At 41.6% G+C, this 72,089-nt stretch overlaps 1 protein-coding gene across 1 annotated transcript; it reads right to left on the bottom strand.

Annotated features, from left to right (window-relative positions):
* Positions 1-15,941: 15,941 nt before the first annotated feature.
* On the bottom strand, positions 15,942-50,952 carry LOC113168139 (NLR family CARD domain-containing protein 3-like). The gene is made up of 11 exons (XM_033326756.1): positions 50,844-50,952; positions 35,297-35,375; positions 34,879-35,107; positions 32,555-34,352; positions 32,091-32,255; positions 31,023-31,205; positions 22,240-22,286; positions 21,590-22,079; positions 18,022-18,189; positions 16,315-16,418; positions 15,942-15,967 (listed from the first exon to the last, which is right to left on the bottom strand). Exons 1-11 carry the CDS (start codon positions 50,909-50,911, stop codon positions 15,942-15,944), a joined length of 3,357 nt encoding a protein of 1,118 aa, XP_033182647.1. The 5' UTR covers positions 50,912-50,952.
* Between the last annotated feature and the right edge of the window lie 21,137 nt (positions 50,953-72,089).

The raw sequence follows: 72,089 nt of genomic DNA, 5'->3' as shown, positions 1-72,089 counted from the left end.
TGCTTTCCACCACAAACATGTGTCTGTGACTGACAGCGCTGTGAGACAGACACAGACACACACAGAGCTCATTTTTACAGCACAAACTGTCTGAATGAAAGAAACACACAGTGAAAAGTGACTTATTTAGACGTCTACGGGGAACTTTGTGTTGGTTTCAGTTTGAGTTGGACTTGATTTAGAAACGAGGCAGCACCATCTCTCAGCAGCCCACAAACCAAAGTCCCATTGAAAAGTGTCTGCTGTCATTAACATGATGAAAACAGCAGCAGAAGTCAAATCTGTATCAGCAGATACTCAGTATTTTAGGAATGGGGCCTAAATATTTAATGGGAGCTTCATAAGTTTACGCTGAATTGTCTTCTATCTCATTCTGATCCAAACAAACATGTGATGTAGTTTGACTTTAAAGAAGCAGTTCTACGTTTGGGAAACATCCAGAAGAATAAATCCACTGAGCAGCCTCTAAAGATTTACTAGTAAATGTGTTGGATCATCAGATTCACACATTTCATTTGTCTTTCCACGTTCTCCTCTCATTCTTAAATGACATGAAGTTTGTTTCCCACAATGTTCAACAACTGGTTTCTACCAAACGTACCTGACTTCACTTCACTCACTTTATTCTCTCTCTTGATGTAGTTAAATCTCTTGTTGAGTGAAGCTCCAGGAAGCTTTGGACTGACATGTTTCTGTAGGTCTACAGTGGATATAAAGCTTAGAGCCTGGCATCAAACTGTAGAGGATCACTGTGGCATTTAGAAGGTAACAGACTGAAATAAAAGTCCAATCAACACAGCAACACAAGAACACACAAAACCAAACAGTGGAGACAATAAAGGCTGGGAGTCGATGTGTCAGGGAGCTTTTCTTCAAACATTACAACACAGATACAACCAAAGTAGACGTGGCTTTAATCTATTTAACAACATCATATTAAATCCCTTTAAGTCCAAACACTGGTTTTCTCCTCTTTCTGTAGCCTGAAGCTTCACTTTCTGAGACGATGGTGAAGCTCAGTGTTTGACACACTCAGAACCTGCTGGATCGTTTGGGATTTAGAGAAACAACAACTCTGATCTGAGCCGCTTTTTAGAAGAACCTTATTATTTAATGTGACTTTAAACCTCAACATGAGTCTGTGTTTGCAGCAAGATGCCAGTGATTCCAGAAACACCACTGATCATCACTGTGTGTTCATGTTACTAGAAATCGGACAGATACACTATGACGATGACAAACACACATATCACTGCCTGCGTCATCACTGTTTTTGGTGAACTGGGTTTTTTTATTTCTAACTTTGTGATGTTTAATTTTTGCCTTTTGTGTTTTTGTCGCCAACTGAGCAAAAAGAAGAATCTTGGATTAGTTTCATTTTCCTTTAGATAAAGTTTGTGTTGTTTGCTGCTGCTGAGCCGGTTCAGGTTCTTCTTCCAGCACAGTCTAGTTTCACAGTGAATAACTGGTGTAGAAAACTTTTAGCCGGCTGTTTTAAAATGACACAACACTTTTAATTTTTAATATGACTGTTTTAAATTGATTCCAAGTTTCAGTCCTTTTATATTTTTGCTCCTAAGAAGTTTCTGTGAAGGGAATTTTACTGAATGATGTGTTCATATGTTTGTGTAGGTACAACTCTATCTCCTGAAATAAACTTCCTATACAGTTTATCATGTTTGTAGTAAATGTAATCATATAATCATTACGTTGTGGAGCTAATATGTTTTGAATGAATGAAGCCTCTATTTATTAATGGAAAGCGAGACACAGGGAGTTGGTTTTAATCAGTTCACTGTTTAAAACAGATTTTTCTTCTCACAATGTTTCTATAAACAGTTAAAAGGAAATTTTGTGTTTAAAATTGAGTTGCAGTCAAAAACTTTGACATAACTAAAGGGACGGAGCTTAATGAAGAGTCAGTTCAGCCTGAGACAGTCAGAGCAGAGAGCTGCTGGATAGTGATGGTAGATGATGCCTCATGGAGTGTGGGGCTCATTCCTCTAACTGTGTTGACTCTGTGTTGGTGAATGGATTCATAGCAACATCTGCTGGATTTGAAGAATCAGTGCAGGAGACCTGGATAAAGAGTGAGGAGAGAAACTGAACTAGGTTCATTCATTCAGACATGTGGACACCAGCTGAGTGATGAATGGTCCTGTTTAGAATAAAGTGCTGACTGAATGAAAGAGAAGTGGATCAATTCTAATTCATCTGAATAGAACCACAATAATATGACTCTATGTCCTGTCTCATGGTTTGACTGTTGTTTCCAGACCTCCCAAGCGGGGCCTGTTCCAGCTGCAGGTGTCATCACACTTACTGATTCCAGACCACACAGAGTATCTGGGACTCTTCTTCGGAGCTTCTCTCTGAGTTCTGCTGCAGTCTGTGTGCTTAGATTTGAGGCTTTACGTTGAAGTGCACGCTGCAGCGTTTGGATCATGGGGATGACCTTGGATCCAGAGACTCTTTTCTCTTCAGACAGCTCCACTGTAGCTGGATTGAAAGGAGCGAGCACGCTGAGAGTTTCTCCTCTGATTTCATGGTGTTCAGCAGTAAGTGGAGTGATATCTGTTTTTAAAGAGGCCACAGATTCCCACACTGGCTCCTTTTGGTCCTTCATTCTTCCAGCATGTGGTCTGAGCTGTTCCATCGTGTTGGAACCACTTCATCATATGAACTTATTAATAATAACGTAAAGTAGCGGCTGTAATGTCTCAGCATTGATCCTGTTTATGTACAGACAGCTCTGTGGAGCAAAGTCCACATTAGACCTGCAAATAAAGTTAATTCATGTGAAAATAATTTAAACAAAGAGTCACTCAGAAAAGAATTGGAACATGATGAACTGAGTAAAAGTGGAAACAGGAAAAATAACATTTACTATTTACTATTTGGTGTTATAAGATGAAAATGTCTTTTTTCTCCATGTTTCCATAATATCACACACAAACAGAACCAAACTAAAAAAGTCTCCTCTTTTTCTGTCAGCATGAATCCAAATGAGTCCAATGTTTCTTCCAAGTTGACACAGTTTGGTGTCTTACTGCCAAATGACTCAGTATTTTGATGACATGGTTTACTACTATTACTACTGCTGGATTTCATCTACCAGGAACATGAAGTGCAAAATGAAGGATCAGAACCAGGACCTGCATCCCCAGAGCAACAAGCACACAATTAAGAACCACCACTGGCATCCGTTCAAAGATAAAGAGTATATGATTATCGTTCAGGGTTTTTATTACTCAAATGGCATCACACTGCACACAATCATGTGTCATGTGGTTCTTCAACAGACTAAATCACTCATTATTACATCATTACAGAACCACATGTACAGATTCAGGGTCACATTCTCCTCAACAATAATTAGACACCTCACACACTCCCACAGAGTTCACGTCAGCATATAACATTCATTGTAAAACAAGAAAAAACACTGCAATATACACATGTGGCATTGATATGTGAACTGTTCCATAAACGAGGGACACATTGTAATCACCAAATTATTACAACTGCAAGTTCAGGCTGTTTGTACACAGGGAGAACTCTACACCAATCACAGAAACATCTTGAGAAAATATAAGTAAAATGATGAATGAAACCATAATAAACATAAAGGACAGCATGCAGCCATTTACAATCAGTTAAGAAGGAAATCAACACTTAACTAATATCATGCTATAAATAAGATCAATGCTTCATTGAACTGCTCAAGCATTCATCAAAACTATAACTATAAAATCAATACTTTTCTATGCAGCTGTCATCCTCATTCTCCACTCTGACCTCGACTGTGCTGCATAATAAAAATGAAATGACTAATGTTGAATATACTAGTTCAGCCTAGTTAGACCTAATTGTCTATTTAGTTAACATAGTTTGATTCACAGTGCTGATGTCACTATGAACAGCAGCACTGATGTCTAATAATGTCAATGGATCGAAAAGAGAAAGAGACAAAAGACAGAACAAGACTTCAGAACAAGTCTTCAACATCTGGATCCTGGAATAATCGGAGCTTCATCTTTAAAGGACTGGAAGAGGAACAAGTTTACAAGGAATCATTTAGAACTGGTTCAAGAAGAAACTGATTGAATCCATGAATCTGAAAACGTGTGTGTGAGTGAAAGAGACAGACATGTACAGACTGAACTATCTGTTCAACAGAGACGACGTTTCTCTGACAGGACGACACTCTCAGTACTACACTGAACACAGAGACACTGAGGAACCAGAAAACCAGAACCCAAACCCAGGATAAAGAGGTTCAGTGAATGTGGTGTTGAAGGTGTGGAGGTGGATCAGTTTGTCAGAGGAGACTCTGTAGAAGGACAGAGTCCCAGCAGGACAGTCCACATACACTGATACTCTGTTAGAGACAGAGGAGGAGATGGATGTTAATCTGTTATTGTGAAGAACAGAGTAACCACCATCAGAGCAGATCAGACTCCAGGACTGATCATTCAATCCAAACCAACCATTTTCACTGGCTCCTGTCCTTCTGATTCCTCTGTAACTCACTGATATATAAACGTATCTGCTCCACTCGACCTCCCAGTACCAGTGATCAGTCAGACCATTACTACACAGCAGCTGACACCAGTCAAATCTGTCTGGATGATCAGGATATGACTGATCCTCCTCCTCCACACGTGTCACCTTCCTGTTGTTGTCAGACAGTCGTAGATTTCTGTTCACTGTGTTTGTGTCGATGGTGAGTTGACAGAAATCTGATGGAGAGAACAAGACACAATCCAGCTGCAGTTATTAATCTATCATCAGTTTGATGAAGACTCATGACATCAGGGATTTGAAGGCGTGATGTGACAGTTTGAAGATGGTTGAATGTTGCTGCTTTGTTTTCATCAGTCTCATTAAAAACACACTTACACTTCCTCAGACCTGGTCTCAACCATCGGACTCCACCAGGCTCCACCCTGAAAGGAGGAGGGGGGTCAGAGCAGCACATTCTCTTTCAGCATGCACACATGGACATTACATGGCTCTCATACACACAGTGTGTTCTGGTTCTGTTCTAATGGAGGCTTGTATGTAGGGATGGACATTCAGCAAACAACTAAGGAATTGGAGTCCTTATCTTGGAATTCTACGGAGCAGGGAGGTGAAGATTTGTCATCAGCTGAGAGCAGCAAAGACCAGCAAAAAACTAATTGCTGCTGCAGTGTTCATCAACACGAATCCACAGCGACACAAAAAGCAACCAGATACAACAGGAGAATATAGGACATTTACTGGCAGTTACATCTCACGTCCTCAACTTCTGCAGCAACAGCTAATACAGTTTTTAACTGACTAAATTATTATCATTGATTAATTCTTGACATCCCTTCTTCTTCCTCCATAAGAAATTATCTGTAGCTGCAGCAGGCCTCTGCATACCCAAGAGTGTCCAGTCTCCAATGTGGATCCTCAAGTCCAGCAGACAGCAGCTTCACTCCTGCGTTTCCTGGATGATTGTAGCTCAGGTCCAGCTCTCTCAGATGGGAGGGGTTGGAGCTCAGAGCTGAGGCCAGAGAAGCACAACCTTCCTCTGTGATCAGACAGCCTGACAGTCTGCAGACACACAAAACAACACACAGGAGACTTGGTGCTGGGTTTTTTTGTACAGACCCACATAACATACTCCTACCTAACATACAGAGTGATGGTGGGAAAAGTCAATGAAACACTGATGTTACACAACATCAACTAGATGTCAATGAAATAAAGAATGGAAGTGTGGTTTAGAGCTCCGTGTTCATGAATGTTTTCTTTTATATAATTAGAATAAAAATAATGAGTAGTATATTTTTGTGACTTTGAGGAAGATCAGGTCACATATAATGACTAATTCATGCACAAAATCAGCAATTTATCATTTTTTGCCAGTCTGCCTTTTACAACAACATTAACGAGAAAGAAAAAGACTAAAACTAAAAGAAAATAAAAAATGAAAAGAGGTTCCAACCACTCAGTCTGAAAAACAGTGATTGATAACTTGACAAAATTTGTGTTAAACTGTAATCCCCTTTAATCTTGACTCTGAACTAAAAAGATAAAATCAGGAAAGACACTACAGGAAACTACAGTTATTTTATATACTACAAAAATACTGACGAGAAACTAAAACTTGTGACATTGCAAAGTTTAATCTACTTGGGTCTCTCTCATGTCAGCAGTTATGAACATTTTAAATATCTCCAGTTATTTAAAACAGGAACTTGACCTGACCTGAGAGTTTCCAGTTTACAGTGTGGATTCACCAGTCCAGCAGACAGAAGCTTCACTCCTGAATCCTGCAGGTCGTTGTTACTCAGGTCCAGTTCTCTCAGACTAGAGGACTGGGAGCTGAGAACTGAGGACAGAGCTTGACAGCTTCTCTCTGAGAGGTTACAGCCACTCAGTCTGAAAAACAGTGACATATTAAATGATAGAAAACTTGTGTTAAACTGTAATCACCTTCAATGTTGACTCTGAGCAAATATATACAACACAATGAAATAAAATCAGACAGGAATATACAGTTATTTTATATCTTGTAAAAATACTGATGAGAAACTTTTGCAACTTAAAACTTGTGACATCGGAAAGTTTATTCTACTTGGGTCTATCTCATGTCAGCAGTTTTGAATTTTTTAAACATCTCTAGTTATTTAAAACAGAAACTTAACCTGAGAGTTTCCAGTTTACAGTGTGGATTCTCCAGTCCAACAGACAGAAGCTTCACTCCTGAATCCTGCAGGTCATTGTTATTCAGGTCCAGTTCTCTCAGACTAGAGGACTGGGAGCTGAGAACTGAGGACAGAGCTTCACAGCTCCTCTCCGAGAGGTGACAGCTACTCATTCTGAAAAACAGTAATGTATAACATGACAATTGTTATGAACTGCAATCACATTTGATGATGACCCTAAACTGAGAATATACAACACACTGAAAGAAATTTAGTTCAGTACATTTATTTTCATTTATTGCAAAAACACTGATGACAGACTTAGAACTTGTGACATTTGAGAGTTTAATCTCCTTGGGTCTCTCTCATTTCAGTAGTTTTGGACTTTTTAAATATCTTTATTTCTTTAAAACAAAAACTTGACCTGACCTGAGAGTTTCCAGTTGACACCGTGGATTCTCCAGTCCAGCAGACAGAAGCTTCACTCCTGAATCCTGCAGGTTGTTGTTACTCAGGACCAGTTCTCTCAGACTAGAGGACTGGGAGCTGAGAACTGAGCGCAGAGCTTCACAGCTTCTATGGTAGAGGTTACAGCCACTAAGTCTGAAAAACAGTGATGTAAAAAGTTTGTGTTAGATACAGTGGCAAGAAAAACTTTGTGAACCTTTTGGAATTTCATGGTTTTCTGCATTAATTTGTCATAAAATGTGCTCTGATCTTCATCTAACTCACAAAAATAGAAAAACACATCCAATATCATCACACTGATTGGACTCAAGGACTTGGATAAGTCATTAGGCACTGTGAATGTTTACATGTTATGTTCAATAAAAACATGAAAACATATAATGTTTGTGTAGTATTATTTTCAGCAGACTGTGTTTTTGTATTGTTGTGAGTTAGATGAAGATCAGAGCACATTTTGTGACAAATTATTGCAGAAAACCATGAAATTCCATAAGGTTTACAAAGTTTTTCTTACCACTGTATAATGAAATATGTTGTAATACAAGAAAACAAGTAACAAGTTCTGTTCTGTTGTTGAAATACAGTAGCTGTAAATTCAATGATGAATAAATTCCACTATCTTTACACTTACACAACTTTCTTGGAGACTTTGATGACTCCCAGTACAAACAGAAAATCCTCCTCTGAAAAGTTTGAAGAGTGTTGAAAGGGATCAAACACGTCCAGATCTTTTCCTGATGACACCAACATGAAGAGCAGAGCTGACCACTGAGCAGGAGACAGTTTATATGTGGAGAGACTTCCTGAGTCCAGGTACTGTTGGATCTCCTCCACTAGAGAACGATCATTCAGTTCATTCAGACAGTGGAACAGGTTGATGCTTTTCTCTGCTGAGGGAGTCTTTTTGATCTTCATCTTGATGTACTGGACTGTTTCCTGATTGTTCTGTGATCTACTTCCTGTCTTTGTCTGCAGACCTCGTAGGAGAGTCTGATTGGTCTGCAGTGAAAGACCGAGGAGAAAACGGAGAAACAAGTCCAGGTGTCCATTTGGACTCTGTACGGCCTTGTCCACAGCACTCTGGTGGAGAAGTTTTAGTTCAGGTCTAAACAATTTGGACCTCAGAGAAGTTGACTGTTCATCAGACAGCAAATTGACTCCAGAGTTGATGAAGGTCAGATGGACATGAAGAGCAGCCAGAAACTCCTGAAAACTCAGATGGACGAAGCAGAACACCTTGTCCTGGTACAGTCCTCTCTCCTCTTTAAAGATCTCTGTGAACACTCCTGAGTACACTGAGGCTGCTCTGATATCGATGCCACACTCTGTCAGGTCTGATTCATAGAAGATCAGGTTTTCTTTCTGCAGCTGCTCAAAAGCCAGTTTTCCCAGAGACTCAATCATCTTGCTGCTCTCTGGACTCCAGTGTGGATCTGTCTCAGCTCCTCCATCATAATTGATATTCTTCACTTTGGACTGAACCACCAGGAAGTGGATGTACATCTCAGTCAGGGTCTTGGGCAGCTCTCCTCCCTCTCTGGTTTTCAACACATCCTCCAGAACTGTAGCAGTGATCCAGCAGAAGACTGGGATGTGACACATGATGTGGAGGCTTCGTGATGTCTTGATGTGGGAGATGATTCTTCTGGCCTGCTCCTCATCTGTGAACCTCTTCCTGAAGTACTCCTCCTTCTGTGGGTTGGTGAACCCTCTGACCTCTGTCACCATGTCAACACACTGAGGAGGGATCTGATTGGCTGCTGCAGGTCGTGTGGTTATCCAGAGGCGAGCAGAGGGAAGCAGTTTCCCCCTGATCAGGTTTGTCAGCAGCACATCCACTGAGGTGGACTCTGTCACATCAGTCAGGATCTGATTGTTGTGGAAGTCCAGAGGAAGTCGACACTCATCCAGACCGTCCAGGATGAACACAACCTGGAACTCTTCAAACCTGCAGATTCCTGCTTCTTTGGTTTCAGTAAAGAAGTGATGAACAAGTTCCACCAAGCTGAACTTTTTCTCTTTCAGCACATTCAGCTCTCTGAAAGTCAATGGAAATGTGAACTGTATGTCCTGGTTGGCTTTGTCTTCAGCCCAGTCCAGAGTGAACTTCTGTGTTAACACTGTTTTCCCAATTCCAGCCACTCCCTTTGTCATCACTGTTCTGATTGGTTCCTCTCTTCCAGGTGAGACTTTAAAGATGTCTTCTTGTCTGATGGTTGTTTCTGGTCTGTCTGGTTTCCTGGATGCTGTTTCAATCTGTCTGACCTCATGTTCATCATTGACCTCTCCAGTCCCTCCCTCTGTGATGTAGAGCTCTGTGTAGATCTGGTTCAGAAGGGTTGGGTTTCCTGCTTTAGCAATCCCCTCAAACACACACTGGAACTTCTTCTTCAGATTAGATTTAAGTTCACGCTGACAAACTGCAGCAGGAGTTCCTGAATGAAACCACAAAAACATGATCAATATCATTTCTAATAAAAACACAGTTTGACAGTTTCATGACCCTAAATGATTCACATTTCAACATATTAACACTCCACATCTTCAGCTCTCAGTAAACGTCTCATTTGTCCATGATGTTAAATGTTTAGAGAAATCCTCTTACTGCTCTGTAGACAGTCAGCCAGCTCCTCCTGCTTCATTCTCCTCAAGAAGTTCAGTGTGATCTTCAGAAATGCCTCTCTGCTGCTGCTCCTCTGATCTTCATCCTCACCACCCAACACCTCCTCATTCTTCCTCTGACTCTCTAAGCATTGTGGGTAATCTGAACTCAGAACCTTGTGGATCTTCTTCAGCTCGTTCTTCACAAAAGTGACAATGTTCTCCTCCAGCAGCTGGAACAAAATGAGAAGTGAACATTTCATTTAAACTGGTAGAAGACAACATGTGATTCATGTGTCAGTCTAAAGACCTGCTGGTCTGAACAGAGCAGCAAGGACTCTGTTAGGACCTGAATGGTTGGTTAGTATTCAATCTGGGTTTTATGTAGTTCATAGTCAAAGTGTGATTGTACATGTACAGACCATAAATACAGAATCCAGGTCTGGTCGATGCTGCTGGACAGACTGATCCCTGTGAACCTCTGAGCTCTGCTGCTGAACTCTGTGGAGAAAATAACAATTTTAAGTTTTAACCATATTTGCAGCCAAACTAGTGACAGTGAGGTTTGTTCTGTGGTGTCAGGTATTGTGATATAATCAGGTGTGTCCCCAGATCTGTCTTCCTGATTTTCAGGGGTCATTTGACACCTGTTGATGATCAGGTGATTGACAATCATTAATGGTGCTAAAATAAATATAATTTCTTTTGTATTTATGTTTGCAAACTTTTTATCTATTGCTATCTGAACTCTGGTTGAACACTGATCTGGTCATTGGTACACTGTGATGTTCTTTACTTGTTCTACAGTTTTAGTTTTCCACTGTAAACCTGTTTTTTTATTACACTTGACTGTTCATGTGTATTTTAATGTAAATATATTATTTATTATTTATTTTATCTTATTTTATTAGTATTCTTTAATATCTTTAATTAATATCTTTAATATTATAATATTGTCTTCAGGTAAATCCATAGATACAGTCCAGGTTCAGGAGGCAGACACTCTCTCTACATTTAAGACCAGACTTCAATCTTTCCTCTGACAGTTTAGTGAGTTCCCAGCTTGATCCTCTTATTTAATCTTCTTAATGTGTATCTAGAAATATTTTTATGATGATATGTTACTTTAAATGTTGCCTTGTATTTATGATGATACTGATGAATTTAGGATAAGAATAAAAAATATAAACTACACTAATTCATTACCTGCACATCTTTTATAAAGTGACTTTACTCCAGTAATCTGAATAAATATAGAAACTTTCTCAACACTCACTAGGTGACATCAGAGGAGAGTTTGAGTGGACGACAGGCAGAAGACTGTTTGGTTGGTGTGTTAATGAGGAAAAATGTAGCTGTGAACAATGGAACTATAAAGTTCCTCGTTTTAGTGGCATATTAGCAGCTTCAGACACATTCCCTTTCAGTCTTACTGGGTAGATGCTGAACTTCTACTGAGGATAATGTTACGTTGGTGATGTTGCAGCTGGACACTCACCAATTAGCTCAGGTTACATTGAGTAAGATGGTTGTTTTATCAGCTTCTCTTAAAATGTGTTAGTTTAACTGAACTACAGTAACATCATCTGCTGCTGAGGTACAAACAGTTACTGTAGTTAAGTTATACGCAGTTCAGTTCATTTGAACTTTACACTTGAAGAGATTGTTTTTGTGATCGCTGATTTACCAACTTAGGAACATTTACATTCATCTGTGTTTTACCTCTAGATGTTAAAATTTTCTGACTTGTCATGTTTTATAATAGTGAATTTAATCTTTATACATTTCACTCAGAGGACAAATGCTACCACAAAGCTATTTTCTAGATGTTGAGTCAGGTGTCAAGTACAAAATAAAAATCAAACAAAATAGACAAAGAAACAACAGAACAGCTGCAGTCGGTATTATTATTATTATTTTGAGAGGGTGAAAACTGTTTCAGAGTCTCATGTTAACTCTTGAGGTCAGTGTCCAGTATATTAATCCATCGCGTCGACTAAAATCTATTGATATCAGCTCTAAAAAAAGAACAAAAATAAGACCCATACTGGATCAGAGAACTGAACTAATGTTTCCAGATGTTTGAAACTCCTGAACATGGACACCTCAGTCCTGTTTAGAGAACATTTTAGATCCTCTCTGATTATTTGATATGTTTTCCAGGCGAATCCATTGACAGTGACATAAAGTCTTTGGCTCTTTGCCATGCATAAGTAGGATATGTTATGTAAAGTAATGTTCTCTGCAAAATCGATTTAAGACAGTCCGACTGTTGAAGCCTCATATGAACCTTAGCTACACATTAGAATCCATTTGGAACAGACTGTGGATTTTGGCTCCATCACTTCCACTGAAAGGTCTTTAAGAAGAGATCTCTCTGTGTCCTGTATGAACAGTACGAATGATCCCACATATTAAAACCTGGTTCAGTGATCCCATGGAGACCTGACTGCTGTTTGAAGACACACTTGAAGAAATGTGAACTGGTCCTTTAAGGTTAGATTGTATTTTATACTGGAGAGATTTTTATTCTGGTTTCAACATCACTTAGAAAATCAGTTAGTTTATTAGTTTGAAACTCTTACCTTCTATCAACAGATTGTTCGTCTTTAAAGACCATAGGAGGCTCCATTGACAAGTCACTCTTCATGGAGACCCAGCTGGGTTCAGGAGAGTCTGGTCTCTGCTGCTGCATCCTGATACAAACCAACAAGTGACAAATGAAAAGTATGAAAAGGGAGGGTTACTTTACACATGGAGATATGACAAACAGTTTATTAAATATGATGAAGTTTAAAATAGATTTAAAATCAGAAATGTTAACTTGATGAATCCTTTGATCCCTCAGTTGAAGTGGGTTCAGTCCGTATTCATAGAAACGTCAAACATTTAATGGTTCCTCCTTCTTCGAGTTGAGGATCTGCAGCTTTTCCTTCTTTGAAATGACACTAAACTGAATCATTTTGGGTTCAGACTATTGACTGGACAAAACCAACTCAGTGAAGGTTCCACTTTCTCACTTGATTCTGGTTCTGAACAGAACAAACAGTTGATGGATGAAGCAGGAAAAGAATCATCAGATTGATCAATAATGAAAAGAATCATCACAGCTCCATAGAAATCATTCACTGTCTGTGTCTCAGAGTTCTCTCTAATAAACCGAGGGACTTTGGACTAAACCACCTTTGTCCAGATTAACCAGCAGTTCCACCTGGACAAAGGTTTCCTGAATCACCTGGTTCAACAACGACACCGACTTTATCGACAGTGTTCAGACTAAACGACGACACCGTTGTTGTTTCTAGATTCAGACTGAACACTTTGATAACTGAGCATCTGTCTGACAGTCAGACTACAGGTTTCCACACAGGAGAGAGAACCAACAACTTTAAGGTTAGATTGTATTTTATACTGAAGAGATTTTTATTCTGGTTTAATGTAACTTAGAAAATCAGTTAGTTTATTAGTTTGAAACTCTTACCTTCTATCAACAGATTGTTCGTCTTTAAAGACCATAGGAGGCTCCATTGACAAGTCACTCTTCATGGAGACCCAGCTGGGTTCAGGAGAGTCTGGTCTCTGCTGCTTCATCCTGATACAAACCAACAAGTGACAAATGAAAAGTAGTTTGAAGCTGAAAACAGATGAACTGTGAGCAGACTGTCAGCAGCTGAAATGTTGGAAGCAGATAGAGAATCAGTAAGAAGACAGTGGATGAGGAACGTTCTCCTGTTCATCAACATGGAATCTGATGAAAGATGCTGTTTGATCTTAGTGGATGAGTTGACTAATCAGTGGTTGGACTCTTTGTTCACTAAGACAGTTCATAGTTCATCATTAGTTCTTCTAAGATCTTACTGAGGAGCTGAGTGACAGATGTGACAGTGAGTGTGAATAATGATGGAGCAGTGATTGTTGGTGCTGAGCTCTGACATGGAGAAGAGTCATGGACAGTTAGAGATCCTCATCTCACCTCTGAGCTTTGGTCTGGCTCTCATGGTCCTCATATCGACGTTTTTTAGTGGGAGGGACTCCCTCCTCTCTGTCCTCACACTGATCCATGCTGCTGAATCCACATCCACATCAGCTCACACACACTTTCTACCTTCATGTGGAGAGGAAACACAAATCATTGATGTGCAGTGAAAACTGAAATCCTCCTTTCCATCATTTCTCCTGGACAAAGATCAGCTGCTCCTCCACTGATTGGCTCTTCTTTCCTCTTTCATATCAGTGTCACTTGAATGCAGTCAGACAGCAGTGGGAGGCAGAGGAAGCTGCCATCAGCTGCTCTACTTCTCTGTCTCTCCACAACTCACCATCAACACAGCAAAAATACACAATGAAGTAAAAGTACTGCACAGATTTGACTGTGCATTACTGTGTATTCTGTAACAACAGAAAGAGACAGAAAACATACTCACCCTGAAACGCAGACACTCTGAGCGTCCTCCACTCCCAGCATGCACTGGAGATTGAGAGAGAAGCAGTAAAAAGTCATAAACTGAAGCAATAAACCTGGACTTTGACTCCAACCACACAAACACACTGTTAAAAATTAACAGTCAGGACCTCAGAGCCAGTGAATCAGGTTCCCTCAGGAAACAGATCCTGAAGGGTCCAAGTACAAGTACCGTGCATTGTTTCCTCAGGTTAAAGTGAAAAATAAAATACACCACTATAAAAAATTACACTATGGCAGCTTTTTGTGTGTATTAACCCTTTAAATCAGCATTTCCTGAGAAGACACAACTGAAATTTAACCATTTAACTCAAACACAGGAACAGTTTGACCCTGGAACTCAGCAACACATCACACTACAACAGGAAATCCTTCTAGTCTCAGCTTCAGTTCAATGAGGAGAGATCAGCAGAGTGTCAATAAAAAGTTATTGGAAAGCAGAAATGATGGAATAGATTTAGTTGGAGTTCCAGCAGAGAGTGAGTGTAAAAGATCTTCCTCATTGAACTTTAGACCAAACTTAATTTTACCTGAACCAGTGAGAGGAAAACCCACAGTACAGAAGTCGTACTTCAGAGCGTCAGTGTTTCTAGCTGTGGTGTGGCTGCAGTACTCTGTGGTTGGTGCTGCGTCAGTCATGTTCTGTTCTGAACCCTGAACCAGGATCAAAAGTCCAACCTGCAGTTTCCTGTTCTGCCTCGTCCCCACTCTACAGTGTGAATGTAGATATGGTATCAGTGTAGTAGGTTTATGACTTGTTACCGTATTTCTTATCACACAGTGACTGTACATGATAAATAATTATTATCTGTTACACTGGATCTCACATATTTAGTCAAACATCTAATAAACATAATTAACAGAGCTCCATAAGTCCCTGAAATAACTGTCTCTGTGTCTGTGGGTCTGGATTAAAACACTATTTTATACTTGTTCATTATACTATGATCATGAAACTAACATGTTTGTTGGATTTTATTAAGATTTAACTTATTTTGTGAATGAATGAAGCTTCAGTTACACTGAGAAATGAAACCTAGTTAAAGTTTGTTGTGGACGATGGTGAAGGAGCAGTTTACAGGACTTTTACACCAGCTGCTCCCACGACTTTTAATAATAATAAAACACTGTTTTGTTGATACAGTATGTGTGACGACAGTGAAAGTCAAACAACAGGCATCATGATGAAAAAAAGTATTGATTTATCATTTTATGGGAAGATCCCAACAAGAGGAGGTGATAATAAGATACGGTTACACTGGGTGGAGGCAGCAGACTCTGTAGCTAAAGCGAACAGACATTACAACCTTTAAAGATGGTGGTATAGATAGTAGTACTTTCACCTTGTCAGTAGTTGAGGTGGAGCTAGTTTGAAATGTTTCAGTGTAAAACTGGATCATATTATCAATGTAGTGCAGTAAAAATACACACAACCACCAAGTATGAAGTACATTACTGGAGTAAAAGTACTTAGTTACGATCCAGAAGAAAAGTACAAGTGTAGTTCAGATGTGTTGAACATGTGACTCTGACACCAGAGAAACTCGACCTTTAAATAGGATCAAATATTTATTGTCAGCTTGTTTCACATTTGTAGTAGTGGATAAAAACTGGTTCTGTGTTACTGCAGAGATCTGGTGTGGAACTAAACCAGAATCCTGGATCAGGTTCAGACCAGCAGAGTCCAGCAGGTGGCAGCACTGACTGTCCAGGTCCAGGATCAGGTCTCAGTTAGTGGGAACCAGAATATGTCCTGGTCCACAACAAGGACAGGGGTCAACAGTCATCACTAAAACTGGACTGAACTGGTCCCAAATGCATCAACACACAGTCTTTGTTGTTTTAGTGAAGCAGCAAACTGGTTGTAGAAGGACTAGTGAGAGAACTACTGTTAAGACGTTTCCACATATGCAGTCCGGACTGACTCTGGAGGATCAGGTCCAGACATGGTGTGGACTTGTGGGTTCATACATACAGAACACAGCAGGAGAAAGTCCAGGTTCCCACGCAGCATTAGATTGATAAACCTGGAGTCAAGTTTAAACCCGGATCAAAAGTAGCATATTTACAAACTGAGTCCAGACTGTGTCCTGCTCTGACCTTTGACCTCCTTCCTGTAGTCGATGAATCCAGCCAGAGATAAGATCAGACCCAGGATCAGCCCTGAGGCTCTGATGGTGATCTGGTTTCTGTCTGACTCAGGCCTGCAGGGATCTGAGGACACACAGGTGTATATCCATCCATTATCCGGGGCGGGGTCGCGGGGGCAGCAGTCTGAGCAGAGAGACCCAGACTTCCCTCAAACGGAGGTCTTTACCTTCAAATACACTCGTCACAATATAGAAAGAAGATTGAACCAAATGTGTCCTTGATGACAGTGAGCAGTGAAAATCAAAGACTTCGTCTGATGTTCAGACTCGGTTTAAGTCTTAATGCAGCTGGATGTAAAAAATTCTCTTCACAGAATATATTCGAAGCTGATACTGATCACTGACCAGTCTGTTTCAGTAGCACATTGATTCACATGGAAACTGGGTGGTCTTCAAATCAAAGAGGTTCTGTTGGTTCTGACCAACATATCTTCATCTTCTGATGCTGTGATGATGCCGTTTGTGTCTCATCAGTTCTCTCAGTAACGTTGGTGAAGTCTGCTCTGTGTGGTCTGAACATCCAGTGAAATAAATGAGGAACATGTTGGTCACAGTATGAAGCTGTGGAAGTTCTGCAGTAGTTTGTCTGATCACTGCTGATAGAAGGTTCTAACAGAGACAAGTCAGCACTGCTGCTCTGGTTCATGTTGTTCTCATAGTTTAGTAGAAATAAAAATAATTTTCTTAGAATTTCATCACCAGGAGAAACGATCACTAGAGGATTACGGAGCTTTGTGAATACGACCCCAGGTGTTTGAACGTTGTGGCAGACAGGGATCAGCTCTCAGCAGAACCACTAGGACCTGTCTGTGGCTACACAGCCTCATTCTACCACCAGAGAAATGGATCCAGCTAGTTAACCAAGCTAACCAGCTCTCAGCACTGTGTTCCCACAGTCCCAGCTGTCCCTGGATGAAAGGCGGTGTACTGTCCAGGTTACTGTACACCACCTTTCTGTCTATATCTCTGCTGAGTGATTCATAGAGTTTGAACCAGAATGAGATCATGTGGACAATCAGAACCACAACAACTGCAGCACAGATACGGCTACAGTCCCAATCAGCAGCTCCATCCCAGCCGTAATCGCAGATCTAGTTGGTCTCCATCAGCCTCAGCAGTGCTGGTTCTATCCTCTGTTAACTAACTGTCTCCATCTCTCTGAGTTCAGTGATACTTGCTGCTGAGGGTGAACCCACTCTCTGTGGACACAGCCAGCGGGGATCTACTGCAGGACACGGGCTAAACTCTCAGAATAATATGGACCAGAGATCAAATAAATCACTGCTGTGACACTGGCTCCTTCAAGAAAAACACCAACAGAGTCCAGACCTCTACAGTCCTGTGTTTGTCTGATACTACGACTCACTATGATCAGATGATTTATATGTTTTTACAAACAAAACCAAACCTGGAATTCAAAGAGGAGAAACTAACTTTGGATCAACTATAGATTACACAGACTTCATCTGGACATCAACATCGACCTTTCTCCACATTTCAGCATCATGTTGGTTCAACAACAACGTTGATGTGACTCAGGTTTTTTACAACTGGACACATTTCCCGATGCAACACTCTGAAATTTGTCAGGTGAGGGACTGAAGCTCAGAGTCCAACAGCTTATTCAACCTCAAACTTTCTCCACATTTCCACCTACAGTGAAACCTCAGTGTCCAACCAGTGTCTCCACTGAGCCACCCATTCTCCCTCCATTATCCTGTCCTCGGTTGTCCTCTGAAGGGTCTCAGCAGTGCTGGATTCTATCTCAGCTGTCATTAGGTCAGAGGCAGGGTCCACCTGGACAGGTGTCCAGTCTATCACAGGGCTGACATACAGAGACAGACAAACATTCAGGGACAGTTTAGAGTCCATTAACCTACAGACATGTGTTTGGACTGTGGGAGGAAGCCGGAGAACCTGGAGAAAAGTCGCTCAAACACAGGAAGAACATCCAAACTCCACACAGAAAGGCACCCGGCCGACCTGTGGATTCAAACCCAGCTCCTTCTTACACTGAACCATTCCCCTCAAAATGACTCAAGTCTTCAACAGAGACTGTTGACTCTGGTTTCTAGTGTCAAACGTCTTAAAGCTAATGACTGACCTGTCGAAGGTCACGGGATGTTTGTGTGTCTCCAGATTAGCTGCACATTTGAATGAAGCCAATGAAAACGTCCCACTGTCCTGCAGAGTGATGATGTGCACCTACACAGTGGATCCTCACATTTGATCTTAATGTTCCAGATTAGTTTTTACTGAACAGCCGCTTCACAATCTGCCCAGTACAACCACAGTCTGACCTGCTGGTTACTGAGCAGCTCCACTGGGTCAGTCCGAGTGAACAACGACTCCATCTTGATGAAATCGTTTCTATCTAGACCTGGACTTACGTCAGTGAACACACCACACAGCTGCTGGTGTTCTCATTCAGCTGTTTCTTTTCATCTGGACTTCAGTATTTGATTTGTTCTCATTTCTCTGCCTTGTTCCAACTGCTCAGAGAAAATGTTGAATTGTCTCTGCTGAGGAAACCACAGCACTGACAGTCCCGATCACAGACGAAGGAGATCATCTCCAGTTCTATCAGCCAGTGTTGGGATGGAGGGAGCATCTCTACTGTGGCTGCTCTGGAAGACATTTTACATTTAGACCACATGTTGACTGACGTTTGATTGGATTTATTTCCACTTTGGTTTTTACTCAGTCACTTTCTTGACTGTGTGAAACTGAGCTGTAGGTTTTACTTTCAAAAACACTCCCCCCTCATTAGTTCACAGGAAAGTTAGTCTGACACCATCTCACCAAGGTTACGTTGCTGGTTATGATATATTTCTATTTGAATCATGAACAATATCACATTTACAACATGAAATGATTGTTTGACTTGTACTTTACTGACAAACACATGATTCTTTGTAATTCAGAGTATTTAGAATAAAGTTTGGTTTGTTCGTGTCCACTGTTCTGATTCCTCTCAGAGCTACATGAGAACATTCAGACCCATCCTCAGGTTCAATGGTACAAATCATTTGAATTGACCAGTTTGTGTTGTGTAATAATACACATGCTTGTTTTCTGTTGGTTGTGCTCCTCAACAGGCTTTTTAATGCTGCTCTCAGCTCACTGTGTCTTTGTTTAACAGCTTCAGTTCCTTTGATTCAACATGTAAAACAATTAAAAACATCAGTTCACTGATGAAGTGGATGAAATTCTGTCTCCATCACTGTGAGTGTTTGTGTGTGGATCATTCAGGAAACAGCTTCACGAGTCACTGAGATACAGAAAATGTTTAATGGAACAAGTTGTGCTGCGAACACGAGATCAAACTCTAACAAGTAGAATCACACTAGACACACACTAGAAATCAAAAGGTACAAATACTGTGAACTGGTCTTCTGCTCAGTTTGTAGTAACACAGGATAAGAACCAGGTGTTTACAGTACACAAAGTCAAGAACTGAGCAAAGGGAAAAGTATTTGTATAGGAAAATACTTCAGTACAAGTAGAAGTACCATTTAACTTTGAATACTCTAGTAAAGTGATATTTTAATAAACATTTGTTATTAAAATTGAAAAACATAAGCTGTTTATTAGTTTTTACAATATGTGAAAAGTAACTAGTAACTAATGCTGTAAAATAAATGTAGTGAAGAAGACATACTCCAGTAAAGTACAAATACCTCAGAACTGTACTTCACACAGTACTTGAGTAAATGTACTTAGTTACTTTTCACCTCTGATAAGAGCCACATGAAATAAAATAGTTCATTATAAGAAGAAAAAGAAGAAAGAAAAGCACAGAGGGTTTTTTTACGATGGGTTTTAGGATTAAACTAAACTGTTCTTTAGAGGTGACGATTCCCAGTTCACCCCCCGATTCCTGGCTGCATGTTGAAGTGTCCCTGGACAAGACACTGAACCCTGAACTCTTGGTGCCTAAAATGCAGCTTCCTGTCCAAAATGAATTTCCTCAAGAGGATTAATAAAGAATCAATTATTATTATTATTCAGCTGAATCAACATAGTCCTCATTCCACCTGCTACATAAGGTTGATAAACGGTTGTTTCCCTCATGTACTTCAGTAAAAGTCCACTAAATATTTCTTATCCAGTTGTTCTCTAATCAATGACGACACTACGCCTGCCCAGTCCACTCTCACACTGTCGGGAGTGAAAGCCTGAACTGAAGCGTTGACTTCAATGCAAAGAGGACATGTGACAGTGAAACAGAGGAAAGTTAAAACCACTGTTGATCCACAAAACACTCTGAACCCAAAATGACATGTGGAACTATTGTTCTGGTTTCTTGTTCATGTGGAACTGTACTGTGGAATTTAAAGTCAGTCTCTGTAACGCTGAAGCAGAGCTCCAACAACATTCAGTCTCACTTTGTAGGCGACTGTTTGCTTCAAGGAAGGTGCATAGAAGAAATAACAGGGATGGAGCTGAAGTGCACTGTTTGGTGCTAACATGAGAGCATCGCTGACATGGTCATCTGCTGCTGTAACATACTGGACTGTCACTAATGGAGTCACAGTCATTATTCCCTCTGTTTGAAACCAGGACCAGTGTTTCTGTGATGTCAGCACTCTGTTTACATGGGAGAGGATTAATAAAGTAGCACATCATGTCAGAAACAGTCTTAGAGCAGTATTTCTGTGGGCCTAGTGTTGGAATAATACATGTACAGTCCATCCCAATAAGAACCACTAGATCAACATAATGCAGATTGGAGAATATTGACTGTTTTCTTTATTTCAGTCTGTTTGGTATAAAAACACCAAATGGACTGGGTGGAGTTTCAAAGGTATCTTCAGCCGTCCGTGCTGTTGATGTGACTGTCAGGGTGGATGTGTTTATGCATCGTCTGCTCATGGTCGACCTGACCTGAAAGACACATCTATTGGATCATGTCTGTAGGTTGTAGTTCACATTCAGGCCTGTGAAGCTGCTGATGGACACATTTATGATCAGAATGACAGGAATTCATGTCAGATCACCTAAAACCACCTGATGCTCATAGAATCTGTCTGACTGTAGTCCAAACTGTAGTATGGAGTTTAAACTGCAGCTGCAACTTTAGTTAGTTCAACTTTTAACTGTGTGAGTGAAAGAGACAGACATGTACAGACTGAACTATCTGTTCAACAGAGACAACGTTTCTCAGGACAGGACGACACTCTCAGTACTACACTGAACACAGAGACACTGAGGAACCAGGAAACCAGAACCTAAACCCAGGATAAAGAGGTTCAGTGAATGTGGTGTTGAAGGTGTGGAGGTGGATCAGTTTGTCAGAGGAGACTCTGTAGAAGGACAGAGTCCCAGCAGGACAGTCCACATACACTGATACTCTGTTAGAGACAGAGGAGGAGATGGATGTTACTCTGTTATTGTGACAGACATAGTAACCATCATCTGAGCAGCTCAGACTCCAGGACTGATCGTTCCATCCAAACCCACAGTCTTTACTGTTTCCTTTTCTTCTGATTCTTCTGTAACTCACTGATATAAAAACGTCTCCACTGCACTCGACCTCCCAGTAACAGCGACCAGTCAGACCATTACTACACAGCAGCTGAGGACACTGGTCAAATCTGTCTGGATGATCAGGATATGACTGATACTCCTCCACACATGTCACCTTCCTGTTGTTGTCAGACAGTCGTAGTTCTCTGTTCACTGTGTTTGTGTCGATGGTGAGTTGACAGAAATCTGATGGAGAGAACAAGACACAATCCAGCTGCAGTTATTAATCTATCATCAGTTTGATGAGGACTCATGACATCAGGGATTTGAATGAGTGATGTGACAGTTTGAAGATGGTTGAATGTTGCTGCTTTGTTTTCATCAGTCTCATTAAAAACACACTTACACTTCCTCAGACCTGGTCTCAACCATCGGACTCCACCAGGCTCCACCCTGAAAGGAGGAGGGGGGTCAGAGCAGCACATTCTCTTTCAGCATGCACACATGGACATTACATGGCTCTCATACACACAGTGTGTTCTGGTTCTGTTCTAATGGAGGCTTGTATGTAGGGATGGACATTCAGCAAACAACTAAGGAATTGGAGTCCTTATCTTGGAATTCTACGGAGCAGGAAGGTGACGTGGAGGAAAGATTTTAATTCTCTAGTTCACAGCAGTTTTGGTGTCAGACACCTGCTTTCAGTCTGACTCTGTCACCAGATAAACTAATGTGACACCACAGGAAGCAGGAGACTGGAGAGCAAAGTCCAAGAGGCTCAACTCCACAACTGTGACCTGATTCAATCCTCTGATTCGACCCCTCCTCGAACTGCCAACTTACTGTGGTGGAGGGGTTTGCGTGTCCGAATGACCCTAGGAGCTATGTTGCCGGGGGCTTAAGCCCCTGGTAGGGTCTCCCAAGGCAAACAGGTCCTAGGCGACGGGCCAGACTAAGAGCAGTTCATAAACCCCTTATGATGAAAAGGAAATCAAGGACTGTTACGTCGCCCGGATCGGCGTCACCAGGGCCCCACCCTGGAGCCAGGCCCAGGGTTCGGGCACGTAGGCGAGCGCTTGGTGGCCGGGATCTTTCTCACGGGACCCGGCCGGCCTCAGCCCGAAGGAGCGATGTGGGACCGACTTCCTGTAGGCCCACCACCCGCAGGAAGGAGCATAGGGGGCCGGTGCAGTGTGGATTGGGTGGCAGCCGTGTGGAGGTGCCTCGACGACCCAATCCCTGGACACGGAACCTGGCGATTGGGACATGGAATGTCACCTCACTGGGTGGAAAGGAGCCTGAACTTGTGTTGGAGGTGGAGCGGTACCGGCTAGAGATAGTCGGGCTCTCTTCCACACACAGTCTGGGCTCTGGAACACAACTCCTTGAGAGAGGTTGGACTCTCTTCTACTCTGGAGTTGCCCATGGTGAGAGGCGGCGGGCAGGTGTGGGCTTGCTTATAGCCCCCCCAGCTCAGCTGCCATGTGTTGGAGTTTTCCCCGGTGGACGAGAGAGTTGTTTCCCTGCGCCTTCAGGTAGGGGATAGGTCTCTCACCGTTGTTTGTGCCTATGGGCCAAATAGCAGTGCAGAGTACCCGGCTTTTATAGGGTCTCTGGAAGGGGTACTGGAAGGTGCTCCGACTGGGGACTCTGTCGTCCTACTGGGGGATTTCAACGCCCACGTGGGCAATGACAGTGATACCTGGAGGGGCGTGATTGGGAGGAATGGCCTCCCTGATCTGAACCCGAGTGGTGTTTTGTTATTGGACTTTTGTGCTAGTCACAGCTTGTCCATAACGAACACCATGTTAAAGCATTAGGGTGTCCATCAGTGCACGTGGCACCAGGACACCCTAGGTCGGAGGTCTATGATCGACTTTGTGGTTGTGTCATCTGACCTCCGACCATATGTCTTGGACACTCGGGTGAAGAGAGGGGCTGAGCTGTCAACTGATCACCACCTGGTGGTGAGTTGGATCCGATGGCGGAGGAGGGAGCTGGATAGACCAGGCAGACCCAAACGTATTGTGAGGGTCTGTTGGGAACGTCTGGTGGAGCCCTCTGTCAGAGAGGTCTTCAACTACCACCTCCGGGGAGCTACAATCAGGTCCCGAGGGAGCCTGGAGACATTGAGTCCGAGTGGACCATTTTTTCCACCTCCATTGTCAATGCGGCTGTTCGGAGCTGTGGCCGTAGGTTCTCTGGTGCCTGTCGCGGCGGCAATCCCCGAACCCGGTGGTGGACACCGGAAGTAAGGGAAGCCGTCAAGCTGAAGAAGGAGTCTTATCAGGCCTGGTTGGCCTGTGGGACTCCTGATGCAGCTGATGGGAATCGGCAGGCCAAACGTGCCGCAGCCCGTGCGGTCGCAGAGGCAAAAAATCTGACCTGGGAAAAGTTCGGCGAGGCCATGGAGGAGGACTATCAGTCTGCCTCAAGGAAATTCTGGCAAACCGTCTGACGCCTCAGAAGGGGAAAGCAGTTTCCTGCCAACACTGTTTACAGTGGAGGTGGGGAGTTGCTGACTTCGACTGGGGACGTTGTAGGACGGTGGAAGGAATACTTTGAGGATCTCCTCAACCCCGTCGACACGCCTTCTGTTGAGGAAGCAGAGGCTGGGGACTCGGAGGCTGACTCGTCCATTTCCCTGGTCGAAGTCACAGAGGTAGTCAGTAATCTCCTCGGTGGCAAGGCACCAGGGGTGGATGAAATTCGCCCTGAGTACCTTAAATCTCTGGATGTTGTAGGGCTGTCTTGGTTGACACGCCTTTGCAGCATCGCGTGGAGATCGGGGACAGTACCTCTGGACTGGCAGACCGGGGTGGTGGTTCCTCTTTTTAAAAAGGGGGACCGGAGGGTGTGTTCCAACTATAGGGGGATCACACTCCTCAGCCTCCCTGGGAAAGTCTATTCCAGAGTGCTGGAGAGGAGAGTTAGGCCGCTAGTCGAACCTCGGATCCAGGAGGAACAATGCGGTTTTTGTCCTGGCCGTGGAACACTGGACCAGCTCCACACTCTTGCTAGGGTGCTCGAGGGTTCATGGGAGTTCGCCCATCCAGTCTACATGTGTTTTGTGGACTTGGAGAAGGCGTTTGACCGTGTCCCTCGTGGCATCCTGTGGGGGGTACTTCGGGAATACGGGATTCGGGACCCTTTGTTAAGGGCCATTCGGTCCTTGTATGACCGGAGTAGGAGCTTGGTTCGCATTGCCGGTAGTAAGTCAGACTTGTTCCAGGTGCATGTTGGACTCCGACAGGGCTGCCCTTTGTCACCGAACCTGTTCATTACCTTTATGGACAGGATTTCTAGGCGCAGCCAGGGGTCGGAGGGAATCCGGTTTGGGAATCACAGGATTTCATCTCTGCTTTTTGCAGATGATGTTGTCCTGTTGGCCTCATCAGACCGGAACCTCCAGCAGGCACTGGGGCGGTTTGCAGCCGAGTGTGAAGGGGCTGGGGCCGAGGCCGAGGCCATGGTTCTCTTGAGAGATCCTCCCTCAAGTGGAGGAGTTTAAGTATCTTGGGGTCTTGTTCACGAGTGAGGGAAATAGGGAGCGTGAGATTGACAGACGGATTGGTGCATCGGCAGCAGTAATGCGGTCGGTGTACCGGTCCGTCGTGGTGAAAAAGGAGCTGAGCCGAAAGGCAAAGCTCTCGATTTACCGGTCAGTCTACGTTCCTACCCTCACCTATGGTCATGAGCTTTGGGTCATGACCAAAAGGACAAGGTCGCGGACACAAGCGGCCGAAATGAGTTTCCTCCGTAGAGTGGCTGGGCGCACCCTTAGAGATAGGGTGAGGAGCTCAGTCACCCGGGAGGAGCTCAGAGTAGAGCCGCTGCTCCTCTGCATCGAGAGGGGCCAGTTGAGGTGGCTTGGGCATCTGTTTTGGATGCCCCCGGGACGCCTCGTAGGGGAGGTTTTCCGGCCCTGTCCCACCGGGAGGAGGCCCCGGGGAATACCCAGGACACGTTGGAGGGACTATGTCTCTCGGCTGGCCTGGGAACGCCTCGGTGTCCCCCCGGAAGAGCTGGAGGAGGTGTCTAGGGAGAGGTAAGTCTGGGCATCTCTGCTTAAGCTGCTCCCCCCGCGACCCGGTCCCGGATAAGCGGATGAGAATGGATATTCATTCATTGTCATTCTGTGGATAAAAACTCTACCTATAAGGTGGATGAATTTCCTGCTCAGTTCACAGAATCTAATGTAACACCTGATTTCATCATGAGGAGATTTGTTCACAAAGTCAGAATGAGACACTGAAGTCAGAATTACAGGAGCTCCCCTCTTTTCTTTGCTGAATGTAAAGTGCTTCAGTGAAGATTTGTTATCATCAGAGGAAATGTTTCCAGCACAAAACTACTTTCTGCTGCAGTGTTCAACAACATGACTCCACTCTTGCCCTCCTGCCTGGCAGCTCCATGTCCAACATCCTTCTACCAACATCCTTCTACCTCACCGGCGCCGGTGAGGTTGGCTGCCGTCACGACTGCTCCGACCTATGTTACTTTTCAATAACTGTGAACTGTAATTCATCACCATTGAGCGCATTAAGTACAATAGAGATACTCTTATTTCTATTGGTCTACAATGTACTCATAATTCAACATTTTTAACTCTGGATCCGAGCTGGCCGAGTGAGATCCTGAGGGAGAACAAAGGACGTGACGCGAAGCGGCGGCCCCGAGGGAAACGAGCCGGCGTCAGGAACAGGCTGAGAGCCCGAGCACACCGCACACCTCTGCCTAGCATCCTGCTCGCCAACGTCCAGTCACTGGAGAACAAGCTGGATGACCTCAGGGCCAGGGCAAAGTTCCAGAGAGATGTTCGGGACTGCAATCTCCTCTGCTTCACCTACACATGGCTGAACCCAGCGGTGCCGGACCACGCCATTCAGCCGGCTGAGTTCTTCTCGGTTCACCGCATGGACAGGACACGGGACTCGGGGAAGTCAAGGGGAGGCGGCGTGTGTTTAATGGTGAACAGCAGCTGGTGCAACAGCACGAGCGTTGTTCCTCTTTCACGCTCCTGCACACCCAACCTGGAACTATTGACCATCAAATGTCGTCCCTTTTATCTTCCTCGGGAGTTTACATCGGTCATAATCAGCGCCGTTTATATTTCACCACAAGCGGACACGGACACTGCCTTATACGAGCTGCATGAGGCACTCACACAGCACCAGACACAACACCGGGACTTATCGTGGCAGGGGACTTTAACAGTGCCAACCTCAAACGCGCAGCGCCGAACTTCTATCAACATATCACCTGCCCGACCAGGGGCGAAAGGACACTGGACCACTGCTACACGACAGTCAAAGACGGCTACAAGGCACAATCTCGTCCACCGTTTGGTAAATCTGACCATGCCGCCATCTTCCTTATGCCAGAGGGAGGTCGCGCACTGTACGGACCAATCGGTGGCCACGCTTCAGGACGCACTCGATGGCGCTGACTGGGACATGTTCCGAAACAGCTCCGATGACGTCAACGTGTTTACGGAAGCGGTTGTGGGATTCGTTTGGAAACCAGCGGATGATACCGTACAGAAAACGACCATCAGAACGTTTCCCAATCAGAAGCCGTGGGTGGATAAAGCCATCCGCGACGCTCTGAGATCTCGCACAGCTGCCTACAACACGGGACGTACGACGGGGGACATGGACCAGTACAAGGCTGCGTCATATAACGTCCGGAAAGCGGTGAAAGAGGCGAAGCAGCGCTACGGGAGGAAACTAGAGTCACAACTCCAACAGAGTGACTCTAGGAGCCTGTGGCAGGGACTAAGAACAATAACGGACTATAAAGCACCAACATCCGGCATGACGAACGCGGACATGACTCTGGCAGACGAGCTGAACACATTCTATGCTCGCTTTGAGGCTGCAGCCAAAGACGCTAGCGATGCTAACGCTAACGCTAGCGGCGCTAACGGCTACAGACAGGAAGACACTGACAGCACCGGAAACGCGCTCATCATCTCCGAGCATGATGTGAGGAGAGCCTTCAAGAGAGTGAACACCAGGAAAGCAGCAGGACCAGACGGCATCTCGGGTAGAGTCCTCCGAGCCTGCGCAGACCAGCTAGCACCTGTGTTCACCGAGATATTCAACATCTCTTTATCTCAGTTGGTTATCCCTACATGCTTCATAGAGTCCATCATTGTTCCTGTTCCAAAGAAACCCCATCCTGCTTCCCTAAATGACTATCGACCTGTAGCCCTCACATCAGTGGTGATGAAGTGCTTTGAACGGCTGGTCAGAGACTTCATCATTTCTTCACTACCAGACACACTGGATCCACTTCAATTCGCTTACCGTTCAAACCGCTCTACAGATGACGCTATCAGTCATCTCCTTCATACATCTTTCACACACCTGGACAATAGAAGAGGGAATTATGTAAAAATGCTTTTCATCGACTACAGCTCAGCATTTAATACCATAATTCCCTCCACACTCACCACCAAATTGGAGCTCTACCTGCTCTCTACTCTCACTGCAAATCACAATGTCATCCGCAAACATCATTGTCCAGGGAGATTCCTGTCTGACCTCATCTGTCAGCCTGTCCATCAGCATAGCAAACAAGAAGGGACTCAAAGCTGATCCTTGGTGTAGTCCCACCTCCACTTTGAACTCCTCTGTCTGACCTACAGCACATCTCACCACCGTCATACTTCTCTCATACATGTCCTGAACTACTCTGACGTACTTCTCTGCCACTCCCGACGACCTCATACAGTACCACAGCTCCTCCCTCGGCACCCTGTCATACGCCTTCTCTAAATCTACAAAGACACAATGCAGCTCCTTCTGACCATCTCTGTACTTTTCCATCAGCATCAAAAACAGCATCAGTGGTGCTCTTACGGGGCATGAAACCATACTGCTGCTCACAAATCTCCACCTTCTTCCTAAGCCTGGCTTCCACTACTCTTTCCCACAGCTTCATTGTGTGGCTCATCAACTTTATTCCTCTGTAGTTGCTGCAGTTCTGCGTGTCACCCTTGTTCTTAAAGATCGGAACCAGAACACTTCTCCTCCATTCCTCAGGCATCTTCTCACTCTCTAGAATCCTATTGAACAAACTGGTTAGAAACTCCATTGCTGTCTCTCCTAAGCACTTCCACACCTCCACAGGTACGTCATCAGGACCAACAGCCTTTCCACTCTTCATCCTTTTCAGAGCCTTCCTAACCTCATCCTTTCCAATCTCTGCTACTTCCTGCTCCACAACATCCATATCCTCCTCCCGTCATTTTCCTCATTCATCAGCTCCTCAAAATACTCCTTCCATCTTTTCTGCACACTCTCCTGGGTTGTTAGCACCTTTCCATCTCTGTCCTTAATCACCCTTACCTGTTGCACATCCTTCCCATCTTTATCTCTCTGTCTGGCTACCCTGTACAAGTCCTTCTCTCCTTCCTTTGTGTCTAACCTGTCATACAGCTCATCGTAAGCTTTCTGTTTGGCCTTTGCCACCTCCCTCTTCACTCTACGCTGCACTTCCTTGTACTCATGTCTACTTTCCTCAGTCCTTTCTACATCCCACTTCCTTTTAGCCAACCTCTTCCTCTGGATGCATTCCTGTACTTCCTCATTCCACCAAGTGTCTTTACCTTCTTTCCTCCTTCCAGATGACACACCTAGCACCTTCCTACCTGTTTCCCTGATAACCTCTGCTGTAGTTTCCCAGTCATCTGGAAGCTCATCCTGACCACCAAGAACCTGTCTTAACTTCTGTCTGATTTCCTTGCAAGTTTCTTCATTCTTTAGCTTCCACCACTTGGTCTTCTTTTCTGTCTCCTCTCTTCTTCTTCCTGACCTCCAGAGTCATCTTACACACCACCATGTGGTGCTGTCTGGCTACACTCTCTCCTACCACCACTACAGTCACTCACCTCTCTCAAATGACCTCGTCTACATAGGATGTAGTCCACTTGCGTACTCCACTTCTGTATGTCACTTTGTGTTTTTCTCTCTTCTGGAAGTAAGTGTTGACTACAGCCATTTCCACCCTCTTAGCAAAGTCCACCACCATCTGTCCTTCCAGATTCCTTTTCTTTTACACCAAACCTGCCCATCACCTCCTCATCACTTCTGTTGCCCTCACCAACATGCCCATTAAAGTCTGCTCCAACAACTACTCTCTCTCCTCTGGGGATACTCTCTATGACCTCATCAAACTCACTCCAGAATCTCTCCTTCTCTTCTAACTCACAGCCAACCTGTGGCACATACCCACTGACTACATTCATCATCACCCCTTCAATTTCTAACTTTATGCTCATCACCCTGTCCGAGACTCTTTTCACCTCTAGAACATTTTTCACAAACTCCCCCTTCAGGATCACTCCTACCCCGTTTCTCTTCCTATCCACACCATGGTAGAACAGTTTGTATCCTCCTCCAATACTACGTGCCTTGCTGCCCTTCCACCTTGTCTCCTGCACACACAGAACATCTACCTTCCTTCTCTCCATCATGTCTGCCAGCTCTCTACCTTTCCCTGTCATTGTGCCAATGTTAAGAGTCCCTATTCTCAAACCTATGCTCCTGCCTTTTCCCTTCTCTCGCTGACCATGAACCCTTCTGCCTCCCCTCTTTTTTCGAGCAACAGTAGTCCAATTTCCATCTGCACCCTGTAGGTTAAAAGCATCGGTGGTGGTCGTTGTTAACTCGGACCTCAATCGATCGCGTATGAAAGTCTTATGGACGATTTGCATGTTTGTTTTTCTCAAATTTTATGGCAGATGCCCTTCCTGACACAACACTCTCTATTTATCCGGGCACAAAAGTCACCGTTTTGCAACCCCTGTGGCTAGACTTTCCATCATCAGTTAATATAAATTTTAATTTATTACACTTTTTAACAGTGATTAATCATTAAAAAAGAATGGAGGTGTGGTTTAGAGCTCTATGTGTGTTCATTAAAACATAAAAGATCATAAATTATTTCTTTTACATAATTAGAAAAATTCTAAATAAAAATAGTAGTAGTTTATTTTTGTAACTTTGAGGAACTTCAGGTCACATATAATGACTAATTTATGTACAAAATCAGGAAATTATAAACAAAGACATAACTTTTTTGCAACTTTAACTTTAACAACAATATTAACAAAAAAAGGAAAATCTCTCAGTCTAAGAGAAACTGCTGCATAAAGATTTACTTAAGTTAATGAATCCTGACCTGAGAGTTTCCAGTTTACAGTGAGGACTCTCCAGTCCAGCAGCCAGAAGTTTCACTCCTGAATCCTGCAGGTTGTTGTTACTCAGGTCCAGTTCTCTCAGACTAGAGGACTGGGAGCTGAGAACTGAGGACAGAGCTTCACAGCTTCTCTCTGAGAGGTTACAGCCACTCAGTCTGAAAAACAGTGATGTATAAGTTAACAACATTTGTGTCAAACTCTAATTGTCACAATTCCTGCCTGATGCTGGCCCAGTTTGTTTCTCTCTCTCTTTCACCTGGTCCCACTCCTGCTGCTCTGCTCCCCAAAAACGTCCTGCTATTCCCATACATGGACTGATTTACTCTTCCATTCCCTCTGCACTAATTACTGATCAGTTCCTCCTGTATTCACCCTCTCCTTTATAAGCTCCCTTCAGCCCTCAGTTCTCTGCTAGATTGTCAGTTCTGAATACGACTCTCCAGCCATTTTCCAGCCTTGTTCCCAGCCTTGCTTCCCTGCCCATGTTATACCCTGGACCTTGTCCTCGCCCTCTAGTGATTTCTTCCAGCCCTGTTTCTCAGACCTTTTCTCTCTCACTCACCAGCCCTTAGATAACGGACTTTGTACCTCAGCCAGTGTGAGTTTTTGCCTGCGTCTGTGCAGTGATTTTCTGCTGTTACTTTGTTCCCCACCGTGCTTCAGTCTATTTTTTGTTGTCACTTTGTTTTTGTGTTTAGACCAGTTTCTTGCTGTGTTCTTTTGTTACGTCCCTCTAGTTAGTTTCCTGTTATCTTTGCTTTTGAGATTGTGTTATAATTAATCCTTTTTTTTTACATTACTTGTGTCTCGTGACTCCATTCCCTGACAGTAATCACCTTTAATGTTGACCCTGAACTAAAAAGATACAACACAGTGAAATAAAATCAGACAGGAAAGTACAGTTATTTTATATATTATAAATATTGATGAAAAACCTTTGCAGCTTAAAACTTGTAACATTACAAAGTTTAATCTACTTGGGAGCAGTTATAGAAATTTTAAATATCTTTAGTTATTTAAAACAGAAACTTAGCCCTGACCCAAGAGTTTCCAGTTTACAGTGTGGATTCTCCAGTCCAGCAGACAGAAGCTTCATTCCTGAATCCTGAAGGTCGTTGTTACTCAGGTCCAGTTCTATCAGACTAGAGGACTGGGAGCTGAGAACTGAGGACAGAGCTTCACAGCTTCTCTCTGAGAGGTTACAGCCACTCAGTCTGAAAAACAGTGATGCAAAAAATGACGACATTTGTGTTGAAAACTTTTAAATTATAATCTTTAACTTTGACTCTGAACTAAAAAATCACAATAAAATTTAATCAGACTAGAAAATGTTATAAATGTATATCATAAAACTAAACTGCTGTTGGGAAACTTCTGCAAGTCAACAATTCAGACATTTAGAAATTTTAATTGTTTGGGTCTCTACCAATTATTTAAACGTCAAGGTTTCCAGTTCACAATGTGGATTCTCTGGTCAAGACTTTAATGGACATTCAACTATCCACATACTTACAAAGCTTTTTTAGCAGCTTTCACCACTGGCAGCAGCCTCAGAAAAGCCTCCTCTGAAGCAGAGTATTTCTTCAGGTCGAACATGTCCAGATCTTTTTCTGATGACAGTAAGACGAAGACCAGAGCTGACCACTGAGCAGGAGAGAGTTGATCTGTGGAGAGACTTCCTGAGTCCAGGTACTGTTGGATCTCCTCCACTAGAGAACGATCATTCAGTTCATTCAGACAGTGGAACAGGTTGATGCTTTTCTCTGCTGAGGGAGTCTCTTTGATCTTCTTCTTGATGTACTCAGTTGTTTCCTGGTTGGTCTGTGATCTATTTCCTGTCTTTGTCTTCAGACCTCGTAGGAGAGTCTGATTGGTCTGCAGTGAAAGACCGAGCAGAAAGCGGAGAAACAAGTCCAGGTGTCCATTTGGACTCTGTACGGCCTTGTCCAAAGCACTCTGGTGGAGAAGTTTTAGATCAGGTCTAAACAGATTGGACCTCATAGAAGTTGAGTGTTTTTCAGACAGCAGATTGACTCTAGACTTGATGAAGGTCAGATGGACATGAAGAGCAGCCAGAAACTCCTGAACACTCAGATGGATGAAGCAGAACACCTTGTCCTGGTACAGTCCTCTCTCCTCTTTAAAGATCTGTGTGAACACTCCTGAATACACTGAGGCTGCTCTGATATCGATGCCACACTCTGTCAGGTCTGATTCATAGAAGATCAGGTTTCCTTTCTGCAGCTGCTCAAAAGCCAGTTTTCTCAGAGACTTAATCATCTTCCTGCTCTTTTTATTCCAGTGTGAATCTGTTGCAGCTCCTCCATCATACTTGATGTTCTTCACTTTGGACTGAACCACTAGGAAGTGGATGTACATCTCAGTCAGGGTCTTGGGCAGCTCTCCTCCCTCTCTGGTTTTCAACACATCCTCCAGAACTGTAGCAATGATCCAGCAGAAGACGGGGATGTGACACATGATGTGGAGGCTTCGTGATGTCTTGATGTGGGAAATGATTCTTCTGGCCTGCTCCTCATCTCTGAACCTCTTCCTGAAGTACTCCTCCTTCTGTGGGTCAGTGAACCCTCTGACCTCTGTCACCATGTCAACACACTGAGGAGGGATCTGATTGGCTGCTGCAGGTCGTGTGGTTATCCAGAGGTGAGCAGAGGGAAGCAGGTTCCCCCTGATCAGGTTTGTCAGCAGCACATCCATTGAGGTGGACTCTGTCACATCATTCAGGATCCGATTGTTGTGGAAGTCCAGAGGAAGTCGACACTCATCCAGACCGTCCAAGATGAACACAACCTGGAACTCTTCAAACCTGCAGATTCCTGCTTCTTTGGTTTCAGTGAAGAAGTGATGAACAAGTTCCACCAAGCTGAACTTTTTCTCTTTCAGCACATTCAGCTCTCTGAAAGTCAATGGAAATGTGAACTGTATGTCCTGGTTGGCTTTGTCTTCAGCCCAGTCCAGAGTGAACTTCTGTGTTAAGACTGTTTTCCCAATGCCAGCCACTCCCTTTGTCATCACTGTTCTGATTGGTTCCTCTCTTCCAGGTGAGCCTTTAAAGATGTCTTCTTGTCTGATGGTTGTTTCTGGTCTGTCTGGTTTCCTGGATGCTGTTTCAATCTGTCTGACCTCATGTTCATCATTGACCTCTCCAGTCCCTCCCTCTGTGATGTAGAGCTCTGTGTAGATCTGGTTCAGAAGGGTTGGGTTTCCTGCTTTAGCAATCCCCTCAAACACACACTGGAACTTCTTCTTCAGATTAGATTTAAGTTCACACTGACAAACTGCAGCTGAAGTTCCTGAATGAAACCACAAAAACATGATCAATATAATTTCTCAATGCTCGATAGTCCAGGACTGGAACAAGTCTGCCTGCAATTAACTAACTGGACTCCACATTAACTTAAAGACATTAACTGTTATACTGGACTTCCTGCTGCCTACACAGCATGTAATCACCCATATGATGATGGGTTCCCTGTTGAGTCTGGTTCCTCTCAAGGTTTCTTCCTGTTGCCTTCTCAGGGAGTTTTTCTTGCCAGAGTCGCCCTCGGCTTGCTCATCAGAGACAATCTGATTATTATGATTCTTACACATTCCCTGTTCATTTACTGTTCTTTGGTTGTGTAAAGCTGCTTTCTGACAATGTCAAGTGTAAAAAGCTCTCTACAAATAAAATTGAATTGAATGTCTAATGAAAACACAGTTTGACAGTTTCATGACCCCAAATGATTCACATTTCAACATATTAACACTCCACATCTTCAGCTCTCAGTAAACGTCTCATTTGTCCATGATGTTAAATGTTTAGAGAAATCCTCTTACTGCTCTGCAGACAGTCAGCCAGCTCCTCCTGCTTCATTCCCCTCAGGAAGTTCAGTGTGATCTTCACAAATGCCTCTCTGCTGCTCCTCCTCTGCTCTTCATCCTCACCATCCAACACCTCCTCATCCTCCCTCTGACTCTCTAAGCATTGTGGGTAATCTGGACTCAGAACCTTGTGGATCTTCTTCAGCTCGTTCTTCACAAAAGTGACAATGTTCTCCTCCAGCAGCTGGAACAGAATGAGAAGTGAACATTTCATTTGAACTGGTAGAAGACAACATGTGATTCATGTGTCAGTCTGAAGACCTGCTGATCTGAACAGAGCAGCATGGACTCTGTTAGGACCTGAATGGTTGGTTAGTATTCAATCTGGGTTTTATGTTGTTCATAGTCAAAGTGTGATTGTACATTTACAGACCATAAATACAGAATCCAGGTCTGGTTGATGCTGCTGGTCAGACTGATCCCTGTGAACCTCTGAGCTCTGCTGCTGAACTCTGAGGAGAAAATATTAATTTTAAGTAAAGTTTCAACCATATTTGCAGCCAAACTAGTGACGGTGAGGTTTGTTCAGTCATGTCAGGTGTTGTGATGTAATCAAGTGTGTCCCCAGATCTGACACCTGTTGATGATCAGGTGATTATTTTCTGTCATTTGTAGACTGTGATGTTCTTTACTTGATCATTTCTACAATTTTTATTCATATTAATCCAAAACACAGAGAATACATGTTGATAGATTTGATAAAAACTTAACTAAAAGTTAACATCTTACTTTTCTCACCATGGTAACAAAGACTGTTTTCACTAGTTTTCCACTGTAAACCAGTTTTTCACAACTCTACTGACTGTTCATGTGTAGTTTAATATAAATATCTTGCTGAATGCTCTACACATTTAGTTCTAACTTATTTTATTAGTATACTTTAATTAATATGTTTATTTAATATTGTCTTCAGGTAAATCCATAGATACAGTTCAGAGGCAGACACTCGCTTTAAATTTAAGACCAGACTTCAAACTTTCCTCTGAGTTCCTTTAGTGAGTTCCCAGCTTGATCCTCTTATTTAATCTTGTTACCATATATCTACAGATATGTTTATGATGATATGTTACTTTAAATGTTGCCTTGTATTTATTGTGATACTGATGAATTTAGGATAAGAATAAACAACATAAACTACACTAATTCATTACCTGCTCATCTTTTTCAAAGTGACTTTAATCCAGTAATCTGATCAAATATGGAAACTTTCTCCACACTCAGTAGGTGACGTCAGAGGAGAGTTTGAGTGGACGCCAGGCAGAAGACTGTTTGGTTGGTGTTTTAATGAGGAAAACTGTAGCTGTGAACAGTGGAACTATAAAGTTCCTCGTTTTAGTGGCATATTGGCAGCTTCAGACACATTCCCTTTCAGTCTTACTGGGTAGATGCTGAACTTCTATTGAGGATAATGTTACGGTGGTGCTGCTGCAGCTGGACACTCACCAATTAACTCAGGTTACAATGAGTCAGACCATTGTTTTATCAGATGCTGTTAAAATGTGTTAGTTTAACTGAACTACAGTACCATCATCTGCTGCTGAGGTACAAACAGTTACTGTAGTGAAGTTAGATGCAGTTCAGTTCATTTGAACTTTAGAATTCAAGAGATTGTTTTTGTGATCGCTGACTGAAGAACTGAAGAACATTTACATTCATCTGTGTTTTATTTCTAGATATTAACATTTCCTGACTTGTCCTGTTTTTTTAATAGTGAATTTAATCTTTATACATTTCAGTCAGTGGACAAATGCTACAAAGGCTATTTTCTAGATGTTGAACTCCAGTTAATGTCAGGTGTCAAATACAAAATAAAAAACAAACTGAGCCGGAACGAGGCAGGAACTGTGAGAAGTAATCAAGTCAACTAAATCGATTGGTATCATAACTGAAAAATCTATGAGCAAAGCAGTTTTTCCTTAAATGTAGCAGGATTACTATTGCAACAACACATCATCAGTAGGGTAAAACTAACCTGTCTGATGGTCTAAACCCAGCTCACGTTCCCTCTTTGAACACATGTCGACTGCTGTTGGCTGCTCCTCCTACAGTGGGCGTATTTCATCATTTCTTGTTGTCGACGCTGACTCGTTATTCAGTTGCTCTGTGTTTGTTCTGCTAATTTTAACCAACTTAAAACTAAGTTCATAGTTTTAGTGAACAGCACTACTGGAGTAAGAGTTGTAACATACACCTGTGTTAACTAAGGAGCGTTCATAATACTTAGTTGTGGGCAAATGAAGCCTCATGAAGCACTGAAGCTTTACTAACAATTATGTTGAAAAAGGTTCAAAGCTTCAAGACTTTAGTGATGGTGACATCTGGTGGACAACTGAAGCCATAGCAACCTCTAAAGAGCACGACTGAAGCACTGACACCGTTTCAATCCCATGACACCAATACAAATTCAGAACAGTCTGTGTGGTCATTCAAGTATTTTGTTCATTCATACCAAATAATGATTATATAATCATTACAATAAAATATGCAGATGCTCTCTCCCATACTCTAAAACACATTCCAGATTAACCCCAAGAATCAAGGCAAATTATAGTAATGGTTAAATGTTAGTTAAGGGTTTATTTAAAGCTTTGAACTTTTCGAGATCCTTCCTACTTTGCAAATGATCAGTCTTTGAATTCAGAAACATTGTATCATTTTTTTGTGTGAAGTGTTTTTACGAAAAAACCTTTAAAGATAATGGTTTGTCAGTTGATAACTTGTATGGTTGATTTGAAATGATTATTTACAGAAGCAGACACATTGGTTGTCTTCACAGGTTTTTATTGAGAAATATAATTTGTTCTACTGTCGTAGGCTTCAGTCGGATCATGCCTGGTGTGACCTATGGTATCATGTCTTCGAATGACCACTCGGAGCTGCTCTGGATGTTGGTAACAGCAGGTTTATTCGGCAACTCTCGGGAAATCCTCCACGCTTCTGAAGATTACCCATAATCCCTTGGTTTTACTACCGAATGTACAATGTACAATGTATGTGCAACATTTTACCAGCAGGTGGCGAATTGCCCCTTTTAGCTAGATTTAACCAGCATACACTTTAACTATGTTACATACACCCCCCTAAATCCAGCTAAACTTTGGCACAGTGCATCAAGAAAAAAAAATACAACTAAAACAGGCAAGATACGATAAGTGTTAACTCGCCAACGTGTGTCAATAGGAGCAGTACTAGTACTCGTCAGTTAGAAACTTCTCACTCAGAGATATGTCAGTAAAAGGTTGGCCAAACGCTATACTAACACAGACGTAAAAGATGCCGTATACACCCCTCATATTGCAACCATCGCTCCATAATAGAATAACTGTATAAAGTAAACTCAAGCAAAATGCTCATGTGCAAATCCATCACACACATATTACGCAGAAAACATATTCCTCACAAAAGAGAACAAGGAATCAACAGTAGACATTGAATCATCCACATCCTGCTTATTCATCTCACAAATCAACCGTACAGGAGGCTTGACAGGTCTTCCAAACCTAGTGCAAAGTGGGGCTGGCTGTGTGAAAACAGTGTGCCCTGAATGTTCCTCAACAGGTGAACCCAAATGACTACCACCTGCACTTTCAGGAGGCAAAGCACCAACCGGCAGGGGTTGTTGAGGTACATATGAGTCACAGCCACTTTGGGGCTCGGGGGAGGGAGCCTGGAAGGCTTGTTTCCGGGAGTCAGAATCTTCCTCTTTCCTCTCTCACCTCGGTTCGCGAGCAGCACTCTGTCACCCACAACCAGTGGCGAGCCCTTCACTTTGCGATTGTAGTGTGTAGCTTGACGTGCCTGTTCAGCCGCACTGTTCTGACAAGCAATGCGAGCAGCCTCAGACAAATCTTGTCTCAAATGAGTGACAAACTCATGATGGTCAACAACAACCGTGTTTGGGAGAGCATGTTGGAACACAATATCCACAGGCAGACGTGGAATCCTCCCAAACATGAGGAAGAAGGGGGCAAAACCAGTTGTCTCATGCTCAGTGCAGTTATAACAAAAGGTCAACATTTGAAGCATCTGTGGCCATTTGGCTTTGGATCGGGGAGGCAAGGCTCGTATCATGCTTCCAAGAGTCCTGTTGTATCGCTCAACAACTCCGTTTCCCATTGGGTGATAAGGAGTGGTATGTGACTTCTTCACACCAGCCATCTCCAACAGCTCTTTAATAAGCTGGCTTTCAAAGTTGGCTCCTTGATCTGAATGGATACGTTTGGGGAATCCATAGATGGAAAAGAAGTCATTCCAGAGGCGAAGAGCAACCTGTTTTGCCGACTGATTCTTGCAAGGAAATGCATGTGCCAGTTTAGAGAAATGGTCTGTAATGACCAAAACATCAACACATCTTTTCTCAGTTTGTTCAGCAGTCCAGAAATCTATACAGTTCCATAGGTTCAGAAGTGCGGATGCTTTCAAGAGGAGCACGATCATTGGGGTCCGGAGTCTTTCCAGCCAAACAGCGGAAACAGTGTTTCACATGGTTGATGATGTCCTTCTCCATTCCAACCCAAAAGAATCTTTGTCTGGCCAGAGAGAGTGTACGAGCTTGCCCTTGATGACCAGCTGAGTCATGAAGGCTTTGGAGAACTTGTTTCTTGAGACAATCTGGGACAAGAAACTGGTTGATCGTCATGTTCATCTGCTTATCCTTCTTAACTTTATACAACATGCCGTCTCTGACAACGAGTTTGGGCCAATGTCTTAACAGTTTCAATACCCCACGGGGCTCCCTGGCACGCTCACGTCTTGTTGGTCTACTGTGGCGCTGGACATAGTAGAGCACTCTGCTTAGAACAACGTCTTGTTCTTGAAGATTAGCCAGTTCACTCTTTGGATGAGCGGGTGGATGGCCAAAATCAGTAACCAGAGGGGAAGAAGGCACAACACCCCTTGCTTGGCTTACGCCACCAGAGCTATGAGCATCGAACACTGCCTGGACTTCATGAGGTGTGAGGGAACCCTGAGAAGGCAAAGAGTGAGTGGTATCTGACTCTGACTGGTCAACAACTGGCAGTTAGTAATGCACCTAAAAGCATCCTGTACTGTCCTATCTGCCATTCCACTCATCTCATTTAACAGTGTGGTATATGGCTCAGTGACCAGGCGGTGGCCCACACATGACCGTACAAATGGCTCCCTGCTCAACGCATCAGCAACCACATTCTTTGTACCAGGAACATAGTTCAGGTCAAAACTGTAAGCGGCAAGCTTTGAAACCCATCTCTGCTCACATGCATCCAACCTGGGCTTTGTCAAGATATATGTTAAGGGGTTATTGTCAGTCCAGACTGTGAAATGTCCCCCTTTTAGCCAGTGGCTAAACTTATCGCACACTGCCCATTTCAGTGCTAGGAACTCCAGACGGTGAGCAGGATAGTTCAGCTGTGAATGAGAGAGCGTCTTACTGGCAAAAGCTACAGGTCTGGCCATTTTCCCATCAGGAGGCAGCTGTGAAAGCACAGCGCCCAAACCATCAAAGGAAGCATCGATCGCCAGAATGAATGGTGCATTGAAATCTGGGTGAGCCAACGTGACACCGTGCACTAAGTCATATTTCAGTGTGGCAAATGCTGCTGCACACTCATCAGTCCAGTCACTTGGGGAGAGCTTCACATGACTCTTTTTCATCCTTGGCTTGCGGCCTTTGCCCCTCTTGTGTGATGTAGCAGGCTCAGACACAAGATTAAACAGCGGCCTAGCCTTAGCAGAGCACCTCTCCAGAAAGTGATGGTAGTAGAGGACCATGCCCAGAAAAGATCTTATTTTCCTAGCACATGGAGTTTTCCCATCAGACTCCATCAAATCACTCTCCTGTACATCATTTATAGCCTGCACCTTGGTGGGATCTGTTTTAACACCTTCCTGTTATACTCATGAAGACCAAATGGGGAAGAAAATGCTGTGTATTTTTTGTCGCCTTCATGTAGAGGCACATTGTAGAACCCTGACGTGAGGTCCATGGTAGAGAAGAATGCGTTTCCACCAAGAGCAGCGAGAGCATCTGCTTGATGTGGTAAAGGATGAGCATCCTTCACTGTCCTTGCATTCAGCCACCTGAAGTCATTACAGATGCGAAGGTCACCATTAGGTTTGACAACCAGAACAAGGGGTGAGGAATATTCACTCTGAGATTTACGAATAATCCCCAATTCCTCCATATCAGTCAATGCAGTTCTGAGTTTTTCATAGTGGCAAGGAGGGACACGCCTGTACGGGAATCTGAATGGCCTGTCATCCATCAGGCGGATTCTGTGCACAAAATCCTTGGCCTCACCACAGTCCATTTTGTGCTTTGAAAAGATTGACTCATACTGTTGAATAAGCAGCATCAACTTATTTTTCCACTCCAAAGAAACCTCACAAGATGAAATATCCAAATCCTGCAGACCCATTTCATTCAAGGCACATGAGATCTCCTCCTCACTCTTTAGGCCTGGCACTGAATTGTTTGTGTATTGTGCATTTAATTGGACCTGCTCAGGCTCTGGAAAGTCATACACCGAAAGGCATGCAGACACGTCAGCAACTTTTGCATTTCGTTTTATGGTGAGTGTCTTTTCAGTGGGGTTCAGAATCTTAACAGGGACCCAGCCATCACCTGATAATAGGGTGACAACCCTTCCTACCATAATTTGTGCAGGTCTGGACTTAGATTGGGTCGGTTCAATGACAACAGCACCGTGTATTGAAGAGGGGTCAGGTGGAGGTAATTTGGCCCACACTAAATGTTCAGACTTGGGCTGCAAGGTCACACTTCTTTTTAGTTTAGCCGTGCCTAGCTTTTGTGATGCAGTGCTGGCGTTCCATCCTGTAGAGCTTGAGAGCAGAGACATCAGACGTGGTATTTTGTCATTCAACTCACCAGTCACAGAGGATGGAGTGTCCCCGTCCTGGATGGTCTCTCGCATCTGTGAGATGAGCCACTTAATGGCATTACTACCAAGAATCATCTGATCACCCTGGCCTGGCACAACTAGGACAGGGATGACAACTTTGTAACCATAAACCGACACTGTGAGGTCATACATGGAAGATGGTGTGACAGGGTGACCACCACAACCTACAATGACAAAGTTCTCAGCTGACTTCTTCACAATGCCAGGAACAGTCTTAGAAAGAACAGCATCTGCCTCCTCACTTATAGTACATGCCATAGACCCGCTATCAACTAGAGCCTTAAGAACATGTCCATCATCAACTGTGACATCAGTGTAAAACAGACTATCAGTGTTAGAAAGTCTTTGCAGACCTTGCACAATCACATTTTTATTCGATTGCACTAGTCTATTGTGGGTGCTGCACAAAGTCTCTAAATCGTCAATATCTGTTAAATCCAAAGAGGGAGGGTCATTCACTCGATCTGCGCTGTCCTCCCCTGCACGCAGATCTTTCAGTTTTCCTGATTACCATGAAGCGGGGGCTGTCGGGCCGCACGGCAATGTTGTCTAGCATGGCCAGGCTGATGACACAGGAAGCACAGCTTATGCTCCCTGCAGTGTGCGAGGCCAGAGTGAGTAGCATCACCACACACCGAACACGGAGTAACATCCAGGCCCTCAATCTTTTGAAACCTGTTACGGCTACCCTGTCTTCTGTTGGGCTGAGTGTAGTTTGAACCCTGCAGCAACACTTTTTCCAGCATTCCTATCAGCCTCTCCAGCGTAGAATTGTCCTGTCCTAATGTGTGTTTATGTTCAACATTGTTATCCAGAACTGGCTTAGAGCTAACTTCAACTCTGTTCATGTTCACTCTACTACCACCTTCAGCTGTGGACCTAAGCCCTTTGTCTAAATGGTACTCATCTAGCACTTCCTGAACTTCACGAGCAGACCATTTATCAAGTGTCTTTGACCTGAAGGTAAGAGCTAAATCTTTATCAGGACAGTGTCTGATAAACATATGTGTAACCTCAACACCGGGATTGTCAAACGTTTTGCCCTGTTCTTTCAGACAACCACTGGCAACATCAGCAGCCTTATTCAGCCTCAGCCAATATTCATATGGATCTTCTCGTTCTTTAGGTAAGGTGCAGTAAAAGTCAGCCAGGGGCACTGATGAACACTTGGTGAAGCCAAAATGCCTGCGTAGGAGTCCATAAATGGCCTCAGGGTTATGCCTAACATCAGTTTCTCCATTTCTTATTCCAAATTTCACAACATCCTTTGCCCTGCCTCTCAGGTGGATGAGTATTTCCTCCGTTTGATCTGTCCTTTGAATGCCACTTTTCCTGATGTACGATTCCATTGACTCCACCCACTCATCAACAGATAGTGTGTCAGACCTCTCACCACGGAATACAGGTGGGTCTTTGATTTCCCTTTGAGGAATTAGCTGAACTTGGGTGAGGTCTAACTTGGAACCATTGTTGGGCTGTTTGTCATTGAGTGAATCATTTGGGCTGGCATTCACACTGGCTGTGTAAGCTGATGTGCTGAGGTGTGTCATTATACTATCTGCAAGTTGTTGGCCTATGTGCTGCACAATGGTGCTCATCTGGTCAGATAGTGTCGCATTGTTGCAGGGAGGGTATGGGCCCGCCGTGCTGGAGCATTGTGCCTGGTGCAACTTACTGTTAGGCTCTCTGTTTGGTGACACACTACCACTGTTGTCTACAGGAAGTTAGCATGAACTGCAGCGAAGTTCCCTTCATGATCACCCAATGTGAATGGAATAGGCGTACTTAAACCTCTACCTATACCTCTACCTCTACCTATAGTCAGAGGAGTCATTTCAGAGCTATCGAACCTACTAAAACTCATGCTTAGCTACACAGTTCACAGAAGTATAATATCAGTCCCAGAAAAGACACACAGTTCACCTTTATAGCTCGGATAAACCTGGAATTCACGTATACTAAGCCAAAGAGTGCAGCTCCTGTCGGTCGTGCAGTTTCATGGTGCTTGAAGGATGCTCAAGTGTTGCTGGTCAAACTTCTGTGGATGACACCAGCAAATGAACTCACTGCACCCGTTAGAGACTCTCCTGTGAATTCTTTTTGATACCAAGGGCAGCTACACTCAGTATCATTTGCCCATCACTAATAATACTTTAAATACTCTTTTTATTTTCTTGTGTTGTGAGGTCTGTTAGCTCTTCTGTTAGCCATGGCTGCTTCTCCCTCTTCTTCTACTAATAAATGTAGCTTATTTGCAGCTTTGGAGGCGAGGCTGACTGATTTGGAGACTCGGCTCCGCACCGTGGAAAACAAGCCAGCTAGCCAGGTCCCGGTAGCCGGTGTGGAGCCGGCTAGCATAGCTCCTGTTAGCCTAGCTCCTGTTAGCCTAGCTCCTGTTAGCTGTCCCCTGGCAGTTCCCGAGCAGCCGGGAAGTCAGGCCGGCTGGGTGACGGTTCGTAGGAAGCATAACCCTAGACACTCGCCCAAGGTTCACCACGACCAGGTTCACGTTTCTAACCGGTTTTTCCCACTCAGCAACACACTGCTGAGAAACCCACTCTGGTTATTGGCAGCTCCATAGTCAGAAACGTGAAGTTAGAGACTCCAGCGGCCATAGTCAAGTGTATTCCTGGGGCCAGAGCGGGCGACGTCGAGTCCTATTTAAAACTCCTGTGTAAGGATAAACGTAAATATAGTAAGATAATAATTCACACAGGAGTTAATGACGCCCGATTACGCCAATCGGAAGTCACTAAAATTAATGTTGAATCGGTGTGTAACTTTGCTAAAACGATGTCGGACTCCGTAGTTTTCTCTGGACCCCTTCCCAATCTGACCAGTGACGACATGTTTAGCCGCATGACGTCATTCAACCGCTGGCTGTCTAAGTGGTGTCCCGCTAACAACGTGGACTACAGAGACTAAACCTGGACTGATTAGAAGAGACGGCATCCATCCCACTTTAGATGGTTCGTCTCAACTCTCTAGGAATATGACAGAGTTTATAAGAAGACCTAAACCCTGACATGTCAGAGTGGAGCCCAGGACGCAGAGACGCAGTCTTACACACCTCTCTGCAGCTTCCTTACAGCCGTCACCCCCCAAAAACTACCATAACCCTATAGAGACAGTGTCTGCTCCCAGACTACCTAAATTATTTATATCAAGAACCAACAAGAGGAGTTATTCATAAAAACCTAATAAAAATAAAGACAACTCCTCTCTTAGAACAAAATAACAAGACAACAATCAAATGTGTACTGTTAAATATCAGATCTCTCTCGTCTAAATCCCTGTTAGTAAATGATTTGATAATTGACCATCAAATAGACTTATTCTGTCTTACTGAAACCTGCAACAAGATGAATATGTCTCTCTGAATGAGTCGACCCCCTCAAGTCATGTTAATTATCATGTTCCTAGAAACACAGGTCGGGGTGGAGGAGTAGCAGCAATCTTCCACTCAAGTTTGTTAATCAACCCCAGACCTAAACATAGCTTTAATTCATTTGAGATCCTCACTCTTAGCCTCTCTGATCCTAACTGGAAAAATCCAAAACCAGTCCTGTTTGTTATTGTGTACCGTCCTCCTGTCCCTTACTCTGAGTTTTTAACTGAATTCTCAGAGTTTCTATCTGATTTAGTTCTTAGTGCAGATAAAGTCATTATAGTGGGTGACTTTAATATCCATGTAGATGTTGATGATAACTGCCTCAACACTGCATTTAATTCACTATTAGACTCCATTGGTTTTACCCAAAATGTAAATAAACCCACTCACTGTTTTAACCACACACTTAATCTTATTCTGACTTACGGTGTGGTAGTTGATCAGTTAATAGTTTTCCCCCAAAACCCTCTTTTATCTGACCATTTCTTAATTACATTTGAACTTACAGTACCAAACTTTACTAAACCTACAGATAAGATTCACTACAGTTGATGTTTATGTGAAAATGCTGTTGACAAATTTAAGGAACTGATTCCATCTTTTATTTCAGAGCCATGTACCAACACAGAGGAAGGCAGTTATTTCAATGTTACTCCAGCACAAGAGGACTATCTTGTTAATAGTACTGGTGCTTCGCTTGGAACAATACTTGATACTGTTGCTCCTCTGAAAAAGAAACTAGTGAGTCAGAGGAAGTTAGTTCCATGGTACAATTCACAAATCCGTAGCTTAAAGCAGAAATCACGTAAGTTGGAAAGGAGGTGGCGTTCCACCAATTTAGATGAATATTGCCTAGCCCCTACTCAAAAAGCCTACTCTGGACTCAGGGGTTTTAGTGAATTATAGACCAATATCCAATCTGCCCTTTATCTCTAAAATTCTGGAAAAAGTATAAACAATTGTACGACCGCCTGCGCAGTAATAACTTGTATGAAGATTTCCAGTCAGGATTTAGAGTACATCATAGTACAGAAACAGCACTGGTAAAGGTCACTAATGATCTTCTATTAGCATCAGACAATGGACTACTCTCTATACTCGTCTTGTTAGATCTTAGTGCTGAATTCGACACTATAGATCACAACATTTTATTACACAGACTGGAACATGTCATTGGGATCAAAGGAACAGCACTAGAGTGGTTTAAATCATATCTATCAGATAGATTTCAGTTTGTACATGTTAATGATGAGTCTTCAATGCACAGCAAAGTCAGCTACGGAGTTCCACAGGGATCTCTGCTTGGACCGATTCTTTTCACTTTATATATGTCCCCTTTAGGCAATATTATTAGGAAACACTCTATAAATTTCCATTGTTATGCAGATGATACCCAGCTATACTTATCTATGAAACCAGGAGAAACTAATCAATTAGTCAAACTTCAAGAATGCTTAAAAGACATAAAGGCCTGGATGTCCTCCAATTTCCTTCTCCTAAATCCAGACAAGACAGAGGTTATTTTATTTGGTCCTAAAAATCTCAGAGACACTATGTCTAATCACGTTCTCACCCTTGATGACCTAGTACTGGCCTCAAGTACCGTATTTTCCGCACTATAAGGCGCACCTAAAAGTCTAAAATTTTCTCAAAAGCCGACAGTGCGCCTTATAATCTGGTCCACCTTATATATGGATCAATATTGAGTCAGTCACGCAGTAGAACAGGGGAATAGACGTTTATCAATGGTACAGAAGTGGAGGCAGCAACAAGATGGCCAAGTAAAGAAGACTAAACAGAGTTTCCGAGGGAACAAAGCGAGATGGCTACAGTTGGAGGACAAACTCCTATCTTTTCTTTATGTAACTGAAAGAAACTAAATTAACAAATAATACACATTGTTACACATTTGGTATGTTACACTCGCACACGTTAGCTTGACTTGAATGAAGCTAATTACAATAATACACACACGTAATTTATCACATGTAACAGGTAACACCTAACATACTTCTAATGACAATAAACATGTTAATACTTACAAAGACAAATGTTTTCCAAGGCACAAACGTATAAAGAACACTCAGCATAAACCTGAACCAGTTCATTTTACTGTGGAAACTAAACTAGTTTAACTCTGCAACTAATTATCTTAACAAAGATCAACTAAAATACACAACTCTCACTCTGACAAATTTTTAAGAACAATACTATAATACTTTTTAGCTGCCTTTGTCACAACTTATTGTTATTCATTTATCACTTGAACTGAAAGGCATGATGGCAATCTATTAATAAAGTTTGACCGACCTTTCTGTATGAGGATCCCCCGACTACCTTTCAGGCTGACCTCTTATTTTGAAGGTCCCATTTCCGGGCGGAATGGTGTTCATGCAGCAGCTTGACATTCGTTAAACTGATTGATTGCACCTGTTGTGCACCGGACAAACTCATGACAAACTAGTGTGGAGGACTTAAAGTACTCGATGGCTGAGGATTCTGCTACATGGATTATTGCTTTGGAGTATGGACTGTGATACTTTTTCCCGGTTTGTGTTTTGTTGAATGCCGGTGTTTTTCGTTGGATTATTTTGGATTTCCTATTGGATTTGGATTATCTATGTTTCAAGGACTTTGATTTCACCAGGTATTAATATTGACCCTTTTTGTGTTTTTCTAAAGAAAAGACTGCTCAGCTGATGCCCGCGCTGTAGTTTTGTTTGTGTGCCGCAATAAACGCACTGAACTGAGTAGATTGCTTCGGCCTTATTATTAGTCCTACTAACTCTTGACACTCTGTTTTGTTTACATTTCCTTTTGTGCAGCTCCATCTAATGTTGCATAACGTAACGCCAGCCTCTACTGTAGCGTCTATTCTATGCGCCTTATAATGCGGTGCGCCTTATATATATGAAAAAAGTTTTAAAGTAGGCCATTCATTAAAGGTGTGCCTTATAGTGCGGAAAATACGGTAATACTGTAAGAAATCTTGGAGTTATCTTTGATCAGGATATCTCCTTCACTTCATACGTCAAAGATATCTCTAGAACTGCCTTTTTTCAACTGAGAAACATTAAAGTTAAAATTAGGAGCATCCTGTCCCAAAGTGATGCTGAAAAACTAGTCCATGCATTTGTTACTTCCAGACTGGACTATTGTAATTCATTATTAATAGTTTGTCCCAATAATTCATTAAAAAGCCTCCAGTTAATCCAAAATGCTGCAGCCAGAGTTCTGACTGGAATTAGCAAGAGAGATCATATTTCTCCAACGTTAGCTTCTCTCCATTGGCTCCCTGTAAAATCCAGAATTGAATTTAAAATTCTTCTCCTCACTTATAAATCCCTTAATAATCAGGCTCCATCTTATCTCAAAGACCTCATAGTTCCATGTCTTCCAAGCAGAACTCTCCGTTTTCAGACTGCAGGTTTACTTGTGGTTCCTAGAATTTCCAAATGTAGAATGGGAGGCAGAGCCTTTAGCTATCAAGCCCCTCTCCTGTGGAACCAGCTCCCAGTTCAGGTTCTGGAGGCAGACACCCTCTCCACATTTAAGACTAGACTTAAAACTTTCCTTTTTTATAAAGCTTATAGTTAGAGATGGATCAGGTGACTCTGAACCATCTCTTAGTTATGCTGATATAGTTTAGTCTGCTGGGGGACCTCTACTGATAAACTGAGCTCCTCTCCTTTCTCCTATATCCATTCAAATTCTATCATTTCATGTCATTAACTTTGTGTCTTCTCTCTCTTTTAGTTGTGTTTCCTCCTCTCTGTCTCCCTCTCTCTGTACTTTTCTGCAGGTATCCTCGGCCTGGAGCTGTACATCTCCAGAATCCAGTTCATCTGTCCAATGTTCTTGCTGCTTGTTGTTGTTGTTGTGCCTGCTGTTCTATATGCTCCATATTTTGAATGTTATATTGAATATAACGTGTTCAAATTTGAGAGTAATTTCTATATATTTCACAGATGACTAAAAGAAGTTGGTCTCAACATCTGGAGCAGAGTTAATCCATCAGATTAGCCTGCTGGTTTCTTACAGGTTGTAAAATAATTAGTCGAATCAACATCACTGAGGCTATGATGACTTTTTAAAATATCTTTAACAGGTTCTGTTTCAACTTTAAGGTCATTTTAGAGGACTGACTTTATTGTATTATATTACAACATAATTCAATACAACAGCAGCATAATCTACATCCTACATCATTCTTCATGAGTCATAGTTGAATCAGCACCTCTCTGAAACTGTCTGAACAAAACTGAACACTGTCACCTTCCAGAGGGAGAATCTACAGTAACTATAAAAAGTCTTCAATTCATTGAAAGTTTTCACCTGTTTTTATTTAACCAACATTGAATTTTGGTCAATCAGATTTTTTAGGACTGTTGGATTAGACTGACTGGTCAGAGCTGGGTGAACCTAATAAACTGGGCAATCATGAATATAGCTGCAAAGTAAATCACATGTGTTTTTATCACTTTTCACTTTGGATCAAAGAGGAGTTCAAAAGGAGAACAACAGTTAATCTGAACCTTTTCCTATGAATGGACTTCTACACCCAGAACTCCAGCAGATATGAGACAAAAGGCAGCAGGTCCAAAAATAAGGTCCATTACATTTACATGTAGTCATTTAGCAGACGCTTTTATCCAAAGCGACTTACAAGTCAGTACAAGTTACAAGGGTAGGCAGGGCAGCATGAGGATGTCTTGCCTAAGGACCCCTACTGGTTGTAGGCCACAGCTGGGATTTGAACCCCAGTCTCCCACACAGGAGGCGGTGATGTTACCACTACACTAACCAGCCACTCCAGGTCCATACTGGATCAGAGAACTGAACTAATGTTTCCAGATGTTTGAAACTCCTGAACATGGACACCTCAGTCCTTTACTGACAAATCAATGTCAGATTTCAGTTTTTCCTCGCCACTGTCTTATGTCCTGTTTAGAGAACATTTTAGATCCTCTCTGATTATTTGACATGTTGTTTTCTAGGTGACAAGGGCAAGGGTTGAAAATACAGTAGAAAACTGGTCAGGCTCGAGAAGGCTGTGTTAGCTAACAGATGATGAGTTTCAAATGGGAATATTTCTTTAATTGTATATATTTTAGCCAAATATACAAATGTATAGTTGAGGAGTGAACTGATGTAACACCAGATGTTTGTGTTTTGTGTTATTTTTGGGTTTAGGATTGTGGAATGTAATTCTGCTTGTGCACCACTAAATTCGCCATCTGTGTGCATGATAGGAAAGGATCTGCTTTTGTTGTGATTTTTTTTAACGCAGTTTATTTGACAATATTTTACATTTTAAACATATTTTATTCCTGAGTATGAGTGAGCACCACTCTGTGTACTGATATTGTAAATGTCAAAAATATTTGGTGTCATTTATCCCTGTCTTCATTGATTCTTCTCTACACTTTTTTTTTTATACAGTAACTTAATGTTTGAGAGAAATTAGTGTTTTGTTATGAGTTTGGTTTCTATTCAGTTCTGGCTCTTTGGGATCTTAGTGAATCAGGACTTTAGTTTGTACCATGGACTGTTGTTCTGTTCCTGATTCTCTCTGTGAGTAAAGCAGCTCAAAATTAGAAAAATTAAGTTCAGTTTGAAACTCTTACCTTACAACCTGAACGGGTTGTTCAATATTAAAGTTATCAGGTTGACCCATAGACTGGTCACTCTTCATGGAGACACAGCTGGGTTCAGAAGAGTCTGGTCTCTGCTGCTGCATCCTGATACAAACAAAAAACACAGCAGCTCAGGGAAATAAAAACTTACAGTCTGATCATGTTCAGGATGAATTCTGATGTTAGTTTGAATGAAAACACAGAGACCTACTGTTATATACATATAATGGATTCAATTAGAAACAAAAAAAGAACTATTCCTATAAGCTATAAAGTCCAAACGTGCTCTAATATAATATTAGATATCCAGCACTACACAGTAAAATCAGACTTTACTGACAAACTACTCAGCAGCACAAAGATAAATTCACATTAAAATTAAATTCCAAAAATATGATCATGAAATCAGCACACACATTAGGCACAACACAATAATCCATCAATAATTATTATTCATTAATGTTATATAATAGAAGTACTTTTACTTTTGATACTTCAATGTTTGATATTTTTATACATTTACTTGAAGCTATAATATGTAAGTACCACGTAATATAAGAAAACATTCCTCATCATTAGGAAATTTCTCATTGTAGTAAAAACTACTTTCGTCTGACTGTCACATTAAACATGATGACCTGTGAGCAGCCCCCCCTCCACTGAGGGTAGATGGATTTAACCGATGGCTTCTCTGGGACATGGTCTGAGTTCAGCAGGACTAACGTTAGCTACAGTGACCAACACACAGCTCACTCCTTCATATAGATGTTGGACCTTATCAAAAACCAGTCCACTGTCTGGAAACCTGGGTATTTTTATTAGATAAGGTTACAAATTATTTACTGTCCTACAGTAAAGACAGACAGAAGACGTGAAAATGATAGAAAACTATTTAAAGTGCTACGTGGTAATCAGACATTAAAGAAGCTAAGTCAAAGACTAATGTGCTCTCTGGGCTCCAAAGCTGCAGCTACTTCCTGATCCACTGTCTGCTCTAAATCAACAAGATCAGGTTGATTCATAGATCTGTGAAACTGTTCAGAGAAATCATTTAAAGTCCAACATCACCATGACAGTCAGAACACAGAGGAACACAGAGAGGGAACTGGACACTGAAAGACTTGAACTGTGGGAGATCTCCACTGGATTTAAGAAAGTCCGACTGTTGAAGCCTCATATGAACCTTAGCTACACATTAGAATCCATTTGGAACAGACTGTGGATTTTGGCTCCATCACTTCCACTGAAAGGTCTTTAAGAAGAGATCTCTCTGTGTCCTGTCCTGAAAATCAGTTAGTTTGTTAGTAGAGATGTTTTTACAGTGTAACTAAGCAGGTAGTTCAGTCCTAAAACAGACCATGAAGATCTGGACCAAGACTTGATTTGTTATTTTCAGGAAAACTCTTACCTTCTATCAACAGGTTGTTTAACTTTAAAGAAAATAGGAAGACTCATAGACCGGTCATTCTTCATGGAGACCCAGCTGGGTTCAGGAGAGTCTGGTCTCTGCTGCTGCATCCTGATACAAACCAACAAGTGACAAATAAAAAGTAGTTTGAAGCTGAAAACAGATGAAGGACAGTGTGGTTTTATTGTTATTAGCAGTGTAACAGGAACATACTGACCTCATCTGTGTAGTTAGTGTAGAACAGGTTGAGACATTAGTTCTGTTTTTATAGTTAAGGTCTAAATTATTATCCTGCTTTATGAAATCAAACTAAACCCTGAACTGTTCATGTAAATCACCAAACGTGTTGATGGTTTATAATTATTTTTAATTTTCACTAAGTTTAATTCAGAGATTTTACCGAAACCTAGAAATGACAAAACCAACATCATCATGTGAATCTTTCCTTTATTTTCTTTCAAACTCACCTGAGCTGTCGATCAGCACTGAACTTTACTTAAAGGATGAACAGGGCTAGTGGTACCTAATACCAACAAGGACACAAATCAGTCTGCAACTCAGAGAGAAGACAGTGGATGCTGAACGTAGGGGGGAGGCTGTACTGCTGCTTCTAGATGTTTGTTAGTGTCTAGAACAGCTGGATGTTGGATGTTACATCACTACAAAGATACAAATTCTGTTGTGGGACAAAGTGAAAGATTTCAAAAACCTCGGTGAAGAAACTCCAGAGACTGTTGTGAGGGCTCTTCATCATGGTGGGTTTTAAGGTCACTGCTCACACAGCAGCACATCAGAGCCAGACTGAAGTTTGCCAGTGAACATTTGAAACATGGGGATGAGTTCTGAAATCTGTCCTTTGGTCTGATGACACCAAACTTGAGCTGTTTGGTTCATGGTTAACGTCCACATTCAAAAACAGGTTGGATGAGCTGGAACAATGTCCCATGGAAGAATGGACTAAGATCCTTCAAGAGACGTGGACCAAACTAGTGAGGAACCATCATTAGAGGTTGTTGTCAGCTGGGAGTCCCAAAGGTCACAGAAAAATATCTCCATTTGACATGTAGTGAAGCAGAAAATAGAAATACTTAAGTAAAGTACACTAGGTATTGTTGTGAAGTACTGGAGCAGCCTAAAAGAAAGGTCACACTGTTGACTGTCAGAGGACTAATAATGTTGGACTCGTCCTTTTTGTTTGTTCTCGTTTCAGTTCAGAGCATCAGTAAAATATCTGAATCAGTCTTAGTGCAGATTCTGTCTTTGTTCTTTTGGAAGTAATTCAACTAGAAACACGTTTGGTTCTGGTCGTTTCCATGGAAACGTTAATAGAGAATACAGAATCTATTCAGTTCTGGCTCTTTGGGATCTTAGTGAATCAGGACTTTAGTTTGTACCATCGACTGTTTGTTCTGAGTTCCTGATTCTCTCTGTGAGTAAAGAGCTGATAGCAGATATGATCCATCAGCTCAGAATTAGAAAAATTAAGTTCAGTTTAAAATTCTTACCTTCTATCAACAGGTTGTTTAACATTAAAGGTAATATGATGATCCATAGACCAGTCACTATTCATGGAGACCCAGCTGGGTTCAGGAGAGTCTGGACTCTGCTGCTGCATCCTGATACAAACACAAACACAGCAGCTCAGGGAAATAAGAACCTACAGTCTGATCATGTTCAGGATAAATTCTGATGTTAGTTTGAATGAAAAAACAGAAAACTACTGTCAATGAGACGTCAACTTGACATTACAATAATCTGTTTAACCTTAAGATGATTAATAATGGGAAAAAAAATGAAGCACTCCTGCAAACCCTGATACCTGAGCAGGTAGTTCAGTCCCAAAACAGACCATGAAGATCTGAACAAGTCTTGATTTCTGTTCTCATGAGAAACAGATAATAACAAAGTTCAGTTCAGTTCTTACCGTCTATCAACAGGTTGTTTAACTTTAAAGTAAAGAGGTTCATCTTTAGACCGGTCACTCTTCATGGAGACCCAGCTGGGTTCAGGAGAGTCTGGTCTCTGCTGCTGCATCCTGATACAAACCAACAAGTGACAAATGAAAAGTAGTTTGAAGCTGAAAACAGATGAACTGTGAGCAGACTGTCAGCAGCTGAAATGTTGGAAGCAGATAGAGAATCAGTAAGAAGACAGTGGATGAGGAACGTTCTCCTGTTCATCAACATGGAATCTGATGAAAGATGCTGTTTGATCTTAGTGGAGGAGTTGACTAATCAGTGGTTGAACTCTTTGTTCACTAAGACAGTTCATAGTTCATCATTAGTTCTTTCCTGTGGGATCTTCTTTACTTTATATTCTATATACTCTAATTTAATTTAATTGTAATACTTTATATTTTATATATATATTTGATTTGTATTGAAAATCAATTAATCTGAAAAGTAACTGTAACTGAGTAAAATCTTCTTCTCTTTAGGCTTTTCCCATTAGGGGTCGCCACAGCGAATCATCCTTTTCCACCTAAATCTATCATGAACATCTTCTACCCTAACACTAGCCAACCTCATTTCCTCTGTTAACACGTCCATATATCTCCTCTTTGGTCGTCCTCTTGTCCTCCTGCCTGGCAGCTCCATCTCCAACATTCTTCTACCAATATATTCACTATCCCTCCTCTGCACATGTCTAAACCATCTCAGTCTGGCCTCTCTGACTTTGTCGGTAACACAGGCAACGTGAGCCGTCCCTCTGATGTACTCGTTCCTTATTCTGTCTAACCTGGTCACTCCTAAGGAGAACCTCAACATCTTCATCTCTGCTACCTCCATCTCAGCCTCTTGTCGTTCAGACACATGTATTCTGTCTTACTACGACTGACCTTCATGCCTCTTCTTTCCAGAGCAAACCTCCACCTCTCCAGCTGTTACTCCACCTGCTCTCTACTCTCAATGCAAATCACAATGTCATCCGCAAACATCATTGTCCAGGGAGATTCCTGTCTGACCTCATCTGTCAGCCTGTCCATCAACATAGCAAACAAGAAGGGACTCAAAGCTGATCCTTGGTGTAGTCCCACCTCCACCTTGAACTCCTCTGTCTGACCTACAGCACATCTCACCACCATCATACTTCTCTCATACATGTCCTGAACTAGTCTGACGTACTTCTCTGCCACTCCAGACGACCTCATACAGAACCACAGCTCCTCCCTCGGCACCCTGTCATACGCCTTCTCTAAACCTACAAAGACACAATGCAGCTCCTTCTGACCATCTCTGTACTTTTCCATCAACATTCTCAAAGCAAAAATGGCGTCAGTGGTGCTCTTACATGGTATGAAACCATACTGCTGCTCACAAATCTCCACCTTCTTCCTAAGCGTGGCTTCCACTACTCTTTCCCACAGCTTCATTGTGTGGCTCATCAACTTTATTCCTCTATAGTTGCTGCAGTTCTGCGTGTCACCCTTGTTCTTAAAGATCGGAACCAGAACGCTTCTCCTCCATTCCTCAGGCATCTTCTCACTCTCTAGAATCCTATTGAACAAACTGGTTAGAAACTCCACTGCTGTCTCTCCTAAGCACTTCCACACCTCCACAGGTATGTCATCAGGACCAACACCCTTTCCACTCCATCCTTTTCAGAGCCTTCCTCACCTCATCCTTTCCAATCTCTGCTATTTCCTGCTCCACAACATCAACATCTTCCTCTCTTCATTCCCTGTCATTTTCCTCGTTCATCAGCTCCTCAAAATACTCCTTCCATCTTTTCTGCACACTCTCCTGGGTTGTTAGCACCTTTCCATCTCTGTCCTTAATCACCCTTACCTGTTGCACATCCTTCCCATCTCTATCTCTCTGTCTGACTAGCCTGTACAAGTCCTTCTCTCCTTCCTTTGTGTCTAACCTGTCATACAGCTCATCGTAAGCTTTCTGTTTGGCCTTTGCCACCTCCCTCTTCACTCTACGCTGCGCTTCCTTGTACTCCTGTCTACTTTCCTCAGTCTTTTCTACATGCCACTTCCTTCTAGCTAACCTCTTCCTCTGGATGCATTCCTGTACTTCCTCATTCCACCACCAAGTGTCTTTACCTTCTTTCCTCTTTCCAGATGACACACCTAGCACCTTCCTACCTGTTTCCCTGATAACCTCTGCTGTAGTTTCCCAGTCATCTGGAAGCTCATCCTGACCACCCAGAACCTGTCTTAACTTCTGCCTGAATTCCTCACAAGTTTCTTCATTCTTTAACTTCCACCACTTGGTCTTCTTCTCTGACTTCCCTCTTTTCTTCTTCCTGACCTCCAGAGTCATCTTACACACCACCATGCGGTGCTGTCTGGCTACACTCTCTCCTACCACCACTTAACTGTAACTGAGTAAAATAAAAAGTAAAATATCTCCATTTGACATGTAGTGAAGCAGAAAATAGAACTACTTAAGTAAAGTACACTAGGTATTGTGAAGTACTGGAGCAGCCTAAAAGTCCTGGAAGTTACAAACAGAGGAATCTAAAAAAGACACAGTTCAAAACTCAACAACTGACTCAATCAAATCTTTATAAAACATATTCAACATGAATTTGAAGAAAATAGACTGAATGAAAAACGCTGTCATCAGTTTGTTTCTCCAGAGGTCCAACTGCAGACCTCAGTTCTGAGCTCACAGACCTGAGGGACCTCAGACCTCAGTGTTATGCTGAGATTGAGATTTGTTGAATATTGTCATTAAAGTAAAGTGTTTCTAACAAAATGCTTGACTCTAATTTCTCTGTGACTTCACAAACTCTCACTGTTGCATGTATCGTTAATAAAATAAATAAAATGTCTGTTAGATACACAGAGGGCAGAGGAACTCCTCGTCCAGTGCTCGACCTCTCACAGTCATGGTGATACCACCATGTGTCACAGCCAATCTAAAAAACTAAGAGCACATTCACCTTAAACTTGCTGGTATTCATTGAAAACATCACACGTTGGTCACGTCGTTATACAAGCACGACATAAACTTATGTAGTTCAAAGTGATGTAGATGTGGCAGGAACCTGTGTGAAGCTGAACGTGATTGGAGAACTTTGCTAATTAAATATCAGATTAGCGTCAAAGTATCACATTGAATGTTAACATCAATTAAGATGGCTTGCTAAGGTAGGGAAGCCTTATGATACGTTTGGATATATGTTAACTGACGTTTGCTATACTGAGTACTTCTCTGTGTATAACCACCATTAAGAGGAGGAGAAACAAGTTTTCTAAAAGACACAACAATAACAAGTTCATGCTACAGACAAAGATAAATGAGTAAAAATATTTCTAATTTAAACTAACTGAACATAGATTATTTATTATGTGAGATCTCATTTATTCTCTTACAGAGTTCTTATGTTTTTATGTCCATATTCTAAAATAAATGTGGTTTTCTAATTAACATTAGTGTCAATAAATAAATAAAGTTCACACCACATTCTCTAAAAGTTTACACCATACACTCTAGACTGAATCAAATTAGGTTGTAGACTTTGAAACATACAAATTGCTGAAACTTTGTCATTATTGTTACATTTTGGAGTTCATATAAACATATGTACTTATGTTTTACATAGTCAGTTTAGTCGTTGATAAAGCAGGAGGTTCAGTACAATCCCATAAAGGTGTTTTTTTTTTTTTTATTCTACTGTTCTAACAACACTGTTTTAACAGATTATGTCAGAGATTTAAATGAAGACTTCTAAAAGTTTTCCTTACTTTTGAGCATTTAAATTATTATTTGACAAGTACTTGCCCACACGTCTTGTCTGTCATTAGGATCCCGTCTGTCTTAAGGGTCACTATGGACATATTCTGTTGGTCATTGGACCTTTTAAATTACTCTGTTGGAACAGAACTTGAGAGTAATTTAGTTTTTTTTAATGCACACTATGTAATTGCGTTTTTTTTTTACCTTGTGGGTCCTACAGGTCTGTTATTAGATTACAGCTTTACATCACATTATTGCTCTATACAGCAGGTTGATGTTGTTGTTATGTACATTAAAAGTAAAGTCATGTTGTAACAAAACACCTTTTCATCTTTTAATCAGTGCTCATCTAACTGTACTCATGGGACGATATAACAGCTGTTATTGACAGCTATGAAATGACACATCTGGCTAAAGAACAGCTCCAATCTGAAGGTTTGGAGATAACTGTGTTTCATGAAATGTGAAATCAAACAGTAACTTTCATGGCAGGTATATGTGGTGTATATTTCTAGGACACCAGTGTCTTCTTACTTATTTAAATCTGAAGTAAATGTGTATTTTATCTTCATTTACAGATGGACGCAGTGAGATTTCAAATGATAGTTGAGATTATTAATGAACACCATCACTGGATGTTAACAGTAAGAGGGATTTTTGTGACGCAGATCTTTATCAGAGGTCACATCCTTTCTGTGAAGTGAAGTTTTAGAGTGAACATATTCTGACACAAAAAGATGGTAAACACTAACTATTTGAGAGTCCAGTGATCTTGACCTGTACTACTGTAGCTTTCAGTTCAGAACTGACACTGTTTATGCTGGATAGTAAATAATACATATTACATATTGGACTTACTGGACATTTAATGTTTACGCTTTAAAATGACCAACTTAACACTTGTTTCCTTCAATAAAAGATAATGTTATCCTCAGGAAAGGAAGTGTCTATTTCTTGATCTGCTACGAGAGTCACAGACAAACACAAAAAAGTGCCAGGATGAAAAACAACTGAACAATTAGAATATTTAAAAGCTACATTTCTGAAAACTATGAAATATATTATATATTATGTTGTTTCTTAAAAGGCATTCATGCAAAAGAGAGGATGCCATGGTGAAGATGGTCATGTAGCACTCAGAGAGACAGTTCATCATGTGGAGTCTTTGCCTTGAAATTGAGTAACTGACGGTAGTTACATTATTTTAATGCTGAATTAATTAAGCAAGCTTAAAGGACAGATTCAGTTTTTAACATGTCCATATGTTTTTTAACGACTGTTACTGTCTTGGGTACACATTGCATTGTTCTATCTTTTGTTTGATATCTTTTAAACAGTTTGCTGAGTGTATATTTGAGGGTTAGAGACTAATACTGAGGCTGGAAACATGAGATTTGATATTAACATCACTCTCCTCCAGAAATCCACAGTGTTTCTTCTTCTTTTTTACCTTTATTATTCTATTAACGACTAATATTTGAACTCAATGTATATTCAGCAGGGCCAACTTTCTATTGTACAAAGGTGTCAATATTAAAAAACAGAAACTCTGTAAATTATTGCGGATCTGAGGACTCAGATGAATCACCATGGGTAAAAAAATAATAATTATATATTTTAGTCCTACTGGAATTTCAGATGAACTTTCAAGGGAACTGTTGAATATTACAAGAATCAATAAATATAAAAGTTGAATGTGCTCTCGGTTTTTCAGATTGGCTGTGACACATGTAGTAGGTTCACTTTTAGACTTTGCTGTTAATTTACTTAAAAACTTCAACAGTATATTTCTGTTTTCCTCAAATGCAGTACAGTTGCTGTTATTCGTTGGTGAAATGCCTTTTGACAGTATTCTACGTTATTAATACTTTGAGGAGAGGAAACAGTACTTTACAATATTCTTTGCAATGCATCTTGGGAACACAAGCAACTGCAGTGAGCCCACATGCTTGAGTCAACAATCCAGTTTGAATCTTCATCCATCTTCATTCTTCAGATTAAATAGGTAAGTGTTTTTTGTTTTTGCTTCTTAGCATTAGCAAAGTGCAAAACATTTTATAATAATGATGTATTGATCCCGTTGGGGAAATTTATTTTGGACAGCTGCCAGACTGAGTCGGCGCTACTACAGGGTTTCGGTGTCTTGTCCAAGGACACCTCAGCTTCAGTTTCTTTTTTTTCTTTTTCAATTGAGGTGTTGTAATAACTTTTCTCTCTCTTTAGTGACAGTTGTGACATTGCAGACTGGCACTGGACTTCTGATTGTCATTCTTCAAATTACAGGGTGAGCTTTTATTTACTTTGTCTTAAATGAACCTTTGCCATGTGCACATATCCAGATGTTGCCTATTCTAACTGCCTAACTTGAATGAACATAGCTGTTTGTGTAGGTTGCTGAGTTTATTTGCTAAAATTAACTTGCTTGCTAAAGAAAACTACCAAAACTTAACTTATAAACAAATCAGCCAGTGTCATGTTTTACTTTCTCTTCTATTTTCAGAGACAGAAGTCGTCACTTTGGACCTGCAGGTGTTGCCTTCCCCACCCCAGCAACCAGCACTACATCACTACTTCCTTGCTCCAATCCATCAAGTCTCACTCATTTTTACTGAGCGTAATGTAGTTTAACAGTAATGAGAAAGAGTTATGAAATAAAATGACTTAACGAAACGCTCATCCAAAGGTATGTAGTGTGTATACATTATCTACTGTACTTCATTTAACAATACAAATCTGTAAATATACCTCTTCTAGAAAAGGTGCTAATAAAAATTCATTGCTAAATCTTTGGCCAGTATTTTACTGTTACTGTACACAATAACAGTTTTTAGCTGTCTTTACAAAATCTGTATCAGACTGTAAATTCTAGCTACATTAAATCACTGTTAATTGTACACTGTTCCTGTAACAGGAAAAAGTTTAAGAGTGTGGTATCACCATGACTGTGAGAAGTGCAGCACTGGATGAGGAGTTCCTCGGCCCTCTGTGTATCTAATAGACATTTGATTCAGGATACAGACATTCCTTATACACAGTGGGAGTTTGGGCAGTGATAAAGGTTTTTTACTGTAAATAAAACATTACATTTTGTTCTTACTAGCTTCCAGGTGTTTATTTTTAGGACCTTCTTCAAATGTTAATGGTGTTTCTTTAAATCCAGAGGTTGTCCAGACCTGCACGGTCTGTGTTCTATTTATTTCTGTCATGTTCAGAAAACAGGTTCATTGCTGCTTTGTGACAAATGTCAAGTCGTTCATTCTCGACCATCTTCATTCACATGGGTTCAACACCACTTCAGAAATGTTCTGCTCTTTAAACTGTGATATTTTGTTCATTCATTCGTCAGAATGTGTCTTAGGTCGCTTTCAAACCTTAATTCTTTTGCTTTGGTCCGAATCAGTTAATGAGTTTGTAACATTGTATCAGTTTCTCTTCGGTTCGGTTTCGTTTCACACCGAGAAAAAATCCAAACAAACCAAAACACGTCACTTTAAACTACGTGAGAACGCCCTCTCCGCTTATTGGTCGGATTGTTTCTGCCGCGGGAAATAAGAAGTAAATACAGGAAGAAGATAAAGTTTTGTTCTACTGTAAGTTTGTGGGACAGGAGAGAGATTATTTACTGCTCTACAAAGTGTGGAAATAACTAGCAGATGACAATCTTGGTATTCTTGCCAAACCACCATCCACTTTTAACTACATGCTTTGGGTTATTTTGAGCATGCAACAGTGTGAGTGTGTGAAACAGCAAAATTAGAGTCAAGCGTTTTGTTAGAAGCGGAAACTTTATTTGACAAAATCTGACACATTGATGATCAAGACAACATTCAACAAACCTCAATAAAACCTTTGTTACCATCACACGTCTGATATACTTTTATTAACAGGACAAAGATTTGACCTTCACACGTCTTCATTCATCAAAAAAAGCTGCAGTTTTAGGACGAATCTGGACACAGAAATACGACTAGACAATAAAGTTTAGTCTAATAAAACAGTGTTGAACAGAAACATTCATCAGCTGCCATGAACTAATAATCAGTGAACATCTCTAACATAGATCATATTGATTCAAACTGTTGTTTGTCACTAGTCATTAGTTCATTTTGTCTCTGTCTCTTCTTTTATTTCTTCTTCTATTCTATGTGAACATTATTTAACCCCATGAGTCCTGTAGTGAGGATCTACTGACAGAGAAAGTCGGAGCTGTTCTCCAGCGGCTGTCCGGCCGAGCTCAGACCGCATTTAGTGGCTCAGACAGCGGGAGAGCAGCGGCTCATCTCCGCCTCCTCCACAGGCTGATGGAGGCAGGAAAAGCTGCCTTCAGTCCTCAGTAAGTGGAGCTCCACAGTAACAACGACTCTGTGTTCAACTAGAGACCATCCACTAACTCTATGTCCATTAAAGACGGTTTGAAACGAGACATTTGACTGAAATGTTCCAGGAAGTGAAACTAAAGGTCTGTTGAGATGAAGTTCGTCTGAAAACCAGACGGACACTTTCTAACTTTTCTAGCAGCATTGAAGCTGCTGTTTGTGCTGGAGTTTGCAGATACTCACCTCTAGTGATGAGCAGAGAAGATTCAGAGTTTCTAGTTTTACTGGTGGAAACGAATCCAAACTTTCCGACTCTTCCGTCTCAAACCACAAGCTCGATAGAGTTGAACTGTGCTTAACAGGACTAAAGAGGTGCTACAGAATCTGAAGGCTGCGAGAAAGAAGAGACATGCCTCCAACCTTTCCAAAGCTGCTAAATGAGATATGGGAGGAGGAGGAGTATGAGACTGCACCACACAAGCTAAGCACAACTATACGACAGGTAAAAGTTAATGATGGTTGAAAAACTAAAGTCAAAGATTAAAGAGTTGCTCTCCCAGCTATCTGAGCTACCAACAAAGCAGCAAAAGAAATTCACAGATCTTAAAGCTAAACCAACCAAGATATGTACCGACATTGAAAGAGAACGATCAAAGCTTAAGATTAAGAATGAACTCGTGTATAGAGTCACCACAAGATCTCTGGACAACAAGGTGAACCAGCTGGTTTAACCTGCACAGTATAGACCCATGGTTATGAAGTCTCTGCATAACGACGTTGATCATCTGAGCATTGACAGAACCACAGTTCTACAGAGTTTTGTTACCATGTTTCTTAACTGTGGGATATGTTAAGTATTGAATACAGGTGATTAAAGAGTTAAACACAGTATCATGTGTCAGTGTGTCGCAATCTGGTAAAAATATTTCATTTGGCTCAACAAAAGTACTTTTTTGGGGACATAGTTGTTTTTGTGATCTGTTTTATAGGTTGAGAGCGAACAGGAGACAACGTACAAGGAGGAGTGTCCTTTCTATTGTTACTTAAAGTCTGAGCTCAGCACTGTCCTACTGTCCTACTGTCCTACTATTAGAGGGTGAAGGAAGAGCTACACATAAAGACAACCAAGGAATCAAAATACAAAATGCAGCATGTAAAGAACTGCAGGCCTAAATTAAAGTCAGTGTTAATGATTTAACAAAAAGAAAGCAGCAGAGCAAAAATGTCATCCATGGGAAAGTTTCAAGGTAAAAAAAAAAAAGAAAAACAGGCTCATATCACGTTTGTCAAATAACATCTTGATTATTCCCAAGACTTTTGTTAAAGCCTAAACAGACAAAGCGGCAACACAAACCGAAGAACCATAGGGACAAACAAAAAACAAACTTACCAACCCAAACACAGCACATCCCAACATACATACCAAACATTCTTTGGCTTGTGTTTATGTTCAGCAACTACTCAAATAAAAGGATCTTTAGACATGTGTGTTTGTGTCAGTGAACGATACAAACTATCACAACCATGCAGCTTACCTTCTGCTGCAGAGGTCAGAGAGACCAGAAAACACAAAGTAAACTCCACCAACAGAAATCTGCAGCACAGAGCTGATGAACTAAATGAGTACAGCTTGATGCAGCTGCAGAAGAGTTCTCGGGAAATCACATGACTTTGTTTTTGTTTTTAGATGCATTCAAGTCAGTCAGATATTCAAGAACTGACTCTCAGCAAGACAAGAAAATGCTGCGTTCGAGTCAAATGGGACAAATGATTTAAAACATCAAGACACTAGTCAGATTTTTATTTCAATTAATTTATTTACAAAAAACATATGTTTTATCAAGTAAAATATGTCAGACATACAAGTATAACGAACTTTGCCTCTACACTCCTCAGATTGCTTCATGATGACCCTGCTTTCCCTTCCCTGTGTGCCGTTTACTGAATTAGTGAGTCCAGTGTTTCGAAGCTTTTGACAAAGTAAAATGACTACATCTGCTGGTTAAACACTGATTTTACATTTCTGAATCACACACTGAGGTCCAGCTGCTGCTTTACTGCTCACCAACTGGTCTCCAGATCCCTTAAAACCTCTGCGTTTACGTTATTTATTCTCTTATATGTGTTGTTATACTTGAATAACTTAAAATAATCAGTTACTATTATTATTACAATTATTGTTTAAAAATAAAAACTAAAATCTTTAGTTTCAGATTCTGAAATGTGAGAATTTAACACTTCTCTTTGTCACACTTTAATGTTTGGTTAAGAATAAGGGGCCCTCATGGTTTAATTTGCTACTACACCAGTGTGTTTTGATGCATTGGTGTTTTCCTCTCACTGTCTCAACACACAATGAGCTCAAATGCAAAGAGCAATTCGACTAGTAGGAGTAGTTGAAGTACAATATGCTGTGTCTGTAGTTGAATGATCTGTGTTTTTTAGATATGTGTTGAATCACAGATGAAACAATAAGTTGTTTCATGTGTTTTCAGTTTAACTCTTTCTTTAAAAATCAACATTTACTAAACATGTCATTTCGGACTGAAAATGACTTAGAGACCCCAAACATGAGCTGGCTGTTTAGATGAATGTGCTCTGCTGCTACACTGTGCTCTGTGATACCTCTTGCGGCACAGATCTTTGTCCTTAAATAAAGACGAGAACACTAACACCCTCTAATTAGACTGCAGAGAAACAGAAAGTCAGTAGGTGGAGATGCCCCCTGACACCACAAAGTCACAAGGGCTTAACCAGAAGAGTTTCAGAGGAAACTAAAACATCTGGATGGTTAATCATGTTGATGTTCCACAACACTCAAAATATGTAGAAAAGCATCAGCTTTCAATTTCAACACTGCTTCTACTGTACATGGACAGAGTGAACAAAACCAGGCTCTGCACAGCGTGGTTTTGTTGACAGGCAGCAGAGAGTATTAATCAGTAACTTTATCAGTACAGCTCTGATAAAGCTAAATGCTCAGACTTACACACAAAAGGGACAGAGATTCTGCTGTGCAGCATTTTTGAACTTGTCATAACAGATCATAAACTCTTTGTAATGTGATTCCTAACTGATGACTTTGATGGATTATTTCCTTCATCCTCGTTTACTCCCTCCAAGATGTTTTCTGCTGTGTCACCTGCAGAGCACAAACAGGTGTGAGGCATCAATCAGCTGATGACTCAGCTGTAATCTGAGTTCCACAAACTCACCTGAGTCTGTCACTGTCAGGTTGATGTAGTCTGTGAGCTCAGAGGTGGTTCTCTCACCACGTATTGTGATACTGCTGATGATTCGACAAACATATGTTCCAGTATCGTTGATGTTGACGTTCTTCACAATCACCGAGACATCTCCGTCCTTCACTGAGGATTTGTCTTTAAACTCCACTCGACCCTTGAAGGATGGATGCTGGTAGTTGTCATAAGAGCGACTGTTCCTGTAGAGGAAAACGTACTCATCTGGCTTCAGGTCAGCTTTGATCCACTCCAACAGAGTGACTGTGGCATTTTTGGGACCTTGACAATGAAGAGTGACGTCTGCTCCAGGCTTTGATTTTATCTCCGTGTGACCTAAACAAGAGCATAAAAGAAAATTCAGAAGGAAAATCCTGTGAGAAGATGAAATAATTTAAAAAAAGCTGTACTGTGTTGACTTGTACGAGAACTGTGAAAAAGTATTTGCCCTCTTACCCTTCTTCTTTTTCTATTTGGTGTTTACATCAATAGAAATTATTTACATTAGTTACTTAGTATTGTATGAGGTTTGGTCAGAGGCTGAAATAGCTGATATTGAAGAAGCAGCTCATTAGGTATTAGGAAGAGTCAAAGTAAGAGACAGGAAAACCCTGTTTGTTAACTTTGAACTCATGATATTTGCTCCTCTTCCTCTTTCACCTCCACCTTCACCTTGTTTTCCCACATTTGACTGTTTCATCGTCGATCATCTCAGATCACTCACAGTTCTCCTGATGAGAGTTGTAACTCATTAACTATCATCACACGGCTCAGTAAACTCAGGAACAAGCAACAGATATTTTATTGTCTGCAACAAGATTTTCAAACTTTCATTCACACTTTACCAAAGATTTAGAAAAAGTTTTCAAATCATTTAGTTACAGTCAAAATGCAAACAACCTCTATGACACATTAAGAGATCAGCGCATAATAGTTAACATGAAATCTTTTGTGGGAGCTCATATCTATGTATTTTCATAACAACCAATGACGTACAGGGATGTAGATGATGATCAACAAGCTGCTGTTAGTAACAAATACTTTATTTAAAATGGAAACATGTTAATACATAAGAATAGTTAATAAAACATGTATAAAAGCTTGACAATATTAAGTATCTGTAAAAAAAATTGTACATTACAAACACACAAGTTAAAATATAAAACATTCAGCATCAGTCATCAACTTAATCAATGTTCACAGTTATTGCTCATTATGTTTTACTACTAAAACTACAGTTTGCTACAGGATAATGAATCTAGTTTGGGGTTTAATTAAACTACATCCATGACCTTTTCATGTCTCTTATAAAACAAACAGACTAGTTGTATGGTAACATCCCACTTCTCTAAACTGCGTCCACGTCTCCGTCACTTGTCTCTTATTCCCTCCACTAGAGATACTTGGAAAGATTCTGTATGTGGACTCAAAGGAACTGATAAGAAAACTGACTTTAATTTTGAGGAGAGAGGAACCAAGAGGGTTTTTAGAGACATGAGACGTCCTTCAAGATGGAGGAGCAGGACAACTTCTGGAGTGAGTGGAGGTCGAGGAACCTTCAATTAAGATTTAAGAACTATGATCCACCTGAGACATTTTACACCTGCTGTTGTTCACCTGCTTCTTCAGGAGGAGGCTGCTATAAAATCAGCTTCTGATGTTTTTTAAAGATGATAAAACAGTTACAACAGTTACATCCTTGTCTCCTCCATCCTTGCGTTCAGCTGCATCACCTGCAGATGAGAAGCAGCAGTGAGTCAGCAGGTGTCAGGTAGGTGATGAGTGAAGAACACAACAGAATCCATTTCCTCTTCAAACTCCTGTCAGACATTATCTACTGCACTTTGAACCCATCACTCATACCAGCTGTTTTCTACAAAGTCTCATCAACACCAACATCTGATCTGTGATGTTTCACTCTCACATCAACAACCAGGAAGCAGCTTCAACTCTGATCCCCACACACACACACACACACACACACACACACACACACACACACACACACCTGGTTCAACTGTCAGGTTGATGCTGTTGATGAGCTGAGTTTTTTCTCCATGTCCAACGTAACACTCATATGTTCCAGTATCATTGATGTTGACGTTCTTCAGAATCACAGACACGTCTTCGTCCTTCATCTCTGAATCTTTCAGCTCCACTCGCTCTCAATATGATGGATGTTGGTACTTTTCATAAGAGCGGTCATCAAAGTAAAAGAAAACAACACCATCTGACTTCATGTCAGCTCTGATTCACTCCAACAGTCTGATGGCAGCTTTTTTTGGAACCTGACACTGAAGGACGACGTCTTCTCCAGGTTTCACTTTCACCTGATCCAAACAAAAACAGAAAAGAAAACTCAGACTCAAAACGTTTTATTTTGCATTATAAATTATTATAAAACTAAGTGAAAAGCTAAGATCTCTTCATGCAGCCTCTCGTTTTGGTTGTATGTGGGTGATTCTGAGTCACTGTGTTTCAACCACAGCTAAAACTAAAACCAGAGCTGTTCAACAACACGACACAGAGAACGTGTTAACAATCATCAAACTGTTTGATTGGTTTTAGTCAGTGTTAAAATTCAGGAGGAAACAAGATCCTGCTACAGAAAAACATCAACATGACAAACTGAAAAGACTGAAAGACAAAATGTATGAGTCAGACTTTCTGAATGTTGACACGATGCTGCTTAAACTAAATCTGCTTTCAGTTAAAACACTGTATCTACACTTTCTGATTGTTTCTGCTCTCAAGAGTCATGAACCCTGTCTGATCCAACCATGTTCAGTAGGTTGGAACAAGATCTGATCCATCTTAGAGAAGTAAAACGTTTTTTGTAATTATGAATCTTAACTTCGTTTCAACTTTCAGTAAAAAATGTTAAAAACTATGTAATTTAAACAAAATAACAATATTTAATCACGCATATATAAACCTCAGTCTGTTTGAATAGAAATAAAAGTTAAAAGTTTCAGACTGACCACAGATCAACAGGAGTCACTACAACACACAACACACACACACACACACACACACACACACACACACACACACACACACACACACACACACACACACACACACACACACACACAGTCCTCACCTTCAAAAGTCAGAGAGGAAACAAGAGAAATGTGTGAAAAAACAATAATAGCGTCTCTGCTGAGAACTCCATATGAGCTGCAGTTTGGAACTGAAAGTACAAGTGTGTGTTGTGAAATGTGTGGCTGTTTTTTTGACAGCTGCACTCAGATATGGCAGAAATCCAACAACTCAGTCTGACACACTGTGTTCACTTCAGGATCTGCAGCTCAACAGTTTAATACAGCAACATGGTGGATTTGGTCAGTCAGGTGGTTTTTCTGGACAATAACATTAAAGCGGCCTGGTGGCTCAATGACCAGATCATTGCCTTGAGATACAGAAGGTTCAGGGTTCAAACCCTGTCACAGACACCAGGTGTGTCCTTGAGCAAGACATTCCACGCTAGCTGTATGTAGCTGCCCACTGCTCCCCCCAGGGGGATGGTTAAATGCAGGTGACAAATAAAGGTGTTTCTTCTTCTAAAATCAATGTAACCAGCTGTTTTACTGGTTGTAGCCTCACTAATGTCACACTTTAACAACTCTGTGGATCTTTTCAGCCTGTAAGCAAACTGGAGTTTATCTAATATTGGTGGAAGGCAGGAGGTGATATGACTACTAGCACAACATCAAATAACAATGAATGATGCAATTCTGTACTTTCGTCTCCACTTCCTCATCTTAAACACAAATGCTGTAACAAATTGTCATTTCAGTATCTCCAGAGAGGTCTTTGACCCTTTAGGCCTACTCTTTGATATATGGTGTGGTTTCCTTTGTGGTTTAAAACAGTAGAACAGAGAACGACACTCAGAAGAGGAACAGTACGTTAAGTATCAGAGTAGAACTACATGACACCAGATTGTAAACTGAATGGTGACACTGAACCATAATCATCTCCAGTTTCATCTCTGACCAGAGGACAGTGGTTGTTCACCTGTTCTGAATCAGATAATCCTTCATATTAGAATAATTAACATTAATACTTAAGGTAAATATATGATCTACTGTTGATCTTTGTACAAGTACTTTATAAACCTAACTTCAACCACATAAAACCACTGAGGAAGCAGGAGAATAAAAAGATTTACACTAGAAATCAGTTTGACTAACGTGTCTCTGGTGTTCGTCAGATTTTGTCAGAGCAGAATTTCTTTCTTGTTGGCTTCAGGAAATCATCGTGTTTCCTGAGCAGGTTTCTTGAAGGATTAACTACTCAGTAGTTCTCTGCCCTCTCGGGGACAGAGAACCGGCCAAAACATGTGTAATGGATAAAAAAAGACTCAGAATTTCCTTTTGATGTGGACGGTGAACAGACATGTAAACAGCTGAGACGACTCCTGGTTACTAGACGTCGCTGTAAGACGTGAACCTGTTAATTTTAATATATTAATAAATTATGTTTGATCACAAATCGTTTTTAACATGTTTTTGCTCTTAAACAAGTTTGTTATATTTTCATTTTTTAACTATTTGTTTTTTGGTTTTCCAATCAAATCAATCAAAATTAAATAAACTAATGGTACACAAACAGTAAACACTAAGTCAATAAGACAAACAAATAGAGGGATCCGTTGGTTTATCTTACTGGAATAATTAATACATGGAAATAACAGACAGAAGAACATAAAACCAGTGAGGGAAGTCCAGCAAGAGAATCAAAGATTTACACAAGAACCCCTTCTACATAGACCAGAGACAGAGCACGGTTTCCAAAACCAGGAAGCAGATAGGGCTGCAACCCTCCTCTGTTCCCCTCCCCTCCTTCTTAAAGAGATCCCACTTGTGCTTATTTATTATTATTATTATCTATTTATTTCATGAGCTCACTCACCAGTTACTGTAGTAACTTGAAAAGCAGCGCCCTCTGCAGGAGAAACTACCTCATGACAGTAATGTTGTGTTCAAGTGCTCTCAGAAATACTGAACACAGAGTTTTTGCATCTTATCAAGTGTATTTTATACTAAACTGGGTTCAGACACAACTCATCATTTTATATTTGTCAAAACAAACTAAAAGTAGAATCAACTGAAAATTAAAAGACATAAATACAAATAGTTATTTGAAAGATTAATGAATGTTTCTATGAAAACAACGGATCACACGTTGATGTGAAACGATCAACACAGTGGAGCATAAAGCAGCTGAAGAAACATATTTTTACAAGAGGAGTTGATGGAGATGAACCAGAGCTACAAGAGTGAACACTGGATATTATCACATTCATGATAATGTTGCTTCATAAAACACAAATCAGCTTTAATATCATACAGACGAAGGAATAAAGAAGAACTCAGCATGAACTAGTGAGAAAAGTCGTCACTCTGCTGTTTGCTCTGTAACATCTCTCCCACTGTTCTGGACTTTGTCCTGACCAACCTGAGCAGGTCTGACTCACATCAGAGCGTCGTCAGCTGATGCTGTTCACCTGGACCTTACTGGTTCTAAAACCTGGTCCACAGTTTATTACGGGTGTCCTTGAACGCACCACACTGAAGACGGTCCAGAGGAAGTAAAGGAGAGAGCTGTCTGAGTGGATCAGGGAGAAATGATAGACGAGCTTCAAGTCCCTGTGACTCCAGGTGCAGATGGTACTACAACTACAGAAGTACTACTACAACCACTGATGGTTCATATCAAACACAGAGGCTGAACTGTCCCCTGACCAAAACTTCAGCACATGGTGTCATGTCTCCACCTTGTGGCAGTGGTATATTTACCATGTCAGTGTTCAATAAACAGTGTTTTCCTCTTTTCTCTGAACCATTGTGATCTAACGTCTCGTCAGTGGTGGGCTCTGATCTTCCTGAAGCCAAGTTGAAGAGAGAAGCTGCTGTCAGACGTTCTCTGTTTGTTACTGAGCCTTCACTGATTTCTGGGTCTCTGATATTAACACACTTACACACAAAACAGTCTCAACAACTTCTCTCTTATTCCTTTTTAAACCAGACATTTCTTTACAATATGTCCACATCACAGTAACATTAGAGGATGTAGAGACTTGAGGAGACAAACTAAAAGTCTCTGAGAGGCTCAAGTTGAGTTTTCTTTGTCTGACACTGGATAAAAACCTTTGAGTTTACTTTTCATCAACACTTTCATCAGATAAAAATGTGTGTGACGGCCGCAGCCTCGACCACACCGTACATTTGTTTGGTAACGTTTCACTCACCCTTTATTTGACCTTAAGCTCAGTTTGGTTGTCTTTGGTTTCTAGTTGTCATCATTAAAAGAAAGCAGCACATTTAATTGAAGTGTTTTATTTGTTTCATACATAATTAGCTAGTGTAGCATAAACATTAGATTAATTTGAATTGTCAGTACTTAAAGTACTTTTGTTTAAACTGTACTAACTTCATTTCTCTTTTTCTTTAGTTCCTGTTCTGCTGGTCTGGGGATGGTCCTCGAGATAAAAGACTGGACTGAGGCCTCATCAGACTTTAATGACTTCTAATAGACCAGGACTGAACCAAGTGCTGGGATTAATGTAGTGAAGG

This window comes from Anabas testudineus, chromosome 18, assembly GCF_900324465.2.
Source record: "Anabas testudineus chromosome 18, fAnaTes1.2, whole genome shotgun sequence".
NCBI classification, from domain to species: Eukaryota; Metazoa; Chordata; class Actinopteri; order Anabantiformes; family Anabantidae; genus Anabas; species Anabas testudineus.
This window is presented reverse-complemented; position numbering and strand designations above follow the sequence as displayed.

What these genes read in the sequence shown, in the direction of transcription:
- LOC113168139 (XM_033326756.1), bottom strand. Translation starts at nt 50,911, where the DNA reads ATGAAGAGTGACCAGTCTATGGGTCAACCTGATAACTTTAATATTGAA. An exon ending in GAGACCAGGTCTGAGGAAGT is followed by an intron (nt 22,080 to 22,239) that starts GTAAGTGTGTTT and finishes TCTCTCCATCAG; the next exon opens with ATTTCTGTCAACTCACCATC. An exon ending in CTACAGGAAGGAGGTCAAAG is followed by an intron (nt 15,968 to 16,314) that starts GTCAGAGCAGGA and finishes GTTGTGGACCAG; the next exon opens with GACATATTCTGGTTCCCACT.